This window comes from Phascolarctos cinereus, unplaced genomic scaffold (genome assembly GCF_003287225.1).
Source record: "Phascolarctos cinereus isolate Bilbo 61053 unplaced genomic scaffold, phaCin_HiC Scaffold_8;HRSCAF=390, whole genome shotgun sequence".
NCBI classification, from domain to species: domain Eukaryota; kingdom Metazoa; phylum Chordata; class Mammalia; order Diprotodontia; family Phascolarctidae; genus Phascolarctos; species Phascolarctos cinereus.
The window spans coordinates 7,676,464-7,748,552 of NW_027556291.1; the positions used below are offsets into that span (position 1 = coordinate 7,676,464).

Below are 72,089 nucleotides of genomic sequence, written 5' to 3' on the forward strand. Positions count from 1 at the left end.
CAAGTCAGATGGAAAGGCCCCATGACGAAGCAGGCCCTTAGGCAATGCAAATGTTAATGTCTCTTCTTCCTTGCCATTTCCCCCAATAAAATGAGTCACTTTCCTGTGTTGAACCCTTTGACTGGGCCCAAGGCCAAGAACTCTCTTTTCTGGGTCTTCGGGGATCCTGGCGGAAGCACACACAGGCCAGGGGCTGCTGCCCAGGAGGATGGCTGAGGGCGCTGGGCTGGAGGCACTGCTGTTCTCAAGGCTCTGGGAATCAGGGTGCTGGGTTGTCCCTCACCAGAGGCTGAAGGGAGACAGTGGTCAAAGTAGTAGTTTGACATACTCAGCACATGCTGCCCACATGTTAGATGCCATTTTGGTATCCAAAAGATCTTCACAGACTAGAAACATAAGGCCAAATCTAATCAAATAAAATGTAATATGTATAGATATGAACTCTTATTCTCTGGCTTAAAAAATCAACCGCACAAGTACAATTTGGGTGAGGTGTGGGCTAATTGTATTTCATCTGAAAAAGATTCTGGGGTCTTAGTAGATCACCAATGCAATATAAGCCAACAGTGTGCTATGGTAATAAAAACCAAATGCAATTTTAAGTGTGAGTAGTTGAAGCTACCCCCTTTGGGATCTGGTGCCTTGACTAGGTGAGCACATTTTTGACTGACTCAAACAATCAAAACCATATAGGGCTTATGCATTTCCTGGAAGCCATCAGCACCACTATGTTAAAGACTAGGCCCTCTGTGCCCTCAACAATTTGTACAGAATTGAAGAAGTTCTTTCTAGACAACTGGGAAAGAGATTCTGGGTATTTCAAGTGTAGAGGTTGGGGCAAGCAGGGCATTCCGAGCCTACCTTTGAGGACCGAAGGGAGCACTGAAGTGTGGCAGAGAGGAGAGATATTGAGCTCTGGTTCTCTAAGGATTTCAGAGCAAGGTCCTAGGCTGGGCAAATCAAGAAACATTCAGCATTTTGCCCAACATCACATCCCAACATCTGTCTATCCACAGATATCCAGGAAATGACATGGATTTTGCCTCAACTACAAAAGGGCCAGGGGCTAACTAGAAACATGTAAATGTAAGGTGAGAGGGAACCTAAACTCTGCCGGGGGTGGGGGGGATTGGGGGGGGAGAGGGGGGATGTCAAGATTTTTCCTAACTGGGTACTCAGAGTGATTATGACTGAACTCTCAACTTCTTAAGTAAAATAAACTCTGAAGCCAAAGGGGAAATGAACCAAGTGGACCTGAGGTGCCACTATATCACCCTAGGGACTTAAAACTAGTTATTTATTGTAACAAGATATTAACTAATCACAGGCTAACACAGGCTACAGAATGAGGGATGCACTTTAGCCCAGTAAAATCAATACCATGGATTCTTTTGTTTATTTTTAGGTGTCACATTTTTAAGGGGGCCATTGCTAAGTCAGAGGTCTCAAGGAGCACAAACAGGACAGGGAAGGGCCTCTGAGTCCTGACCCAGGGGTCCCTGTGGGGTGACCTGGGCATATCTGTCCTAAAACAAAGATTGAGGATGGTTCAAGTATGGGCAGGGCTGCCCCACAGAAGAAGGGTTCCCCAAATATCCAACCAGGCACAACAGGTAAAAGTTTCAGAGAGGGAGACTGAAGTTTGCTGTTAAGAAAATCTTAACAATCAGCTAATAATAACAAATAATTAATAATCAATCACAAGAATATAGCTAGCATTTACAGAGTGCTTTAGGATTTGCAAAGTGCGTTATGTTGACTCATTTGATCCTTATGACAATTTTGGGAGTTATTACTCACTTTTTACAGATGAGGAAAATGAGGAAGACAGGGGTTAAACGACTTGCCCAGGCTCGAGTGTCAAGTGGCTAAGGAAGTATCTGAGGCTAGATTTGAACTCAGAGCAATCTGATTCCAAGTCCAGGGCTCTAGCCTCTGTCACCAGGTGCCACTAGCTGCCTTACTAGTAATATGATGCTATATAATAATATACATAAAATATATAATCATATGGTGGTAGCTATAATCATTTATATAGCACTTTAAGTGAAGTAAGTGCCCTGAGTAAGGCTCCCTTCCTTTGAGACCCTGGGATGTCAGAGCAGACTTGCAGGGGGTAACAGCTCTTATGGTTGTTCTTCTCCAGTTGTGTCTGACTCTCTGTGACCCCATTTGGCATATTCTTGGCAGAGATACTGGAGCGGTTTGTCATTTCCTTCTCCAGCTCATTTTACAGATGAGGAAACTGAGGCAACCAGGATTAAGTGACTTGCCTAGGTCACATAGCTAGTAAGTGCCTGAGGCCGGATTTGAATTCAGGTCCTCCTCACTCCAGAACCAGCGCTCTAACCACTGAGCCACCTAGCTGCTATTTATCACAAAGGGTATGTTCCACACAAGCACCAACATGAATATTTATGTCTGTAGCTATCTAGACACACTGTTTTAAAGATCCTGGCAGGACATTGTCACAAACTAGATATTTCGCAGGCATCTCCAATTCAACATGTCTAGAACAGAACTCGTTATCTTTTCCCCCAACTCCTCCGCTCTTCTTAACTTGTGCATTACTGTTAAGGGTACCACTATCCTCCCAGTCACCCCGGCTCACAACTTAGGGAGCGTCCTCATTCCTCATCCACTCCTATCTCCAATCTGCTGCCCAGTCCCATCAATCCTCTCCCCATGACATCTCTCATGTACATACCTGCCCCTTCTCTCCCACAGCTGCCATCCTAGTTGGCTATGGTTGACAGTCCCTGGAGAAATCATACTGACGGACTTGGGGTCATTATAGAATAGATCTTCCTACATTAGAATGTTTCAAATATTTAGAGAGCCAATCACCATGCATATTATCCCTAGCAGAATTATGAATGGGCAACATCTTTCTTATGTTGAATGTAAAGTAGATGGGAAGTAGGAAAAGTGTGTCTAAGATACCTTCTATACCAGTAGTGATACCTTCTATACCAGTAGTGTTAAACTCAGAAGAAATGAGGGCCACGCATGCAAACATCTGGATAAAATGCAATGTTATCTACATTTTACTGTATTTTCACTTACTTTATTAAATATTTTCCAGTTACATTTTAGTATGGTTTGGGTTGCATACATTTGCTACCTCTGCTCTATACAACAGCAGGTCACCGGGGAAAGCAACTTTGCCCATGGGAAAAGGGGGCTTCAGAACCCCTTGGGAGTCAAGACGTTCATGCCTCTCAGCTTGAGGTGATAGGAGTATGGAGGCTGTTTATTTCCTTCCATCACTCGAGGTCTGTCTTAGGTGGCCTGAGGACTGCCGAGTCCTCCATAGTTCTGGTCGAATGGATCTACACAAGCTCCATCAGTGATGGCTTCGGAGCACGGCTGTAGGACTGGACAATGAAACCCAAGTCAGATTTCTGGAGGGCTCTTGGTCCAAAAAGGCTCCATTTTTCAGATGAGCCTCTTCTATCCTTATCCCCACTTCCAGAATGCATGGTGCTGATGTCTGGGCCAGGGAATGAAGCAGAAGATCTGTGAGTAAACCAGTGTCTGGTCTTCAGCTTAGGAGAACAATCCTCTTTCAGCCTTGGAGGAAATTGGGCTGAAGCTATCTGTCTATCTTTTTTGTCAAATCTCCATTATGCAACTATAATTTATGGACGGCCTCCGCCACACAATGTGATTTGTTTTCTTCTGTGAGAAGGCCTTTGTGGGGAGTGCATCCGGCATCACTCAGCCCTGTCTGCTGCTCAAAATGCTTGATGCTCTCTTGTGTCTGTTTTGTAATAAGAAAATTCATGATGACGTGCGTAGCCTTGGCTTTCAGCACTGGGACATATAGTTGCTGCAAGCTGAGGGGGTTATGGTAGGAGAGTACAAATTAGTTTCTCCTTCCCTGACCTTGGGAAACCTCTGGCACTTTTGATCTGGGAGGGCTGGCTTTTTCCATAGAACCTCCATGTTAGATAGAAGAAGAGTCATTGGCTGCATGGAATCTTCCAAGAAATCATTGTAACTGAATGCCCAGTGATGGGCCACTCCAACTGACAGGGATATCTGGCCTAGAAGCCCACTTGCTTAAGGGCAGCTACCTCTGGCTTCAGGGATGCCATGAGTGATTTCTCTAAATACAAACCCAGAACTCAGATTCTCACAATGGAAGTCTATTGGAGTTCTGCAGATTCTGCAGCTGGTGATGAACAAGCCAAGAGTCCCAAGTAGATTCCATGCAGAGGCTCTGTCGATTGCTAGACTTTGACGGGGAGGGAGGAGGGAGGAAACGGGGAAGGGACAGGCCACAGTCCTGAGGCTCTGGTACTGACATGACAGGAAGTTAAGAACAGCAAGACCCAAGCCGACCTCAGCAGAAAGAAGCAGAGCAGAAAGGAGGAGGCCACATTTTAATGGAGGAGGCAGTGTGTAAGTTGGTTTATACATAATCAAAGGGACCAGACCTCTGACACATACTTGCTAGGCAAGTCATTTAACCAATCTCAGTGTTCTAGGCAACTTGCTAAGATTCAAAGGTGCAGAGAAAGTGCTGACTTGCATTGGTAGAGAGAGTATCACCATCTGGGAATTTCCTATACCAATCAAACTACGAGTCCAACATCCATAGTGGATGGAAGGTACGATAAAGGAGAAGGCTTTAGCAGCTGGGAAGACTGGAAAAGACCATCTGCAGAAGATGAGATTGGAGCTGGGAAGTCAGTAGGTAGAGGTAAGAAAGTAAAACATTCCAGGAATGGAGAAAAGTCAATGTAAAAGCCTGGAGTCAGAAAACTGGACGTTAGGTACGGGGAATGGTCAAGTGCTGAAGAGCTTTAATGGCCAGATAGAGGAGTTCACATTTTTCCCCAGAGATAACAAGGAGCTGCCACAGTCACACTTTGGTGGCTGGGGGGAGGATGGACTGGAGAAGGGAGAAACCCAAGGCAGTGAAGTCAACCAGCAGTTATCTGGGGGACAGAGGATGAGCGACTGGCCCAGGTCACTGGCGGGGAGACTGGCCTAGGCTGGTGGCAGCATTACTGTAGAGAAGGGGACACACACGAGAGATGTGACCAAGGTGTGACAACTGATTGCATGGGGCAGTTGAGTGAGGGCGGAGCCAAGGATGAATCCATAGTGTGCTAGGCAGCCCAGAAGAGCCTCTTGTGCTGCATTAGGGGATTCAGGAGGGATTTCAACACCATCAGCCTCTGCCCTGGAGTTGGGCCTCACGTGGAGGACTGTTTGTGTTGACTTCTGGACACCACAGGTTAGGAAGGGCACCGAGAGCCAGCCAGTTGTCAAATCTCATCCTCCCTTCCTCGACCCCATCTCTTCTGTCTCCTTCTCTCCACTCACACAGCTACTGCCTTAATTTGGGCCCTTATCACCTGTTCCCTGGACTGTGGCAATAGCATGCTGCCCAGTTTGCCTGCCTCTCTCTCATTGGTTCTCCATCTGGTCGCTGAAGTGATCTTCCTAAGTCACAAATCTAACCGTGTCACTCCCACATTCAGTAAATGCCTGTGGTTCCTTATTTCTATTTTGCCTCTTTTTGTATAAGCAACACTTAGCACAGTGCCTGGCCCACAGTAGGTACTTAATAAATGTTTAGGGGCCTTACTTCTGTATCAAATACAAACTCCTCTATTTGACATTTCAAGCTCCATGCAGCTTGGCCCTTTCCTCCCTTTCTAGCCTTTGTATGTTATTCCTGCCCATGGATTCTACGGTACAGCCACAATGGCGTCCTTGTTCCTCCTCACGCTCGACATTCCATCTCACATCTTTCTGCATTGGACGATGGCTATTTCCCACAACCACCTCAAGTACATTCATCCTCCCTGCTTCTGCCTCATTACCTCTGATTTCCTTCAAGACTGGCTCAAGTATCATCTTCTGCGTGAGGACTTTCCTCGTGTCCCCAATTGAGACATCTCCTTTCCACTCCATTTCACCAGACCTGCTTTGTATATGCTTCGTAGATACCTGTTTGTGCTTGTTGTCTCCTCCATTAGAATATAAGCTCCTTCAGGGCAGGTAGTATTTCTTTATCGTCTCTGTATTCCTAATACCTAGCCCAGTGCCTGGCTCATTGGAGGTGTTCAGTAAATGTTTTTTGAAATGAACTGAGGGGTGCTAGGGGGTGGGGGAGGGAGGAGGCACATGATAGCTATCTTCAAATATTTGAAGTGTGATCTTATGGAAGAGGGTTCAATTGGGTTTCAACGAGTGCAACATGCAGAAGTGGCAAAGAGGAAGATTCTGACTTGACCTGAAGAAAGACGCCCATTTGGCTATTTGAACCATGCAAAGACTGTCTCAAGAAGCAGCGGCTTCCCCCTCAAAGTGTTCAGGTAAAGGCTGGATGAGCCCTTGTTGGGGATGCTGTAGAGGGAGGTTTCTTGGTCAAGTGTGGCTGGGACTCAAGGGCTCTGAGCTCACTTCCAATTTTACATTTCAGTTGATAACCAAGAGTAAGTTTCTTAACATTTCTGAGCGCCAGGCAGCTAGGTAACATGATAAGAGTTCCTGAGGGCCAGGTGATCAGTAGTGAAGGAGGAAGGAGTTTCCATAGTAATGAAATCCCAGGCCCTAGACAGGTTGGGAAATTCCCTATATCTTGATTCTCGCAAGAGCCAGAAACACTGTACCAGTGCATGGGCTATCAAAACATGAGAGAAGCTTAGACACTGTCTCAACCATCTCATTTTACAAATGGGGAAACTGAGGTTCAGCATGGGCAAGAGATTTGTCCAAGGTCACCCAGTTAGCTGGCCCCCATCTTTCTAACACAGCTTCTTTATGTATGATCCTGAAGTTGGTTTACTAAATCTTTAATACTGCTCAGTATAATCTGTCCCTTCTGCCTGAAATATACTCCCTTCTTACCTCTGTATCTTAGAATTCCTAATTTTCTTCAAAACTCAGCTCAGGTGCCACCTTCCACATGAAGCTTTCCCTCATTTCCCCCAGCTGTTCATGCCAATGCCTCCAAAATGACCAGGCATTTGCTTTATATATATTGGGGATCACCTTGATCTGTGTACATACTGTCTCTCTTGTTAGAACTGAAGTTCCTGATATATGAAAGAGCTGTGATTTCGTCAACGTGGAGGTTTGTTGGTATGGGAAACCCCTTCCACCAGGAACACATTACAACTCAACCATGACTTAGTATCTAAATCCTAGGGAGTTGCCTAAGCTGCAGAGAGGGTGCGTGTTTGTCTCGTGGTCACAGAGCTGACACATAGCTCAGGCCGAGGTCTTCCTCATGCAAGTCCATCTCTGTCTCCTATGCCACACTGACCCTGTTGAATAATTACAACAATAACACTCTTTACTCCTCTCTTCCTGAGGTCCAATCAGCTCAGAACCTCTAGAGGAATACTCTATCACCTTGACCTCACAGACTTGAAATTGCTCCCAGAAACAGGAAGTCACTAGCCAAGTGTCAGTATGTTTAAATGATTAAGAATGCATCACACCTCAAATGCTCTCTGCTAATTTCACGTCACCACCCAGACTGAAAGTGTGACTCACTCATTTCATAGCTGGAAAGTATCAGATCGAATCCAATCACTCATCTCCAGGCCTGCTCTCCCCCCGAGTTCTGAGCCTGGCCTGGCAAGTTACAAAGTCTCATTAATACAGTATTTGCAAAGAGCAATCATAAGGCAGCTCTTTGGTAAGAACAGGGCTCCAGATGGGGGCATGGGAGTGGTATTTGAAGTAAATGCTATTTTGTCTCTTGCCTCAAAGGGAGCTATGTAGACATAAGTAAGCTGTTCCACCGAAGGCCCAAGAAGTTCAGTGATGCCTGTTGTGTTTTTCATCCCAGTCATCTCTGGATATATCCCTGACCCTGGACCCCCTAGAATCCTCTGGAGCATAGGATAGCGCCTCCTATACTGAACCTGCTGCCTGGCTTCGTAAATATTTACTGACTGCTGTTTGACTCACAAAAGAAACACAGTTAAGCAGAACAGACAGACACAACAATTCAACCAGATGGTGTATGTAACATTTCATGGCCCTAGATTCCCACTTCTCCATAGAGAAGAGTTAGGCATTTGATTCATCATCTGCCCTGTGTAATCAAGAGAGATCACTGTCTTTCTACGTGACCCCTAGCCCACCAGGGGGAGAGGGTCAGTGGGCGGTGGCTTGGATGGCATCAATGGTCTCTTCCAGCTTGGAACTTCTGAGCCTGTGAGTCTCAAACTTGTCTTTTCTCATGGAACGATGCTGCTCTATTACTTTCCTCTACCACGTTATGCTCAGTCATTCTACAGTCAAAGGGCATCCACTTGGAGCCTAATGGTTGGAGAGTGGGGGTTGGTTACCACCCAGAAAGTGCCAACCCTTATTCTAGCAGCATCTCTTCTGTGGCACATTTCATAACTGGAACACAGACTCAATTTGAGCTGTCCTTGTTCTGTGTTCTGCAAGTTTAGTAACTATCATATCCTAGACCTACAGCATGATTTCCATATCTTCTGTGAACTTGTCCATATTAGTAAAGGGGAGAGGCAAGGTCTTCCCAAGGACCTAGCCCAGGACCTCTCAACTGGAGTAATTGTCACTCAACTGTGAATGAAGCAATGGGGTCAGAGATGGTTTCACCGACAGGGGCCAGCCTCCTTCTCAGCAGCTAGCTGGAGGCCTTCCCTTCCCCTCACAGAGGCCTAGAGGGCTTGGATCTCAGGTTAAGAGGCTAACAGACCCCACAGCGGCGGCTTTTTCTACAGCTGAATGGCATTCCAGTATTTACCCTGGCCAACTCTCTTTGCCGCCTCCTCCTCCTCATCCCTCACATCTCTCTGGGCTTCAGTTTCATCATCTGAAAAATAAAGGGGCTGGACTTGAGGCCTTTTAGAGTTCCTTCCAGCTCCAAATGTCTGTTCCTCTAATCAGTTTTATTTCTACTGACCCAGCCAGCACTGGAACACAAGCCTTCATCACCTCTTAACTGAAATACTGCAACAGCCTCCTAATCAGTCTCCCTGCCTCTCCAATCTATCCTTGGGAGCTGCCAAAAGAATACTCCCCAATCACAAGTCCCTCCATCACTGGCCCTTGTTCAGGAATCGGAGGCTTTCTGTTGCCTCTAGGGTAAAAACCAAATGCTTTATCTGGATGCAAAGACCCTCTAGAACCGGTCTCCTACCTACCTTCAGGTTTGACCACACTAATCACTTGAGGCAACTGAGGATCTAGACTTGGAGTCAGAAAGACATGAGCCCAAATCCTATCTTAAACATTGACCAAATGTGTGACCCTGGGCAAGTCACTTAACCTCACTTCAAGAAAAGTGAAGTCAAGAAGCATTTATTGGGTGCTTACTATGTGCCAGGCTGGGGCTACAAATACAAGCCAGCCCTGGCCCTCCAAGACTTTACATTTTACTGAGGGGGCCAAGGGAGGGGAGGGGCGTCTGCAGGGTAGAGAGTTCAGAGCAGGGCCTGCAGCTGGAGGAGGAATGAAGCCATACTTGACCCGAGTGGCTTCCTTAAAAGGGAGGGTCTGGGGGGCAGCTAGGTGGCGCAGTGGATAAAGAAAGAAAAGTATGCTTCAATCTGTACTCAGAGTCCATGCGCTCTGTGGGTAGTGTTTTTTTATCCTGGGTCCTTCTGCATTGTCTTGGATCATTATCTTTATCAGAATAGCTAAGTCTTTCACAGCTGATCATCCTTACAATGTTGCTACAACATGCCCCTGCTTCTGCTCGCCTCACTTTACATATAGAAGTCTTCCCAAGCTTTCCTGAAACCATCCCCCTTGCCATTTCTTATTGTACAATAATATTCCATCACAATCATAGTTGTCATTGTTTTTCAGTCATTTTTCCATTGTGTCTGACTCTTTGTGACCCCACTTGGAATTTTCTTGGCAAAGATACTGGAGTGGTTTGCCATTTCCTTGTCGAGCTTATTTTTACAGATGAGGAAACTGAGGCAAATCAGGTAAAGTGACTTGCCCAGGGTCATACAACTAGTAAGTGTCCAAGGTCAGATTTGAACTCAGGAAGATGAGAGTCTTCCTGTCTCCAGCTCCATCCACTATGCCACCTAGCTGCCTCTACAATCTCTACTTTATATATATGTGTATGTGTGTGTGTGTGTGTGTGTGTGTGTGTGTGTGTGTATGTATATATATGTATGTATATTTGCGCCAACTCTCTGATGGTGGTAGGCAGATTTCAGGGTAGGTAAAGTAATAGAGAGGCAGGTGTTGTGGAGTAGAGAGTGTGTTTGCCTTTGAGTCCAGAGTTCTGGGTTCAAATTATGCCTCTTCTACTTACTTGCTGTGTGACCACAAACAAATAATTTAACCTCTCTGAGCCTCACCTGTGAAACTGGGATGATAATAATGGTAGTAAAGAATGTATTGATTTGTGTTGCTTAAGTTAACTTATTTGTTTGGACCTTATGTTGTACTGGAGGGGAGTCATCAGGAAGTAATAGCTGTATGTACACATATACACACACATATACACACACACACACAGATTATGCATATAGCAAAAGAGCATTGATTAAACATTCAAAAAGTAATCATTGGACTAAAGAGTTAATGGCAAAACTATATCCAGAAAAGCCATTGTCTCTGTATATGGGAAAGACGAAGAGTGGTGCCAGGGTATAGGCAGGGTGCCTTCCGTCTTGGTATTAAAGGACTTCCCGAGGCCTCTCTGCGTTCTGATTGTGAAAGGCCAGCAGCCCTCAGATATTTGTGTGGCCCTCTTAGGTATCTGTCATCAAGACTTACAGATGAAGAGCCAAGGACAAGCACTCATGCTCAGCCCTGTGAAATATTGCCTAGCTATTGATAGAGGAACAGATAACAAACATGTTGGAGCCACTGGTGCTAGGCCAGGCCTCCTACCTTTCAAAGGCTGCTCTGATCCCATCTGTCTTTTCCTGGTGGATTGGCTTATTAAATGTTGTGCTCATATTTGAAAAGTGCCACCCCACCCCATCCATTAGGCATTCTTCTTAGTAAAATGGAAGGCAGTATAGGGCAGGAGAAAGAACACTCAATTGGGAGACAGAGGATGACAAGGTTTTAAGGCCTGGTTTTGCCACTGACTAGCAGTATGTCCCCGGGCAAGGCACTTTACTCCTCTGGCCCTCAGAATTATACAGATCACCTCTGAGACCCATTTTAGCTTCACATTTAGGATCCTATGATAACTGAGTGGTTTCCAGAGGTAAAAATATGGTCAGATGCCATTCTAGGACCTTCTCAATTTGCCAGTTACCAAATAATGGGCAAAGTGAAATGAGAACTTCTCAGCATTTCACATTTGTCTGCCCATCCCAGAATCACTTTAGAAGGACGTGGCATATCTGAACAACATTGGTCATATTTAGGAAAGTTGCCAACATATTGTTGTTGTTGACAAAGGTAGGGGGTGGTTTGCCATTTCCTTCTCCCGTTTGTCCCCATTTTACAGATGAGGAACTGAGGCAAACGGGCTAAGTGACTTGCCCAAGGTCACACAGCTAGTAAGTGTCTGAGGCTAGATTTGAACTCATCTGTTTCTGACTCTAAGCCTGGTGCTCTGTCCACCATACCACCTAGCTGCCCCATAAAAATATACATACCTTCAGTTATGGTTCAGTCTGTCTTCTCAAAAGACAAAATGGCAGCTGAGGAACGTTTTTGAAGGAGCACATCTTGTCATTTTTCACAAATCAATCAACAAAGCTCCTCTTAGCATTTATTTTATTTTTCAAGTAAATTGTGTTGACATCTTTTGTTTTTATATTGTCTAAATTTCTCACTTAGTTCTTTCTCCTCTCCTCCCACCTGTCCAGAAAGTCCTCCCTTATGACAAAGATTTTTTTTTAAGAAAAAGAGGAAGAGAAAACAATCAGCAAAATCGATGGATATATCAACAAAATCCCAGTCGGTGCAGTGCGGCACCCCTCCAGAGCCCCTCCTGCTCCCCCTCCCCACCTCTTCTTGAGAGGGCCTAGCTTGCTCATCCTCAATTCACAACTTGCCATTACTCTTCTGATTTACATTGTCCCGGTCATCGGGCACAATCTTTTCCTGGCTTAGCCTACTGCACTCCAATTGTTTCTTACTGCCCAGCCCTACTCCATGACAGGAGAGAGAGCCCCGTTTGGGTTAGCTGTGCCCCAGCTGATGAGTAGCTCCTGGATTTCCAGTGTTTTGGTGAGCAAACACTTCTTTTCGATCCCATGCCATAGGCCTTTATGAAAGGTCTCCTCTGTCCAAGGCCTGTGCTTGGTGCCAGAGATGCACGGTGAGAGGGGGCCCTGCCCCCTAGGAAATCTCCCAGGCAGGGGCTGTTTGGGGCGCTTGCTCACTGTAGGCTACTGCCTGACGCCTCTCTGTCCCTGACTTCTGGTCAATACAGAAGAGGCCTTTAAAAGGAAAGGTTTGTCGCTGTTGTTGTTTTTCGGTCATGTCCCACTCTCAGTGACCCCATGTGGGATTTTCTCGGCAAAGGTACTGGAGTGGTTGGCCATTTCCTCCTCCAGCTCATTTTACAGATGAGGCAAACAGGGTGAAGTGACTTTCTCAGTGTCACACAGCTAGGAAGTGTCTGAGGCCAAATTTGAACTCGGGTCTTTCTGACTCCAGAACCAGCACTCTATCCACTGAGTCAGCTAGGTTAACTGTCTACAAAGCCACTAGCTTAGGTAAATGTCCTTGTTAAAAAGTGGTGCTGGGTTTCCCTGGTCTCATGTGGTCTGGAGGAACTTCTGATAACCTGTCGAGTCCCATGCCAAGCCTTCCTCTCTGAGCTGGGCAAACTTGCCCAGCCAGGGGTTGGCATCCAGCTTGCCCATTGTGTGTCAGCTGAGGGAAGAGGAGGTACCTATCTGGTTGGGGCAGGATTAATCACAATGTAAACTGGGCTTCAGATATGCTAATGTTTCACACTGATTAAGGATTGTTTGACAGGCAGCCTGCATGATAGGTCTCACTGGGAATGGAAAAGATGAGGTGCAACTTACAAATGAAAACAAACCCACAAACTCTGGAGACAAGCTGGGCCAGGGGTGGGCTTTGATGAAGCTGAGAAGGGGAGATCTGATTTGGAGGAAACTGGCTGATCCTGGGGAATGAAAGGCTTGCAGGAAGGAGTCAGAGAAAAGAGTTTGCTAAAGAGATGCCAAGAGAGATAGGGGATACAGGAGGCCCAGCAAGGCAGGCTTTGGGAGGCCAAGTAAAGAGCAGCGCCAGGGTGGGGCCAGGTCCTGGAGGTCAGCAAGGAAGGCCCTTGGAATCCCAGGATCAGGGCCAAAGGTGGAAGCCAACCACCCCGGAAGGGAGAGCCAGACCAGCAGCCTCTTCTGAGTCAGCTGCAGCCAGCTCATTTAAATAATGGGATTGTTTACCTGCAATTGACCTAATGTGTCTTATAATTTGTAAGGGAAGGAAATGTCCACACATGCTTATTGTTTTTCCCTGTAATTGGCTGACTGTGCGTGCCTTCCGCTGGCGTCCATGGTCTAGAGGGCACACTCTTTGGAGGGGAGCACCCTCCCCACAATCTCAGGTGGGGAGCCAGAGGCTGGGAGAGCTTCGGAATGGCCTCACTCTAGGAGGTCTGCCGATGGGTCTGCCCCTCCCCTTGCCTTCCTAGGGGGTGCTCCGGCTTCTGGGGATAGAGCTTTGCCCACTGCAGAGTGACTTCTTGTACTTACCAACTGCATTGGGAGCTAAAACCCTGCCAGGAAACCCAAGTTTTATTCCTGGCTCCACGGCAGTCCTACTACGTGCCATTCCTAGTACTCTACAGCTTGGTGCCAGTTTTGATCTGTGCAATTTGCAAAGAGGGAGGCAAAAGATGGTGCAGTGGATAGCATGGCAGTCTTGGCATCAGCAAGACCTGGGTTGAGGCCAAGTCAGCACAGGTAAGTCATTTCATTGTGCTGAGCCTCCATATCCTCATGTGAGATGAGAGGGTAATAGAAGTCAAGCACAGGTAATTGTAATTACCCTTCTTCGTCTCCCCCTTTCTCTTTAGAGGTGGAGGACTACGGGTGCAGAATACTGCATATACTATCAGGTGAAGTCATCTGTTTCATCACAGGGAACCTGGCATAATAGTTTAAACATAGTAGGCATTTAATAAGTGCTCCTTGGACTGAATTGAATAGATTGTGGTTTGTTGTAGGGTGGGGTGGTGGGTATATCCAGAAGTAACAAGTGTCATAGCCAAAAGTCTCACAAATAAAAAAAAATGCCATAAAATGGGGACAATGATGCCTGCAGTGTCTATGTTACAGGACTGTCCTGAGGTTCCAACAGAGTCATGTAAAGAAAGGCCGTCATCACCAGCACCACCACCGCCGCCTTTGTCATCAGGGGATTTCTGATGTCATTCTTTGTCTGCAGTCTCTTTAAGAGTTATAAAGCTCCCTATGTCCGAGATCTCATTTAGTCCTGAGAATAGCTCTCTGAGGCGAGAGCTACAGGGACGCTGGTCCTAATTGAGAGGTGAGGAATCTGAGCCTCAGACAGTGATGTCACTTGCTGTTCAGTCATTTCCAGACTCTTCATGACCCTGGGTGGAGTTTTCTTAGCAAAAGTACTGGGGTGCTTTGCCATTGCATTCTCCAGCTATCATATAGATGAAGAAACTGAGGCAAGCTGGGTTAAGTGACTTGGCCAGTGTCACACAGCTAGTAATAATCTGAGGCCAGACTTGAGCCTAGTGAGATGAGTTCCTAACTCCAGCCCAGCCCTCTATCCACTGCAGCATCCCCTAGCTGCCCAACTTGCCCATCACCATAGAACCAGTAAATGGCCCAGGTAGAAGTTAACTTGCATACATGACCTAAGTCTTCCATACTGACCTTCCTAGAGGGAGTCACTGTGATCAGTAAAAACTCTTGGGGACAAAAGGTGTTATAAAGCATGTGGTCTTCTTTTAATGATTTCCTGATTTTCAATAACACTTTATGAGTAAGTCCTAAAGACACAGTTCCTTCTTTTGCTTCCAGACACCAAACCCACAAACCAGTGAGTCAGGTTATAATCCCACTGTAGCCTTCCCTGGCTGGCATTGCATAATTCCCAGCTACTCAGGGTGCCCGGCCTCACTTGACAACAACAACCTGTCCACTGAGAAGGTAACATTAGGCAGTTGGGGCGAGTGCAGTAGCAGAGCAGCTTTGTGGCTGGCCATTAGGACCTGCCCCAGCGCCTGTCCCAAGATGGCAGCCTCCTCATTTCCTAGGCATTCCTGCCTTGGCTACAAGGTCTCTTGTTTTCGGAGCTCAGTTTCCACTGAAGGCAAGTAGGTGGGCAGGCAAGTGAGTTGCAAGATGCCCTTCCAAGTGGATGAGCCCAGATCTCCTCCTTCTCCACTGTCCCTAGATTCCAGAACTTGTGGACTAAGACAGTGACCAGGTGGTAAGGGGTTATCTAGGAGGGTTCTGGAAGGGATAATATTAATGATTGTTTGCTTGGTGCTTGACAGAAGGGGGAGGAGAGAAGGAGAAAGTTAAAGAAGGAAAAGCAGAGGCTTTCCTAGGCTTTAGAGTTGGCCAGGAACCTAAGTCAACTCCTTCATTTTACAGATGAGGAAACTGAAACTCAGAGAGGGAAAGGGACTTGCCCAGGGTCACACAGCTGGCTAGCAACAGAGCTGGGAGTAGTTCTAGATTTTCCAACTTCTGTTTCTTTTTCTACTTCACTAGGATGATTCCCTCATTCCTCAAATATGAAAGCCGGAAGAAACCGGAAAGATCATCTGACAACCCCACTCCCATTTTCCAGATGAGGAAACTGAGGTAGAGAGGGGAAGAGTCTTGTTCTAGTAAGCCTCAGGACCAGAATTTGAACTTAGACCGTCTGGCTCCAAAACCAATAATACCACACTCCGATTACTCAGTGTAATTGTCATTGCGTGTGCAGGACACTTAGAAACCCTTTTTGTGGGAGATGCTATCCAATGGCATTGTCATGCATGACAAATGCTCTTTCAAAACCTTTTATCAGCTGCTTTTCCCCTCCAGCATGACTGTGGAGCCAGAAGAAGCCTGGAAACTTTCTGTACCATGCCAGATTTTATTTAAATTTTGTGCAGCAAGCACTGATTAAGCATCCAACTACAGTCTGTGTCCTTGGGGAGCTAACGTTTAAGGGAGAAACAACAGATACATGAAAGAAATGTGAAGTAATTAGGGGCCCAACACCTGGGCAGGTCTGCAAACGCCTCTAGTGAGAGATGTTATGAGAAGAGAACTAGGGATTCCCAGTGGCAGATGTGCAGACAGCAAGCATTCCAGGCATGGAGGGAAGAGAAGGTCCGGCAATTAATCCAGGGCTTTCCAAAGTCAGCGTGGAACAAAAGGACACGGGAAATGTAGAAAGAGTGAATTGAAAGAAGTCGTATTTCATGTGGCCATGATAACCGCTAGATTGGAGAGGTCCCCGAGCTGCCTATGCCCACATTTCCAGGCCTTGAAAGCACTTAGGGATCATAAGATCAGAGACATAGCTGAAAGGGACAGCCCAGACCACCCCCCATTTACAGATGAGGAAATCAGCACTCAGAGAGGGCAAGTAGTTAGCCAAGGTCACACAGCTAGCAAGCCACAGAGTCAGGACATAAATCCTGCTTCTTGGTTTCTAAAGCTGCCCTCACTGTTTGCCATATTCCACTCCCGTTCCCAGGATTTGAACTCTTGTCCTCTGATATACAACTCTTGGGATTGTTCCCCTGACACCACAGTGAGGTCCTCACATGTCATTGTCATGCATTTGAGGAAGACATTTAAAAATGTATGGGAGCCAGCTGTCTCGAATGTAAACACAACAGCTCCCAAACGAGTGGTTCCATGTTTCCAAAGGATTCTGGTAGGCGGGGTTCAGGATGGTGATAGCACAAAAAGTGGGCTTCGACTTTAGAGGCAAACCCCAAGGCAGTCACTCACTCTGTGGACCAAATGGACCATTCCCCAAAAGTCTCCCCCAGCACCACTGGGAGTAGTTCTATGGGATGGCAGCCCACATGTGCCTAGAACAGGGCATTTAAAAGGCTGCATTGTAAGTACTTCTCTCCTTTAATGTATCAGTCAAGTTAGCTCAGGTCTCCCATTCCCGCCCCACCCCCACCCTCCACTCATGATTTGGGCCTAGGTTATGCGTACACTTGATCTTGTTTTATGTCTTAGATAACAGCATGAGGCCAGTGTTCTCTTTGTATCTTTAGCACAGAGTGGCCAAAATCTAGGCTACAGAAGGAACTGCCTAATGGATATCAAATGTGCATCAACTTTGTAAGACCTCTTGCAGGTGACTTTGTAATTGATTGCTCTGCAAGCCATTGGGAAGCTGGCCCATAAGGATGTAGCTGAGTGATGTGGGGATATGCATGGACTTCTTCAGGCTCACTGAGGCCTTTCCCAGGTCTTGAAACAGGCCAGAGTTCCATAGGCGAAGGAGGGACAGGTGCAGCCAAAGCATGTGAGGCCATTACTCCTGTTAAGCTAATAACTAGCCTGGCATACGCAGCATCAGGGTCCTTAGACATATCAGAAATGCCATGTGTATAGGATGTCCCAGGCTGCTACCCATTTCTTTATTACTCTAGTCCAGGGGTGGAGAACTTGAGGCCCCTGCTAGCCCTTCCTTTCCTCCTAACAAGGGGCTCGTTTTTTTCTTCCCTTTCCCGTTGTATTTTTTTCCTTCCCTTCTTTGGCCCAATCCCTATGGCCTTTAAGGCTGTAGATTATGCTGTGGTCGCTATAAGATCACACATTCACATGGAATTAGAAAACCACATGTTGTTATGGATTGTGAATGTCATGCTTTAGTTTCTTGGCTCAAGGACCCCTAAAAGTATCACCTGTGTAGACTGTAAAGGCCAAGTGTTACCTGTGTAGATTGTAAAGGCCAGGATCCTGGAGGGATGGAGTATGAGGAAGGTGAATTTTAGTGTGTGTAAAGTGGGTTTTTTGTTATTCTTTCTTAGAGTTTTCTTCCCAGGATCCATAGCCATACCGATTTCTACTTCCCAGGTGCTAGATATGAACTCTCAGGATCATGGTTCAAAATCATTTCTACCACGCTTGTGCAGTAGATATAGGGATACAGTGATGTAAAATTGTGAGGCTGTTGCTGGCAATGTGCCTTCTTTGTCTGTTGCCTTATAAAGCAAGTGGGCACTGGTCAGTGACTGGGGACCCCCACAGGGGTCAATGTGCAGGCCAAATGCTGTGCATGCCTTGATTGGCCCCCATCAAAGCTTTGGAGGGAGAATCTGTGTGTTTGCCTCAACAGGCCTCCATTGAGGCTTGAGGGGATTTAGGGGAATGCATAAGTTGTGTTGGTCTCGACTGACCCCATCAAGACGAGGGGTAATTGCCCCCCCTTCACTCAGGCCCCTGCGAGAAGGGTTGTTAGGGAATGCAGTAGGAGTTGGTGCTCCCATTATCAGCAAACTCCCTTTGAGAAGACTAGACTAGAATAAAGCAAGCTTATTTAACCCTTTATTATGACTCTGTTCCTGTCTTCCCATCTGACCAGATCAAAAGTGAACCTGCAAGTGAGAGAGGTGCTAGAAGCCATCCTGCATCTCCTTCCTAAGATTTGGCATAGTTGGTGTGTTTACTTATTCAACAGAGCCTTAAAGGGAAACACTTTTCTTTAACAAGTCAAGGTTCTGTGATTTCATCAGGGTGGGTGCCCTCTTCACTGCCAGGTGATCTTCAGGAGTTGCTTTGATTGCCAAATTTATACCCCTGAAGGCCAACTGGACGCTGAGCCTCTCCAAGTTTGGTCAGCAGGTGACACAGGTGACCCCATGTGTTGCTCGCCCCATACTTGAAACCTTTCCACAGGCTGAGCTCAGTAGGTATAGCCCCTAAGAAGCCAGCCTGACCTCGGTACCATGGCGATGTGTCAGAAGAGGGCTTTAGTGGAGTCAGCCAGTCAACACCCACACACTCGGTGTGCTGGGCACTAGAAGAAGCTCCGAGGATACAAATCAAGGCGAAAACTTGGTCCCTGCTCTCAGTGAGCTTACATTCTAGAGGGAGAGACAGCCTGGCAATAACTAGGCACATGGAAGATACATACTGAGTAGATGGAAAGTAACCCTAGAGAGGAAGATGCCAGCAGCTGGGGTGGGGGTGGGGGTGGGAATGACCAGGAAGTGCCTGTCGTATAAGGCAGGATTTGAGCTGGGTCTTGAAGGATGCCAGGGAAACTTACAGGGTAGCAGGAGAACATTCCAGGCCTAGGTGATAGCTAGGGAAAAGGCACAGAGATGACTGATGGAATATTGTGCGTAAAGAGCAGCAAAAAGGCCAATGCCTCTGGGTCACAGAAGGCAAAGAGGGGAGTGAAGTATAAGCAGACTGGAAAGGTGGCAGCAGCCCCTGTTGTGAAGAGCTTTACATTTGATCCAGGAGACAATAGGGGACCAGTGGGGCTGGGGGGGTGGGGGAGTAACATGGCTAGACCTGGGGTTCAGACAAATCAATTAGAGAGGGGAGAAGTGTGAGGCTGGGAGCCAATTAAGAAGCTGTTGTAATAGTCCAGGCAAGAGATGATGAGGGCCCGAACTAGGGAGGTGGCTACACGAGTGGACAGAAGGGGATGGATCTGAGCAAGGTTGTGGAGGTGGAAACAACAAGGTTTGGCGATGGCTTCATTATGTGGAGTGAGTGTCGTGAAGAGCTGAGGGTGACACTGAGGCACAAAGACATTGACCATTTCCTTTAAGGGCTCTCTACCTACTAAGAGAATGCAGGGGCTTTGGGATTGTTTTCTCTAGTCACCCGATGATGGTGTTGGAGAACCCATCTGCAATCATTATTTTGAGGGTGGGCAGCAGGACTATCTTTGTGATGGTCAGCACCCACCCAGCTCACACTTCCAAGGGGTCAAAGAACTCAGCTTGACAGCAATGTTTTGTCACTGAGCCAATACATATACATGTTTCAAAGGATTTTCAGTCAGAAGAATGAAAGGGAAAGCCCCCAGGATGTTGGGTAGGACCCCCTGTGGCTAACCTAGCTGAAGGCAGGGAAAAGACTTGCTGTAACAGTGGACTGGGATCTGCATCGGTGGAGGTAAAGTCTATATGATGAGATCAGGATGGGCCAGCGGGGATGGGTGAAATCTGCTCACTGGAGAGAATGTTCACATCGATGAGCTTGGAGAACCCTGGACTATTAGAGTCCAGTTTCCACAGTAGAAATAGCTTTTGATCAAACAATTTTTCATCTACAAAATTGACTCAAATCTAGTCCCTGACAGTTGGGATTTGTGTCTCTGTCTTCCCCGCACCCCACTCCATTCATTTCATCTGTTGAAAGTAACAGGGGTTGTGCTGGGAGAGATTTGTGGTAAGACAATAAAAGCCAACATATTGTTGGCTATCATGGGAGTGGTCGGTGTGCTAATGTCCCCTCTCAGGGGTCTGCCCAGCCCAGCCAAAGGGCTCCAATCAGGCTTAAGGTGGCAGGTCCCCTTTCTGTTTAGTAGCTAAGCCTGGAAGAGCTACCACAAAACATGACTTCACACCATTACCACATAGACTTAATCTAAATAAGAAGGGAGGAGATTGTCGGTAAGTAGTAGCTATTTGGAATGTTTGTCTCCTTTGCTTCCTGAACAAAATCACAAGTACAAGCTGCCTGACAATTTTTCCACCTTCAAACTCAGTTGCGGCACCTTTGGTTTCAGTCAAACTCATGAGAAAACATGGACTCTCATCCCCTGACATCACACATCCTTGCCTTCCTGGGGGTCCCAAAGAGGTGACCCCATATTCAAAGCTCAGCTTCCCAGTAGCTGAGTGACATGAGGTCACATGTGGTGTTTTGGAGCCTTCTTTCTCACAGCTCACAAACTACCTGGAGCAGGTTTACTCCCCGGCTCAGCAAAGCCCCCTGTCATAGAAGACTGCTCACCACTAACATTAGAGAAAGGGGACAGAAGATAGGGGGGCAGTTACCTGCCCTTCATGGGTCCTGTTTCCTCTGCAGGGAAAGGAGGGCTTGGAGAGATGACATGTAGAGCCTCTTCTAGTTCTAAATGCAGCTTCTGGCTGAGTTGGACCTAATCCTTTCTCCCCAAGTCTCAGTCACCGCACCCTTCTTCTGATCTCTCCTTTTCCTGAAGTGCCTCAGCACCCCAAGGAAAGTGTTAACTGTGAACAGAAAACACCTTGCTGGGTAGCAGCTGTGGGGCCACTAATCTGGTGGCACCTAGCAGTGGCCAGTCCTGACATCTCTCTCTCTCTCTCTCTCTCTCTCTCTCTCTCTCTCTCTCTCTCTCTCTCTCTCTCTCTCTCTCATCTACTGCTGAGGATGGGGCTTTGTGGGAAAGCATTGGCAGTTTTTCCTTGGAAGGATGCTGGGGAAGGCAATGGCCTTGTTTCCTCACTGACCACCAAGCCTGGCCAATTCTTCCAAGTTTACTTTCTAGCCCTCAGTTTGCTCATGAGTAAGGAGTACAGGTCTTTGTTTGGTTTCACGTTTCCCTTAACCCTTCTCCATAATCTGTTTCCCTTTGGGCTCTTGGAAGTCACACAAAGGATGCCTGTGGAAAGTACCGAGCCACAGAGCTCTCACCTGGGAGGGGAGTCCGTCCCAGGTTTCAGAGCTGAGCTGGCTCTTGTCACACTTTGCCAGGCAGCTCACTTTCTCTCCCAGCTGGCTCCATTTGGAAAGCAGATAATGCACTCAGGGTCCCCCAGGAGAGCAGAAGTCCCCTGAGGACTAAGGGCTCTCTGGGGGGGGGGGATGGTGAAGGCAGGGAGAAAGCATTGGGGAACAGAGAGTGGGGGTGGGGAAGGGTACAGAGGTAAAAAGCCCTGGAGGACTGGAAGGCACAGAGAGGGCCTTGGTGGGGATTGGAGGGGGCAAATGGTGGGGCAGAGGTGCCTCTGGTCAGGAGAGTACCAGGTGTTCTGGACAGCCTGAGCAGAACTAATGGGGGGCGGGGGAAGGAAAGAGAGGGGGGAAGGGAGGAGGGGCGAAGATCAGCACTAGTCCAGGGGACAGGATGGCAGCCCAGGTAAGGAGGGGTAGGGCAGTGGCTGAGGAAGGGTTACAAAGGGGCTCTGAGGCGACCCCTACTCTTCACTATACCAGAAGCTCAGTCCTGGTGTGAACACGGAGGGTTGACTGCTGCGTGCCGGCTCACCTGGGCCAAGACAGAGTCGGGCTCTGATCTGGCCCTTCCCGTGATTGACACAAGGTGCCCGGGCCAGGCCTGGGGGAGTGGGGGCGGAGGGAGGGAGGACTGGAGGGCGGGAGGGCAGCGCAGCCTTCATAAATGGTCCCACCCCTGGGGAAGGTGCATCAGTCTGCCAGGTAGGGACCGAGGAACAGGCACCTGCCAAGGCGCTGCCCAACCCAGCCCAACCCAGCCCAGTTCAGACTGCCAGCCTGCCTGTGAGGCGAGAAGAGCCCAGAGAGGGACACACGACCGGAAATCGAGCACAGCATGGACAAGTTCAAGCTACCCGCCTTCCTACGGCGCGGGGGGAAAGAGGTAGGGGCCAGGACGGAGGAGGGCCAGCGGGGGGTGAGGGGGGGAGGGGCAGGGGGGCGGACTGGGGGTGTCCCTGGGGCACCACGGCGCAGGCAGGTGTCAGCTCTCATCTCACTCCTCGTTCTCCACCTCTCTCCCTCCCTCCCTCTGTCTGTCCGGTGTCTGCCCTCCCTGCTAACTCCATTGCGAGTTCAAGTGCGGCTGGCAGAAAGCTAGGACTACGTTGGAAATCAGAGGGGTGGGCTCTTCCTGGGCTGAGGTGGACTCGGGATCAAAGATGGTGAACTGTGAGGGGTCCGAGAAGCCCCCGAGTCCTACCCTCCTATTTCAGAGGAGAACAAGGCCAGGTGGCTGCCTGCCTGACCCGCAGAAATAGCAGTTAGGACTACGACCCAGGGCCTCGCTGGCTCACTCGATGCCACATTGCGGTTCACAAATCATCTCTGTCCCTTCTTCCTGCCCTCCTCCCCCTTCTTCCTGCCCTCCTCCCCCGTGCTGTCCTTATGGTTGCAGTGGGAGAGGAGAATGGAGCACCTTCCAAGAGAGGTGGCAGGTTCTTCCCTCTTTGGTGGCCCCCCTCCTCTGGGCAGGGAAGAAAGGGTCTCGTCTTCTCCAGGTTCACATCCCAAGAGAGCACCAGTGACACCCCTCTCTGGATTCTTGGCACAGGGTAGCGATCCAATCTTTCCAAGATTTCTGGGAGCCTTCAGGGTGTTGACTTTGCACTTTCCTCCTTTGGGGAATTCGTTATTGAAGTCTCAATTTCTCCCCATTTCCTTCTTTCTGGGATGGGATGGGATGGAGGTTTTTTGCCTTTTCATCAAATGTAAATGGAACAAAGTGAAGGAGGAGTCTAACCTCCCCTCCTCCCAGCCCTTCCAAACTTGAGTCCTGACAGGGGATAGGCCCAGTTGCCAAGTGAGCTAAGTTATCTCTAGCAACCTCCAGAACTCCATGGAGCTTTTAGTTATCACACCGTCCACTCTTCTCTGGGCTTCCCCCTTGCCTGCCACTCAAGGATGCCTTGTATGATGCTTCCTAGGCTATAGACCTCTGGCGACCAAAGATGTCTTTTCTCTCATCCCTCAGAAAGTGACTGCTTCATCGGAGAATTTCCACGTGGGTGCAAATGATGAGAACCAGGAGCGTGGGAACTGGTCCCAAAAATCTGATTATCTTCTCTCCATGATTGGATATGCAGTGGGACTGGGAAATGTCTGGAGATTCCCTTATTTGACTTACCAGAATGGAGGAGGTATTTTAAAAATACGATTTTAAAAGAACTATCCACTGAGCGACCGATAAAGTCTATAGGGTACAAGTTGGAGGGGGCAGGGAAGTCATGGTCCCTGGAAGGCAGACATCCTAGATGGCCTATTAAATCAGACTGTCTACACATTGCAGGTGGGAAAAGTTTTTTTGTGGAAAGCTTCTCTACCTCTTGTATAAGCAGTATGTCATGTAAAAGGTTCCTCTCTCTACTCCATCTGAAAATGAATCTAAGAACAGATCAGAAGACTCTAGCTCTTAGGAAGGTGGTTGAACTAGAGCATTGTGTTAACTCTTCCTAGAGGGAAAGGTAGAAGGAAGAGCTTCTGTCTTTGAAAATGCTCAATTTACTTCCATTGTAGCCTATAGGCGCAAGACTACATGACCATCACTTTGGAGTGAGAAGAGACTGAATTGTAAAATTTGTGTTTCTTTAGAGAAAGTGAGGGACTAATGGATCCTATATCTAGAACTGAAAGGGACCTCACAGCTCAGCTAGTTCAATCCCTTGATTTGACATAGTAGGAAACTGAGGCCCAGAGAGGTTAAGCAGGATGTGCCCAAGCCTATACAAGTGGGAAGCATCTGAATCAGGCTCTTCTCAGAGCTTTTCTAGTTGAATTCAAGCCCAGGGTGGGTAATTCATTTTTGTAAGATGGCATTATTTATAGCTTGTAGGCCATTTAAGCAAAATAGATTAGAAGAAGGGGGGGGGGATCCTGATCTGATAATACAAAGGGAGGCAAGAAGGCATTGCACAATCCCTTGGTACTGTTGAAACAACTTTCCACTTACACCCTATTTTATTTGCTTGCTAATTACAGGTTCCAATAAAAGTGTAGAAGTGACGTGCCCTTGTATTTCATAACTCCCGCCCAGTACCAATGAAACTGTGCTATTGTCATGACTTTTGCTTACTACAATAGGATTTTGTGCTCAAGATCTTCTGGTGTCATGCCCCCTTTTTAATTGGGGGAAGGACAACTTTTACACTGGACTTCAGATAAGGAAGAAAGAGCCCTGGTTAGCACATTCTTAGGTGCTGGTCATAGAAACCCCCCCCCCCACTGGCTTAAGCTCATTCAGTTACGTGTGTGTGATTTAGCTAGATGAGTTGGGAGCCATGACCTCATTTGGCTACAATGGCTCAGAGATCAACTGTTGGGGATGTAGGGCAATCTGTTGACCCCTTCCCCTTGGGCCCATTACAATGAGAAATTAGAAATGCTCCCCAATCTCAGTCCCAATTTTAAGTCCTTGTAGTGGTTTTTTAAATTATTTTTTGGCTAGGCAATGGGGTTAAGTGACTTGCCCAGGGTCACACAGCTAGTAAGTGTTATGTGTCTGAGGCCGGATTTGAACTCAGGTCCTCCTGAGTTCAAGACCGGTGCTCTATCCACTGCGCCACCTAGCTGCCCCCTCTTGTGGTGGTTTTAAACAACATCTAGGGAAGACTTGACAAGAGCTTAGCATCCTGCAACAGGCCCGTCCCCCCCCCCCGTCCCCCCGTCCCCCCTCCCGGCTTCTGACCAGGATAAAAAAAACCTATTTGGGCTTTATGGATTCCAAGTCAACAGTTGGGGATGCCAGAGAGGGTATTCTTGGGCAGGTGTTTGCTAGCCTAGATGGCCTCCAAGGTATATACAGCTCTGAGATTGTGGGGATGGGATTATTATGATGAATAACACGAGGCAGTCACCCTACTCTCTCAAATATCTCTTCCCTCCCATGGATCTTTTTTTGGGCCAATTCACCATTCAAGGTTCCCTCCAACAGAGGAGTAGGTGGATAGGTTAAGAAAAGGAGTTGAGACTCTAATATGGCCAACATTCATAAGTCGGGTAGCAGGACATTTGGTTGGGGTTGAAAACCTATGGCAAGCAGTTCAGGTTCTTCAAATATTGCTAGAGTCGATCGATCTCTAGAGCCAAGAGCAGTCACTTTATCCCATACTTCAGCACACTCATGTTCTAACAAGGTGGACTTATGACATCAGGACCCAGAAAGGAGGAAAAGAACAATCTCTTGTCTTTTAAAACAATCAATTTTATTCTACTTTGTATTAAGTAGAAGTATTCAAACATAAGCAGCAGAAACAAAGGACAAATAAAGAAAACCCAAGCAAATCAAATTAGAGATTGTAAACAAGAGTGCAGGTGTTTGGGAACTGCCACAGTTTACCAGGTGTTAAGCACATGGGCTGGAAAACAAAAGATGGGCCTATATCTTCCTGTTCGTTCCATGATCCCTCTTGAGCTTCTTTTCTGTGCATTATTCGTTGTTGGGAGTGATCTCTTCCATTGCACAGCTCTTCTTTTTGCTCTGGTTTCTCACGTCTGGGCCACTACTTAGGTCTCCTCGTATTTCTTTGATTTTTTTTCCTATTTGTCTTTTATTATGGCACAACAATATGCCACTGCATTCACATGCCATGTATTGTTCCGCCATTCCCTAATTGTTAGACCCGGCGTTTGTTTTCAGGGTTATTCGGGAGGAGGAGGGAGGGCTTGCTGCTGTGACAAATAGCCGAGCTCCGAACATTTTAGTGCTGATAGGTCTTCATTGCCTGTTAATAATCTCCAGAAGGTATAATCACGGTGGTGGGACAACATCCTTAGGCTGCTGGGTCTAAGGGGACAGACTTCTGTAATTCTTATTGTTGAGGTCTTTAGTGAGTTCCAGCAGCAGAGGATTGGCGCCCTTGCTCTCCCAAAGCCACGTCAGCCTTGGCTCTCAGCATTTCACTCCCTTTGCCAATTTGATGGGTATAAGGTGGAATCTCCGAGTCGAACTGAGCTTTGTTTTTTCGCATGGTTGTTCATAATTTGTGTTTCCTCTTTCGAAAACTACCTAGAACAGGTAGATTTGCTTCCGTAGAAAATAGTTAAGCTAATTTTTCAAACTTGCCCTTACATGCTACCTTTTTCTTTGATGTTTAAACATAAACCAAATATGCTAGCATTCTCTTGAGGAATCAATGAAATAATAAACTATCTGGCAGAAAGTTTTATCTCACTTAGTACCAGTTGATAGAGTATTGGGTTGAGACCTGGAGTCAAGAAGTCCTGGGTTCACAGTATAACTCTGACACTTACTAATTGGGTAGCCTGGGCATTTCAGTCAGTCAATAAGCATTTAGTAAGCATGTCCTATGTGCCAGGCACTGTGCTAAGTGCTTGGGATACAAAAAGAGGCAAAAGACAGTTGCCTCATCTCAAAGATGGCGATAATAATTCTTTTCACACTTAAATTTCATAATAATTCAAAACAGATATTTTCTTTCTCCTCCCAATGATGTGGTTTTGGTTTTGGATTGACAGCATGATTTAAGGTTAGATCATTCATAGTGATGATTTCCACTGGATCATCCACCCTCCCTCATACAGGTCCCAATGAAGCAATGATAAATAAGGCTGAGGTGGTTCACATCATGAGGATGTGGCCACTTTGAAGTGAATATAAGGAACCTTCAGACTTTTCCAGCTAAATGATGGAAAAGTTGGAGTTTGGAGTTCCTTAGCATATGTGAAATTAAAGATTCTGCTGTCCATTTCAGCAGGGGAAAGGGCTGTGGTGTGAAGAAATGTCTTGCCTGCATTTTAAAAGCCTCATTTTAGCCTTTAGTTTCAATTCTTCCATCCACATTTTTACAAAACCAACAGGCTGGCCAATTATCTGCAGTCTCCCTTTTTTGCCTACCATCTGCTAAGGTAAGGCTAAGGCTTTTGTTTTTTCCCCTTTCATGTTTTGTTTTGTTTTTTTTCGCTAGGGCAAAAAAGATGAAACAGAATAGAGATAAACGTAAGTCTTAATCGTGGACTCCAAAACTCACTTCTGAAGTACAGATTGAGGGCAGGGTTAGGCAGGATTTTGTCTGAAAAAAGACATGGGGGTTTTGGTGGACTATAAGCTCCATATCCATTGGCAGAAGGAGGAAGCAAGAAACTGATTACTCACACACAAGTTAATGTAACCTCAAGAAATCTAGAGGTGACTATGAACATTTCTTTAATGATCAGGAAAAGAACTGAGGTTCTTGTACGATACCAGGAAAACTCTACCAGAGGGAAAGAGCTTTGTCACTCTTTATGCAATGAGCAGCTCTGTTAGATCAGCTTCTCCCACTAACTGAGCAAAGACACTAGCCAAGTTTCCAGGTACCGTTCCCTATAATCGGAAGCAATGCCGAATGCTTGACTTCTTACTCAAACTAGAATCCACATTCCAAATTAGTAATCCTTTCCAAAGTCTGAAAGGGGGCTTTTAACAAGCATGGACAGATTTAGAAGTCAACAATCTCCTTCCAAAGAAAACTTGGCTTAAGAAAAAATCTCCTGTCCCCAGTACCTTAGAGAAGGCAAACATGATTTTGTTTTCTTTTCCCCTTTGAAAGGTGCCTTCCTCATACCCTATGCAATAATGTTGGCACTCGCGGGCTTGCCTTTGTTCTTTCTGGAGTGCTCACTGGGACAGTTTGCCAGCCTGGGGCCGGTTTCCATTTGGAGGGTTCTGCCCCTTTTTCAAGGTAGGTATTAGAGCTACTTCCTTATTTTGCAGACCTCCTCCCTTCCTCTTCATGCCCTTCTTCCAATCTCCCTACTCTCCAGTCTTATAGCTTTCTGGCTAGTAACCTCTCCTCTGGCCCTTGTGCTTCTCCTTTGCGTGTCTCCTCCCCTCTGCCACCTTCTTTCTCCCTGCACTTGTTCATTTTCTCTCTTCTCTTAGCCTATTAGTGCCATGTGGGTAGAAACTCTGGCCTCCTTTTCTTCCTGTCTCCTCTAGCCTAGAGCTGGCCTAATTCATGTTGAAGGGCTGTGGCAAGGCTCACATTAGATAATACATGCAATAACATACTTTGAAAGCTGTCAAGTGATCTCTAAATCTAAAGTCACCTTACTGAATGTTAGAGTTTCTTGGAAAGGGATTGGGGTCAACTAACTATATAATATATATTAGCAACTCTATAATAGCAGTCATTAGTTGCCTCTCTCCTCTTTTCTAATTGCTCTGAGGCACAGCCTAGTGTCCAGAACCTGATTGGCTGGAGAATGAATGACTTGAAACTGCCTTTGGCATCTCTTACTTCATATCTCTTTTCCAGCGTCTGATTGAAAAGAGCTCAGCAGCATTCTGCTGCATGTATCGGATGGACCCTATAGAACAGGGCACCACTGTGCAATGGATGCATTCCTTGGCTCCACTCCAAGCTCAGAGTGCCTTCCTGTCAGGATATCAGATATGCTTTGGCTACAGAGTAGCTCTGGAAAAGCATCTAGAGTAATTGGAATGCTCCATGAAAAATACATTTTGAGAAAGGTGAAGGAATGAATAGCTCAGAGCACGTTAGAAAAGCTGCCACTACAAATGTTTTCACCTTGTTTGGGGGAAGCCTCAGATTTCTATTGCTCTCGCTTTGCTAATTTTTTTAAATGCAGCTTTGGAAATGACATATGGTAGATTTTAAGGAATTTTGATTCTGACAAATTTCAAGTCCTTCTATCAATTTTGTAAACCTTAAAACGCTATATAAAATGTGAGCTGCTATTATTTTCATTATCATATTGCCTGTGAAAGCAAATAATTACGTACTGTCCTTGGCATATCTGTAGGAATAAATTCATATTAATATCAGATCATCCTATTTTTTGCTGGCCCCATTGGCAACAAGAGCATAACATGCAAGATGGTTAGCTGGGGCTAAGGAGAGGCAGATATTTGAACTAGCCTGGGTTGAGTGCCAGATTTGAGCCAGGAAGACCTGGGTTCATATTCTGCCTTTGATACTCCATGTGTGACCACTGTCACTGATCTGGTTTCCCTATTTATAAAATGGGGCAAATACTATCTTTAGTACCTGCCTCCCTGGGCTTTTGAGAAGCTCCAAGCTTTTAATGTCTAGAAAACACTCTGCAAACTTGAAGGCATTGCAGAAATGTTGCTTGTTGTCATTGTTACTGTTATCGGTCCAGGCCAAGAGCCTTTAATTGGACTAGCCTCCCAAACATTTGTCTCAAACAGATCTTACTCTCAGGCTTGAGTCACTAGGGAGATCGGGTGGGAAAAGGCTTCTTTCACCAGATGGACCAATTCCCCACTTCCTTTGAGTTCTTTGTAACCAGTTTTCCTCTCTTCTAGGTGTGGGAATCACCATGATCTTGATCTCAATATTCGTAACTATCTATTACAATGTCATCATTGCCTATAGTCTCTACTATTTATTTGCTTCATTTCAAAAAGTCTTGCCCTGGTCTGAATGCTTCTACTGGGCAGATAAGAACTGCAGCCGAACCCCCATAGGTAAAGTACCCTCTTGGACACAGCTGGGCTGGGAAGACTTAGGTTGTTCTGTTGCCATTATTCAGGAGAAACCTGAAGGCCTAAGTCCTCTCCTCATCAATTAAGGAGAAAATGGTTTGTTTCGATTTGTTTTTTGGTGAGGGTAAGTGAAATCTGAGTAAGACAAATGACTCGAGAGAGAACGTGGGATGTCGGCAGCATATCTAACTCTGAACTTGCCGGTGTGGCTGAGTAAAGCCTGGGCTGACCATTGGCAGGTCTCCCTTACAAACCAGGGAGAAGGAAGAAAGGAAGATGGGGGAAATGGAGTAGGGGGGACTAGAAGAGGAAGTTAAAGAGGGCAAGAAAAGGGGGAGAAGCAGGAAAACACTGATACAGAGGAAGGAGAGCCAGAGTAAATCCTCCAGTGCCATGACTGCCAGAAACAAAACAATTCAATAGATATCTCAGGACTTCTGTGAACATTTCAGGCAATACAGCTGCAAGCAGGCCCCATTTATACCTTAGGAACACTTATCTGCTGTGCTACTCACAATAGATGTTAGCTAAAGCTTAACAGAAGGAAACGACTATGGCATTATTGCCATTTCAACTTCATAGAGTTCTAGCAAGACTGTTGCTCCTGTGAATGTTTGAGTGTGGGAGCAATTGCCCCTTAGCTGTTCTCTTGAGGGCAATAGGAGAAACTTATAGGGCTTCTTATTTTCATTCCACTGGAACACACTGGTTTTTTCTGCTCAAAAATGAGCAACTGGAAAAAACATATGCCCTTTCCCAGTGCTGACCATGGGTATCTTTTTCTCTTCAGTAACTCACTGTAATGTGAGCACGGATATGGGGGTCATTGTCCAAATGAACTATTCGTTGGTACTCAACAACAATCAGACCTGCATAAACGGCACTCAGGTGGAGCGGCCAGGGCAGCTTCCCAGTGAGCAGTATTGGGAGTAAGTATTCTCCCCCTCCACATATTCTGGGGCCTGAGCAAGTGGCCAGCAGAATGCCTAAGAGCCTTTTAAAGAGGCCAGGCTAAACAGAGCCTCTTCTCCTCATCCTGCTCTCATAAAAAGTCAAAGAAATGAAATCAGAGTGGTTTCCATTCCCAGTAGAATGTAAGCTCTTTACGGACAAAGACTGCTTTCATGTTTGGCTTTGTCCAGCACACAGACTCCCAATAAGTGCTGGTTGAGTTGAAATGTATGGAATTGATCTTACTACCCACACAGCCTGGGAGCCACAACTAAAGTGGGGGGATTGAGGTTGTTGAAATTTAGAGGAGCTGAGGACAATAGTAGAATAAACAAATAAGCCTAACACATGGTGAGAATAATTGGTTAAACTAGGAAGCTCTGGAATGGATCGCAGGATTCACCTCCCCTACCCTCCGGTAAGATTCTCCTTGGCTGGTCCCCACTCTCCTTCCTTCTCTAGAAGGTTGTCCTGGCACCTGGGGTCCCCTGATCCCGGGAGCTAGCAACCTGGGATTTTGGTCTCCCTAGCAAGGGTCCTTGTGTCCTGACGTTTGGGATTTCCCCCTGCTCTCCTCCTTTGCTTTTATGGCCTTTGCCTTAGCACCAGGATGGCTACTTATGGCTCTGACCAACCGCAACTATTGCTTCCCCTCGGTCAGGGGCTATGTGCAAAGCTGTTTGTCATCAATTCATTCTTTCCATAAGCACTGGTTTAAAAGTCAAATGTATGCTTAATGTATACACAGCGTGTTATTTACTGCTCCCTAGCCAGAGAGCGCTATAGAATGTGTTAGTGGTGAAAAGGCCAGGAGAAGTCATCAAAGCCTTTCTGCTACACAGTTTGTGAAGCAAGCCCCTCCACAATATACCTGCTGAATGTTGTCCGGCTTGTGTTTGAATGTTGTCATGGGCAGCAAGGAGAAGTAGAAAGTGGGCTAGCTTTGGAATCAGAGCTCGACTCTGCTACTGCCTTAGTGTCCTGGGCCAAATAAGTCATTTAACCTTTTGGGTCTTCATTTCCCTCCTCTGGGAATGATCACCAAGGTACCTTCCAGCTCTAAGACCTAGGACTCTCTGGCTTCCAGTGTCAGAGCACCTAGGTGTCCCAGTCACTCTTGGACAGCTCTGATTGCAAGGAGGATCTTCCTTATAGCAAACTGAAATCTGCATTCCTGCAACTTCCATCCATTGGTCTGAATTCTGCTCTTCTGGGTCACCCAGAATACTTAACTCTTGTCTATACTACAGCTCTTCCAAGACTTAAAACCATACTTGCCCAGACTTGGGCTTCTTTGGCACCTTCAAATTATTCCTCACCCACCTCACTAGCTTGGTCACCCTCCAGAGATAAGTAGACACAGACTCCAGAAGTGATCCCAGCAAGGGCAGCCAGGTTGGGTGGGGGGGTGGGGGGGTGGAGTTGGAGTAAAAACTTTAGAACTATTGGGATCAGGCGAGTCTCCAAACGGGATGAGGTTAGAAACATGACATAGAATTCAAATGCGCTCCCCTTCATTTGTAACTTGGGAAACGATGGCAGAAAAGGAATAACCACCCTTTCTCCAGAAAACACAGTTTTTAGTAACGTTTCCGGAATGCTAGCTGAAGGATTTCATTCGACGCTTCTATCTCCCGGGGTTCTGAGCGGTGGGCTGCTTGATGTCAATGCCCAAGTTTTGGTCACTCTGTAAAAAAGAGTTAATTACTGACTTCCATAAGCCTCCTAGTATGAGATTAGGATGCAAATGGATTAATAATAATAATAATAATAATAGCTAACATTTATATTGTGCTTACTAGGTGCCAGGCACTGTGCTAAGCGCAGTTGTAAATTTTAAATTAACATCTTATTTGATCCCCACAACAACCCTGGGAGGTAGGTGCTATTATTAGCTCCATTTTACAGATGAGGAAACTGAGGCAAACAGAGGTTAAAGTGACTTGCTCAGGGTCACATGGCAAGTGTCTGAGGCCAGATTTGAACTTGGGTCTTCCTGACTCTAGGCCTGGCACTCTATATGCCACTTACTCAAAGCTTTTCTGTGGTTAAAAAACCACGTAAGTGGCTCCATATTCATAAAGAGGCTTTTGTGTTTTCAGCAAAGTGGCACTCCAGCGTTCCAGTGGCATGGATGAAACTGGCGTGATTGTGTGGTACCTGGCACTCTGCCTTCTTCTGGCCTGGCTTGTAGTTGGAGCAGCACTGTTTAAAGGAATCAAATCTTCGGGCAAGGTAATTTGAATGAATGAATGAATGAATGAATGAATGAATGAATGAAACCTCATATATACCAAGCGCCGTAAGGAATTCTGGGGATAAAAAGACAAAAGCAGAGACATCCTCATCCTGAGGGTGGGGGAAAGACACACACACACACACACACGAGGAGTGGGAGGTAGGGAACTGGACACACACACACACACACACACACACACACATACACACACACGTGGAGTGGGAGGTAGGGAACTGGACACACACACACACACACACACACACACACACGAGGAGTGGGAGGTAGGGAACTGGACACACACACACACACACACACACAAGAGGAGCGGGAGGTAGGGAACTGGTGTTACTCCATTTAGAGATGCCCAAGCTCCAGCTTGAAATCCCTTTGCCCCTCACCACTCCTACGTTACCATGGAATGCCCTCCATGCCTATTTCTGGGACTTGATCAGTCCCATAGTTCCAAAATCTAGCCCTGGGAAGCCCTTGGGAAGGAGAATTGGGAAGCTTTCTAGGATGATAGCTCTAAATCCTCCCTTCCCCCACCAAAATAAAAGGCTTGTGCTCTAAGAGATCACACTACATTTTCCTTGAACTCCCCCACTGGGTCTTAAGGTTTCCTAAAGCAAGGTGATTACCACAAGCCTTCTTCCTCCTAGAGGCTCACTCTATTCCAGGCAGCAAATGGGACTGCATCTTGGGTCTACCTATACTATAGAATTATCCATGCTAGAATAGAACAAGTTAGGCTGAGGTCCAGCTTAGCAACATGCCTGCTTTATGCAGACTTGTTGTCAGCTCCTGTAAACACTTTGGCAGTGCCCATATGCCCCGGGGCAACTTCACAGGATTGACTTTGCCAACTGAACATTTTAGAAACACAGCACTTCACTTCCTTATGCTTTCAATATCGAGAGAATCTTGCTGAATTGAATACTATCTTGCTGAATTTGGACAGCCTTTCAAGGTGCTTGTTGAAGCCATCTCTGGGAGAATGTTCTAAAGACAGCCCATATTTATGACAGATCACAGTCATAGTGACTGCCTGATAGAACCATATGTAATCCAGGACACCCAAGCCTTGAATTGAGATGCTGATTGTTGGACTAATACATTAGCAGTAGGGGTCCAGTGGGCCTTTTCAATTGCTTCCAGAGAATGGGAGGGGATATATTTCCAAGTACTTTTATTTTCTTTGGGGGCTATGTGCTAAAAATAGAGATAGGGATAGGGCCAAGGCCTGTGATTTCATTTGGTAACAGGGAACTTCTGGGTGAAGAGGTTCCTTCTACCAATTGCAGGTTGGCATGCAACTTAAAGAGCTGCCTAGAGCAATAAAAGGTTAAGTGACTTGCTCAGAGTCACACAGCCAGTAATGGTTCAAAAGCAGAATTTGAACTTGGCTCCAAAACTGGCTCTCTATCTGCTATACCACACTGCCACTCATAGATGGTGCCCTACAGCACCAGCTCCCACATACACCAACCAAGAAGGGCAGGCCTAATTGAGTTGTCCCAGGAAAACATGTATAAAAGACTTTCACATTTATTCTTAAGATTATGGTGGCTGTCTAGACTTTCACTTACAAACAGAGCTCAGAAAATGTTCTTGCAAGGTGTTTTTGCTTGTTTGTTTTTTAATGGATCCTTAGAGAAAAGCCAGAACTCGCCTCTATTTGTCCTAGGTAGCCATTCTTCTTTATGTCAAAGTGTGATCCCAGACCTCTGTTGTTGTTCAGTCATTTTCAGTCATGTTCTACTCTTGGTTGAACCCATTTGGGATTATCTTGGCAAAGATACTGTAGTGGTTTGCCATATCTTTCTCTAGCTCATGTTATGGATGAGGAAACTGAGGCAAGAAGGGTGAAATCACTTGCCCAGGGTCACGCAGCTACTGAGTGTCTGAGGTCAGATCTGAACTCAGGTCTTCCCGACTCCAGGTTCGGTGCTCTAGCATGCAGTGCCATCTAGCTGCCATATTTGCAGACCTGATGTTTACAAAGAACGATGACCATCATTCTTGATCTCTTTTTTTTCTCGGCAGGTGGTCTATTTCACAGCCTTGTTCCCATATGTGGTCTTGTTCATCCTGTTGGTGCGAGGTGCAACACTTGAAGGTGCCTCCAAAGGGATTTCCTACTACATTGGACAGCAGTCGAATTTCACAAAATTGAAGGAAGCAGAGGTAAGATCCAGTCCAGCTTTCCAGGTGACTGGATGAGATGATGTGTGTGATGTGTGCCAAACCTTACGCAGTGCAAAGAATGCTGAATTTGAAGTCAGAGAGAGTGGATTCAGTTCTGGTCTCTGATGCTTATCACCTGTGTGACCTTAGACAAGTCACATAACATGTCTGAACCTTAGTTTCCCTCATATGTAAAGCAAGAGGGTTGGACAGGCTGACCTCTGAAGTCCCTTCTACCTCAAAATTTATGACATTGAAGAGCAACATACAGGTTAGCCATCCTCATCCTCAACGATTGTTTGAGTAAGAGCATATGTAAAGAAGAGAGCTATGTCTAAACAGTCTCATATGATGCCTCTATCTGCAGACTAAGGCCTAGTTGAGTTTTTAAATGTTTCCATGAAACTCAAATTCATCTTTTAACCATATACTTCTCTCCTGAGCTACATACCAATGATCTTTCTGGAAATGAAGAACCCTCCCCAATTTTTTAAAAAACAAACTTTAAGAATAACTTAACATAGCTCACATAGCCAGAGCTTTGTTTACAAAGCATTCTACAGCCATCATCTTAGCTGATACTCATAAGGGCCTTGTGAGGGTAGGAGCTATTTTTACTACTATGGGCTATACTAGCAATGGAGAGATGGCATCAAAGCCCAGATTGCACATGGACCCAGGGTATAGTGTGTGTGAAGAACTTAAGTTGACTATTCCCCTTTCTTCCTGATTTCTAGCTTCCCCTACATCCCTCCTTTCTCTTATCTATCTCCATCTTTCCAACATGGGTAGGCCAGGACAAGGAAGACGCATTCTTTCCTTCTTATAAGGCCTTAGCTAAAAATTATGACAGGATGAAAATAAAACAACAGACTCTATTCTGAGGGATGCTAATTATATTCAAATCCTGGAAATTGGAAATAAACAGAAATAGCCATTATCAGTTGGGGGTGGGGGAATTATGTACATAACACATTTTGTATCTTCAAAGCACAGGACAAATGTAAGCTAGACCCGAATTCTAGTCCCACCTCTGATGAATTAGCTCAATGACACTCCAGTAACTCACTTCACCTCTCTAAACCTCAGTTTCCTCTTCTGTAAAACGGGGATAATTATATTAACATTAACTCACAGGGGTGTTATAAGGATAAAATGGTGATCGTGGCAGCATAGCTTTAGAGCCGGGGTGGTGGGTGTGTGTGTAGCTTAGAAGTCACCTAGTCCAAACCCTCATTTTATGGAGACTATTGATGACGGGGGTGACCAGACATATTGGCAGCAGTACTGGAGGACCTGGAGTCAAGAAGACCCGAGTTCAGATCACACCTCAGACACTTACTGGCTGTGTGACCCTGGGCAAGTCTTTTAACCTCTTATAGCCCAAGTCTAACAAGGACTGTGAGTAATCTGGTTCGGTGGAAGGAATCCCTATAATGAGAAAATCAGAGTTCATTTGTATATTCACATAATAATAATGTTAACTCCCATTTCCACAATGCTGGAAGGTTTAGAAAGCTCTCTCTCTCCCCCACTCCAGTCTTATGAAGGAGGTGATATAAGCTTCCTGTTCCCCATTTTACAGAGAGGAAATGAGGACTGGATAATTTAGAAGACTTATTCAAGGTTATATGGGGAGGGAGTGGCAGACTTCGGATTCCAACCCAGCTCCCAACTCCAAAGCCAACTTTCCTAGGTGTGAAAGTGCTTTCTCACTTCAAAAGGACCATAGAAATGTAAGCTATTTATCAGTGTACACGTTAGTAGCAACCACTGCAATTTGTTATTCGAATAAGATGAATAAATATTTGTTGAATTGAATTGTGATGACATCCCTCACAGGGGCCAGCCCTCACAGAGTCCTCCCATTGTTGATATTTGGAATACTGAGTTTTGTTAGGGGCAGAATTTGATCCAAGAGACAAATGTTAAGGGTAAGGTTGGAGTAGGGTTGGCATGATGGTGGTCTCTGAAATTCCTACCTTTCCATTAAGAAGTAAGGTTGTTATTTTTGCCTGAAGGGCATTATTAAAATGCAAACATCTTATCTGGGAGGGGAACACCACATTAACTATTAACACACATTACCTTGGCCTAATTTCTGAATTTAGTTTTAGAACCCTGAGGGGCTGGAACACGTGAAAAGTCAAATGTGTTGAGGGAGACAGAAGGGGGCAGAGGTCTGGCTGAGAGATGCTGCCCTGGGAGGGGCCCGAGGACCCCGGGGCAGCTTTATGACCTACCTACTGCATGAAAAGGGCCATACTTCAGGGTCCCATTTCATCCAATTTTTTTTTTTCATTTTTAGGTCTGGAAAGATGCTGCTACCCAGATATTCTACTCGCTCTCAGTGGCCTGGGGTGGCTTGGTCGCTCTCTCCTCCTACAATAAGTTTAATAACAACTGCTACTCTGACGCCATTGTGGTTTGTCTGACAAACTGCTTGACCAGTGTGTTTGCTGGATTTGCCATTTTTTCCATATTAGGACACATGGCTCACATATCTGGAAAAGAGGTCTCCCAGGTTGTAAAATCAGGTACAAAATGATCTGTTTTAGAAACTACAGTTAACCTAGAGCTCATTTCATGAATTCTCTATAAAGCTTTTAGAAACATAGAAAGATTTGCTTCAAGCATTGAGGGCTAGAGGTGGCTCTGGGCTCTCAAGGCTTCTATCATTAGAGCACCAGCTTGGCAGTTCTTACCAGGCTGGAGTGGCTTTGGGTATAGGCCTGACAACAGGTCACATCTGCCATTAATTACCCCAGCCAAGAGGCATATGATCAGCAGCTTGGCCACAAGGGGGTGATTTCTTTGGCGGATGGTGCCCTCTGAACAGACAACTAAAAAATGGACCTTAATGCCCTTTTTGCCATCCCATTTTGCTTATGCAGTGATGGCAATGGAGAAGCTGAGGAGGAGCCAGAAGATGCTAAGTCTAAGTTCTGAGACTGTCTGCAAATATTCATTTAACATCTGTTATTCTAAATGAGATCTTTGTCCAGTAATCAATGAGTCGATAAACAATTCAAGGGACTGAACTACTTCCATGTTGACATTTTCATTCGAAATAATTATAATAGCTAGCATTCATAAGCTAATGCTTATAAATGAAATGAGCAGACAAAAGTAAGCTGCAGCTGAATGAACGGTTGGCTTTCCCTGAAGTTCTCCTGGAAGAGGACAAAAGATTCCATGCTGTTGTTTTCATCGGCCACCCAAGTCGATATAGAATGCTATTCCATGAGATGCTTCACCATGCAGTACTCAAGTTAAGCGTGAGCAAGTGGACAGCCATGGGAGAAAATGACTTCTCATGAACCAACATCCATTGCAGAGGATGAAAAAACAGAAATGAAGAACTCCACCAGGTCCTACAGACTAAGTCGATACAGTCCTTGATACCTAAGGACTCCAGTGCTAAGATGGCCAAAGGGGAAGATGGCTAGACAGTGGGAGAAAATAGTTTGGCATCAAGAAATGAAGCATCCCAAAGCTTAGAGACTTCTCAGAGACTCCAAGCCTGGAATCTCCAAGAGTCCAAAGGAGCTAGAGGAACGGCAAGTAGTATCATAGAAACCGACGAGCAATTCTATTTGAACAGAATGGCAATGGGTGCCAAGTGCCATAGGCATTTCAGAATCAGATGAAGACTCCTATTTTTGAAGGTCAAAATCAAGAAGACCAGATTAGAAAAGAAGATGAAAAGGATGATGAGTCCGTGCATAGTTACAGCACCTTGAACCTGGCCTGCTTAAACAAACTGTCAACTGTTGACTCTTCAAAAATGGGAACTGGTCCAAGGCAAAGACCCCGTTTCAATCACCATTTCTTAGATAAGTTTAGCAATGCAAAACAGTCACTACAGCAATAAAGTCTGAGGAACCTCCACATTGCCTTAGCAAGCACTCACTCTCCTTGCAAACAGGACATGGCAGTCAAGGGTGACTCTGGAAGCTCATTTGCAAAACCAAAGAGGAGGAGGCGGAAGATTCTGAATCTTGTTGCCTTACACAACAGTGAAGAGGAATTAAAAATTCCCCTACCCAGAGCTTGGCATAAGATTCAGCTAAAATCCAGTCTTCCAAAGAACACTTCTACATGAAGCTGGAAGGAGGACCACAAATAGATGTGAAGTGGAACAAATCTGACAGCATATCATAGACCATTGTTTAGAATAGTCACCACTGAAGATGGCAGTAGAATTGCAACACTCCTCATACTTGAGGTAGTATTTGAGGAAGCGCAAAAGTTGGAGAGATCCAACACACAGAATGACTATATGCTTTTTTCTACATTTATAGTCTCATTTAAGCTTCAGAAATACCTCCAGGCCATATGACTGGAAGTTAAAATAGCATTCCTTGAGTATGTTCTACCAGAGAATCTGATAGATGCAAATCCCAGGTTACACAATAGATTAATCAAGGATGGTTATTTGCCTTGTTGAAGGATTTAGGAATAGGTTCCTCTAAAATATCCACTCATTTGACCGAGCAGGAGGGAAGAACTAAGATCATCCCATTGCAGAGCTGGAGTAGACCTTAGAAACTGTCTAGCAGCTGTGGTAGCTAGGTAGTATAGTGGATAGAGTGCCCACCCTGGAGTCAGGAGGACCCTAGTTTGGCTCTGGCCTCAGACACTTAGCAGCTGGGTGACTCTGGGCAGGTCATTTTAACCTGGTTGGCCTCAATTTCCTCATCTGTAAAATGAGCTAGAGAAGGGAAATGGCAAACCACTCCAGTATCTTTGCCAAGAAAACCCCAAAGGGGGTCACAACTAATTGAGTAAACAAGAAAAGTTGCTGTGATTTATAGTGAAAAAAGGGCTGGATTTAGAATGAAGATCCCTGGCTCTGTCACTTAATCTTTCTGGGTCTCAGCTTCCTCACCTGCACAATGACTTGATTTCACAGGCCCCTTCCGGCTCTAAAATCTGTGATTATTTCTCAATCAATAATTTTGTTTCATAGAGTAGGAAACTGAGGCCAGAGAAGGAGATAATGAAAAAGATGACAATGGCAATAACAAAGACCTGTTATTCTAGTCCCTGTGTTGCAACTGAGGAAACTAAATTTCAAAGGGGTTATGTGACTTGCCAAAGATCATGCAGCTCCCAAGTCTGAATAACTTGCCCAAGGTCACCCAGTCTTGACAAGGCGGTGGCACCACTGGGACCAGTGCCGGGGAAAGCGAGAAGAACTTCCAAGTCTTAGAAGCCGGCCGTGTCTAACTTGTATGACCTTAGGCAAGTCAGTTCCATTGGTCCATCAGTCAACACTGATCAAGCGCCGCCTGTGTGCCAGGCAATGGGGAGAGGAGACAACATACCACCACGTATCTGTAAAGCAAGCAAACGATGAACAGAGAGAAGAGCTGGCGAAGACTTCCTGTAGAAGGATTTTAGTTAGGACTTCAAGGAAGCACACCTCAGTTTCTTTATCTGTAAAATGAAGGGGCTTAAACTGCATGGCCTCTGGGGTCCCTTCTAGCTCTAAATTTGTTCTGCTCTAATTCCGGGCAACTGAAGATAAATCAGAAGTGAAGATGAATCATCCTGAATCTGTAATGCGCCATTAAAGTGAAAACAGAATTCAATTTAGAGAATGTTCCTTTACCTCCAACTTTGCTGGAGTCCCCTGTTGGGTAGAGGGATATTGTGGACTTTGTGACTCACAGGGAAAATTTAGATGCAAGATTGACTACTCAGAAGTTGGTCCCTCAGATTGGTCTTTTTCTGACCCTGGAATTAATTTGGAGTATATCAACGTTTCTGACTAAGGTAAGGGGACAAGCTGCATTTAAGTATTGGGCATTGACGCATAGTATCATTCTTCCTTAACCCTGAAACATGAAGTATTTCCAAAGATAACTATTGAAACATCTTAGACTGGCTCAATGAAGATTGAATATTTTCATATTCACACCATGGAACAAATCAATTTTTTTAATGTTACTGTTGATAAGGTATAGATATAGATATATATATATATATATATATATATATATATATATATGGAATATATATACATATATACATAAACATATATACATATACACGTGTGTATGTGTGTGTGTGTGTGTGTGAGTGTGTGTGAGTGTGTGTGTATATATATATATATATATATATATATATGGAATATCATGGCCAAATTGAAACATGAAAAATATGGAAGTGTGCATAGGTTTGTTTTATTTTGGTTTTGTTTTGTTTTTAACCAAGATAACCCAAAATATCCCAACTTCTTTCTAGGTTTTGATTTAGCATTCATTGCTTATCCAGAAGCTCTAGCACAGCTACCAGTTGCCCCATTTTGGTCTATATTATTTTTCTTCATGCTTTTGACTTTGGGGCTTGACTCTCAGTTTGCTTCAATAGGTAAGTGGGTTTTTTTGGGTAATATTTCAAAAGAAAGTCTCTTATATTTTACTCAGGTCCTTTTAATTTCAAAACAGCCTCCTTTAGAATATCTCCTGCTGCTCCACACTAGTTTTCCTTAAACATTGTTCAAAAACCTTCAATGACTTTCTGTAACATACCCCTGGTCCCCCACTTCTGCAAAGAAAGGAAGGGGGTGCATTTTCTCAGCTTTTTTCCAAGTCTGAACTTCTTGGTGATTATACTTTTATAACATTCTTTTAAAAATTATTCTTTACATCAACACTGTGGTCAAACATTTATTTAACACTAGATGTGGGAATAGCATGGTGACTCACCTTTCGGGAGATATAAAGTTTACATAAGACAGGATCCTTGCCCTCTTGGAGCTCACATCCAAGTGGAGGCATATCTCTCTCTCACACACACAGAGACACACACACACAAGCTATTATACACAATAGTATTATGACTGACAATTGCATTAGAGAATTTTGAACTATAGTACTGAGTGAAAGTGTACATAATCTAAACCACACAGCTAAGTACTTAAGCATCCCTTGTCTTGCATTTGTTTGCTCATGGTTCATGTACTAGTATCATTGCCCCAACTAGATTGTAAGCTCATTGAGGAAAGGGATCCCATCTTATGCTTCTTCTTTATCCCTAAAAACACCAAATATGGTACTTGGGTTCACAGCATCAGTAAGGAAACACCTGGGACAGCCCTCCATTGTACAGAAGGAAGACACTTGAAGAGGCTAAGGTTTTCCTCCAAAATAGGGATAAACCTGATTTCAGTCCTTTTAATACTCACTTTCAACATCCATGAGTACCTGTTTGTCCCTATAGGGACGATTGCAGAAGGTATGGTGGACTAAGCCTATGGCTAAAAATTCCTCAATGGAAGGAGGGTTTGTGGGAGCTAATAGAAACAAGAAGATAACATAATTGGAGCAAAGAGAAAGCAGGGCCTCGTTCCATTTACATTTCAGTAAATAACAGGGGAAACTTTTATTCTAGATGTTTTATACTTTGGCAACCGTAACCCCCAGGTTTTTGTTTTTGCACCCCTTTTCCACTTTCTATTGTTACTAGCAGGAGAAAACCCTTGCATAACAAGGCAAGGGAGAAATCAGAGAGAGCATTGCTATCTCTACTTCAGTGGCCTGGAGAGGAGGGAATTCCTGGCCAGAAACTCTGGGTGGTGACAGCCAAAAGAACGGCCAGCTGGCCAATTCCTAGGGACTGCAAGAGGGAAGAAAGAGGGCAATAAGGAGCCTGACCCAAGACTGAAGCGTTTCCAGAGATTTCATTGGCCAATATGCTCGATAACCATCTGGGGGTGGATTCACTGTGTTTGAATTCTGAGAATCATAACTAGACCTCACTGATCACTAAGTTGACATGTAAATTATCATTTTTCCCCTACAGAAACAATTACAACGACCATTCAAGATTTATTTCCCCAAGTGATGAAGAGACTGAGAGCTCCCATAACTCTGGGATGCTGCTTGCTTTTGTTTTTACTAGGTCTGGTCTGTGTAACTCAGGTAGAACATTTACTTTTTTCATAGCAATTATGTTTTACATTTCTTCAGAGGCAAATGGATCAAATAAACAAGTTCCCAAATTATGATAAATTATTGGACTTGACCAAACATAGCATGTGTTTATTTCATCTCTATTGGATGGTGATGTGGTATAATCAAAAAGATACTAGAGTCAGAGAACCTGGGTTCAAATCCCAGTTCTGCCACTAAATCTGTGTGACCTTGGGCAAGTCATTCGATCTTTCTAGGCCCTAATTTCTTTGTCTGTAAAATGAGGATGTCAGCCTTGGTGACCTCTAAGTGCCCTTCCAATTCAAGATCTATTATCACAGAATTTTTGTCATTCAGTTGTGTTTGACTCTTCATGAACCCGTGGACCATACTGCCCATAGGGTTTTCTTGGCCATTTCTTTCTCCAGTATTATCACAGAATAGCTATATCCTAAAGAAATATCTTTGGAAATTTCTAAAGGAACCATTCTGGGTGCCTCTTCTTATTGAATGATGCAGGGAAGAGTGAGAGGGGATGATTCAATCCTGCTTTGATACTCTATAGGCACCCTGCACTCACATTTGAAAACCTGTCATTTTAACATTTCTTGGGTGGAATAGAATGCTACAGAACCTATTTAAATGCAATAAGTAAATGGAGTTCTGAGAACCTTAACTGTATTATGCAATTCCGTTTCCCACCATGTATCTAGAAGTGATTTATTGTTTTCTTTGCTAGGCTGGAATTTACTGGGTTCATCTCATTGACCATTTCTGTGCTGGATGGGGCATTCTGATTGCAGCCATACTGGAAATAATAGGGATCGTATGGATTTATGGTAAGCCATCTGTGAAATTGATGGTAAAAGCATTATTGTAAAGGCTATTACTATGATGTTTTATTTACATGGCTTCCCTTTCATCACTTTTCACTACTGTGATTTGGAACTCGAAGGAGTTGCCCACTCTGTTAAGCAGACATATTTAGAGGTGTGTGCATCCCTGCTGTTCTAAAAGACAAAAATAATTCAGGCATGCCAAGAGAACTGGAGACAAAAATTCCTATTGGAAGTATATGTGACTGCTGGCCACAATACATTCTTTGCTGGGTTTTTCCATTAGGTGGGAATAGATTCATTGAAGACATAGAGATGATGATTGGAGCAAAGAGGTGGATATTCTGGCTGTGGTGGAGAGCCTGCTGGTTTTTCATTACTCCTCTTCTTTTGATGGTAAGTTATAGAATAAAACAGATCTGGTAGCAAAGAACATACACGTGTATCTGGCATTTTGATGTTTCTTTTAAAATGATCAGACAACAAGGCAAAGACAAAAAGCAGTAAGAAATAGCACTCTTATTCTCATGTATAGCCACTTATTTGGGGGGAAGCAATTGAGGTTAAGTGACTTGCCCAGGATCAATGGTTAGTAAGTCTCTAGGGCTAGATTTGAACTCAGGTCTTCCCAACTCCAGGGCCAGTGCTCTATCCACTGAGTGACTTAGCTGCTCCATCACTTTTCTTTTGAGGAGTCCAACATGATACGTGCAGTAGTCCCCTGAAGAGGCTGGAGGTTCCTTCGCAACGGGTGGTATAGATGGCCACTTAACCAATTGAACAAACATTTATTAAGCGTCTCCACTTTGTACCTATTAGCATTGTAGGCTAGGTGCCATGGGAACACAGAAGAATTAACACATAGTCCTTGTATTGAAAGAACAATTCAAAGATCAACAATGAGTGGCAGCTGGGATGCAGGCAAGAATGTTAGATTTGGAGACAGAGAACCTGTTCTGTGCTATCTGTATGACCTTGGGCAAATCATTTAATGTCTCTAGACCTAGTTTCATCTGTAAAATGAAGTAGGATCCTATGATTCTGTGTTACTTTGGCCAAACCATTTCCCCTTTCCAGCCCTCAGTTTCTCCCTCTGTAAAATCAGTTAGATTTTAGCGAGCTTTACTTTCAATAGAAAAGGTAAATCATGGCAGTTATCCTTTGGTGCATGCTCATTGCTGACTGACTTGTCTTCTGATTTATTCATTTGTAAGAAGATCTCCATAGTAATACCTGTCCACTCAGCAAGGTGGGTTAGGAAGATTAGTTTGCTTGAACCTATCCGGAGATTTCCATTCCTTAGTTATAGAAAATGGAAGTAGGCTTGAATCTCATTTCCCAATAGTATGGCTCCTACATAGATTTCTTAAGCTTTAACCCTAACATTTGAGGCCTATGATGGCAATGGATGAATCTTCTTGCAAGCCAAGTTGGTATTTCAGCAGTCCGAGTCATCCCCAAGGACAATGGAAATTGAACCAAGGAAACACCATGACGTGACACCACTGAGAGTGCTGGTCTTGGAGTCGGGATAGTGTTGGAGTCAGATCCTATCTCTGACCCCCATTGCATGTGTCTGGCCAGGTTGCTTAACCTTTATGAGCCTCTGCTTTGTAAAGTAGGGGGGATAAAAATAACCTGCCTCATGGGGTGGTTGTGAAAATCAAATAGCATAATGACTAGAAAGCTTTGTGCACACCTTAAAGGACTTGAAAAATGGCAGCTATTATTCTAGTTAATTCGAGAATTTCCCTTGAAAAAGCCTTTTTGGTCACTTTGATCACTCTGGCAGCATTTTGCATTAAGCCAGCCCAGTTGCTGTCAACACATGCATTTTACAGCCATGTTGTAAACCTTTCACTTGAGCTGTTTTTGTAGCTACCCAGGCTTTACGAGAAGCCACAGTCGAGTTCCTGGAAAGCTTGACACTCAGTTTCAGCAACTCTTAAAAATGTCCCAAACCAGGAAAACGTCCATGAGGAAAGAGGGGATTTATTGTGGACTTGAATTGGGAACATCATGTAATTGCTCACATGACTAAATAGCTAAGATGGTTTTATTATGGGGGTGGGGAACCTGTGGCCTCGAGGTCACATGTGGCCCCCTAGGTCCTCAAGTGGGGCCACTTTGACTGAATCCAAACTTCACTCAAAGGGCCACACTTAAGGACCTAGAGGGCCACACGTGGCCTCGAGGCCGCACGTTCCCCACCCCTGGTCTATTATATATAATTGTTTGAGAGATAGCATGGGATAGTAGAGTGAGGGCCATCCTTGAAATAGGGAAGACCTGGTTGGTTCTTGTTATGCTTCCAACACAGGCATAATTATCTAAGGCTCTAAGTTGCATGCAAGTTGTCAATCTCCATTGGCAGAGAGAGTGTTCCACGCTCAAGAGTGCCACACATGGACAGAATCATAGGCCCAGCCCTTGAAAATAAAATGATTGTGTATGTTGCAGCAAATTTATGATCATTCCTGCCTTTGTTAGTTGTACCCAAATCTAAGCATTTCCATTTAAAATTAAATAACAAGTACATTTGCAAGGCTTATGAAAGTATTCTGGTTTCTTACGGAGAAGCACTGGCTCCAGCGTCATGGCCAGAAATCTGCAGATCAGTATAGAAAACGTGAATGGGAATCTCAATGATTTTATTTGCAAAGTTGCATTGAGTTCCAAAAGCAAACTTGTAGAATGACTTGACATAAAGGCAACATTTAGCTGGGGGCCCATGTGCTAGCTTCCGTCAAAGGAAAATGAACAAAGTTAATAAACATACAACCCACTGTTGTCTACACATTTTGAAACACCTAGTTTCAATTAACTTTTTGACTTTGAAGCACCTTCATTTTGGTGTTGTGTGGACATGGCCTTAAAGAGTTTTCCTTCTCAGCTGTTAGCTTTCTCTATGGAAACATACTTCGAGTCCTGTTTCTTCCCCTTAACCCTACTCCAAGAGGTTTAAAAATGAGTAGGCACGGAGGAGAGGGCCCTGGCCTCCCAGCAGCGGGTAATGGAGCTTGTCCCATGCTTGTTCCATATTTTACTCTCTCATTGTGGAACTGTTTGGATTGATACATGTCCCAGAATTCCCCACAACAACAACAAAAAATGCCATGCAATCCTTTCCTCCCACTCCATTGCCCTAATATCCATTTAGCATCTGACTTAACTTTTAAACAAGTATACTGGCCAGTGTAGCATTTATTGAAAAACACACAGAATGCTCATCTACTTGGAGATATGAAGAATTTGTCCAAATGGTTGTTTTTGGAAATTCATAATATAAACACATTCCTTTAGTTTGACCATATACTATTTTTATCTTCTATCTTTTGAAATCATTTTTAAAAAGAAGTATTGCCAACAACTTCCTGAAATGCCCAACTAATTTCCTAGACTTTTTAAAAATTGGAACAGCTCACGACTAATGACTGGTATTTTTAAAGGCCTCAGTGGATGTTTTAATGGTGATATAATTTGGGCAGAACGCTGATTTTTAAGTTAACTTTTGATCTCCTCAATTTCACCCTAACAGGCCATATTCATCTGGTCCTTGGTGACATTTCAGACACCAGAGTACGCTAAAATCCCATATCCTACTTGGGCACTTGCTCTAGGCTGGTGCATGATTATTTTCTGCATCATATGGATCCCTATTATGGCAATAGTGAAACTAACGAAAGCCAAAGGCAACTTTGTCCAGGTGAGTCCCAGGATGGGGGAGTGGGCTGTATAAGCATTTTATTTATGGTCACGATGTAAATGCATTAATTTATAAGGTGGTAATAAAAAAGTAAGCTCAATTATCCACTAGTCAGTCAACAAACACTTATTAAGTGCCTACTATAAGCACTGTGGATACAAAGAAAGGCAAAAGAGAGTCCTTGCCCTAAGGAAGCTCACAGCCTAATGGGGGACACAACATCCAAAAAGCTATGCCCACTTGTCCAGGGACACTTTCCATGCTGGCACAGGTTTACTGCTTGTGTCCTATGGAGGGGATGAAATCAAACTTCCACCTTTCCACTCACTACGGCATGACTTTGTAACTGTCTTGCTGTCTTTGTCCCTTTGCAAAAATGTAAAGGGATCATGCTTGGTTAGGCTGGACTTCCTGGGGTCACTCTAGATTTGAGCAGATCCCCCAGAAATATCCTCATCCAGGCCCTCACCTCTAGGGTTAAGCCTGGACCAGAGAGATCACTGGGAATTTGAGGGGTCTGTGTGAGATGAAGAGCAGTTAGCCCCGGAACATTCTTTTCCTCATCATCCCTTGGCACCAGGCACTGGAACATTATTCTGGCTTATGAAATAATCTACATAATCAGATTTTCTACTTCGGTTAACATAATTTCATTAACAGTAATTAAATTAAAATATAATTTCATTCTCAGTGGAATATGCATTATCAATAATAAGGATAATCATTTTTCATGCAGAAAATAAGATTTTTGCCTAACCACCTGTGAATTTGTACATTCTGTTCTCGTCTTTGTTTAGCAATGATCAACTTATATCTTCTTTAAAAACCAAATCTCGTCTACCATTTGATCATATGTAGACTGCAACACTTTGGTTCTCATACCAAACTTTTTTTTCCCACCTTTCAGCGTTTTATAAGTTGCTGCAGACCAGCTTCCAACTGGGGCCCATACCTAGAGCGGCATCGTGGTGAGAGATACAGTGGAATGGTTGACCCCAAAAAAGAGCATGACCACGAAATACCAACTGTCAGTGGCAATACAAAACCAGAATAAGATCCATTTGGAATGCAGATTTAATATGATTTTTTTTAGAATGGAGAGAATACAGAAAATGAAAAGCCATAGTATTTATTTGTATGCTCATCGAGTAAAAAGATGTATATACTATATGTATAATTTAGCTACGACATTTTCTTGCCATGTAAGCAGGAGTTTAACATAACGGGGTGAATCTGCACAGATTTAGCATCTTTATACGCATTTCCATCAGGTCATTGTTCTGTATCTGTCTCTCCTCATGCACACACCTGTCTATGTTGCACAATGATTTTTTGTAATAAATTATTCTTGTAATGTTTTTCTAATAATTGATGTTTATTTTTGATTCACTTCTTTAGCTAGCAAAAAGCTGTCTTTTCTATTGAAATGTTTTTGAACCATATGTTTATATTTTCTTAGTGCAGTGTATGATTCTCAATAAAGTGAGAAAATAATGAACTAGGATGTTAAAAGCATAATAAGAATAAGTTTCTCCCAGAAATTATATGCATCTAGGGAGAACATTAACCGAGATGATGGAAATTGGTGATATAGAATACATAAGTTTAAAATAATGCCTTCAAGCATTGGCTATTTCTCAGATGATTATTATGAAATTGGTAACGACTGCTATTTTATAAGGGGTGAAAAAAGGCAGAGAGGGATTCTTTATCTAGTAGATGACGGAACACAATCCAGAATCCCTGATTTCTGTTTCCCATTTAATTCTTATCTCACTTTCCCACACATGGTGTGGCATCCACACATATATAGACACATACATACACACATATATACATATTTATTTTTGCTTGTGATATGTGGTATATCCGGAAAAAATTGAAACTTAACTGGTTTCCTTACTTTACTTTATGCATAGTGAGGGATTATACTCTTGGAAACCTATGTTCCATTTCCTACAGTCAAACCTAGTGGTCAATGGTCTTAAAACAATCACATACATCTGATACGTTAATTTCCACTCATTTTGTCCTGATCCAAACAGGTTACCACTCAGCATACCTCACACATCTATGACCTGTTCAGCACAGGCCCTCTAAACTGACCATCAGGAATTCAGGGTCTTATGACTCATAGTTGGAATTGTTATGAAATACTGATCTTTTGACCTAATCATCATACCCTGTCAAAAGTAATGAAAATGTAAACTACAGGACAAACAGGCTTATGTGACGTTTCTGACTCCTTAGATGAACTGTGATTTAAACAGTGTGATCTACTGACATGAGCCCTGTTTGAGCTGCATTCTTGGTCACTTCTAAGGCAGTGTTATCTCAATCTAGTCCCAGAACATTTTGTAGCTTGAAATAACACACAGCTCATTTATATATCACCCTACAAAGCACAACAAAACTGATAAATGCTGATCCAGGGAAGGCTCTAGTGCTTTGTCATACCCCAGGGATATAAAAGAGGGAGCTAAGGGAAAGTTTGAGGCAATTAAATATTTTCTACTAGAAAACTGTTTCACATATTTTTATATGTACAAAAAATCATATTTAATTACTTCAGAGGGACACACGTCGCTAACCTCAATTTTTTCTTGGGTCACATTTCACATCCTACAATACCAATGTTCCACAAAAGTTTGAGAAAGAAAATTCTAAATCATAGGCAATACCCACACTATCCTACTCTTAAATCGCTGGCTCTTGCTTGACGATTGTTCTAAGTGTTGTCATGTTAAAAAAAAAATTGTGAAGAAAAATCCTAGGGATAGAATAGATTCCGAATTCCTCTTATTATCATCAACTCACTTCACAATCCTTCTACATTTCACAAGTTGCTGTGGCCAAAAAACTCACGACCTTGCGATCTTCTAGCGATGAGCCTCTCTGTACTTGGCTAGGGCATTAGGGAAAAGGCTCTGCACAAACAAAGCCAATGCAACCAAGATCAGGAGGAAAGAAGAAAGATGGAAAACAATTTTTATAGCAAGTGTTTCTGATAAAGGCCTCATTTCTCAAATACACAGAAAACCAAGTCAAATGTATAAGAATACAAGTCATTCCCCAGTCAAAGGATATGAACAGGCAGTATTCAGATGGAGAAATTTAAAGCTATCTATAGTCAAAGGAAAAAATGCGCTAAATCACTATTGATTAGAGAAATGCACATTAAAAGAATTCTGAGGTACCACCTCACACCTATCAAATTGGCTAATATGATAGAAAAGAAAAAAATGACGTTAAGAGGAGATGTTGGAAAATTGGGACGCTAATGCATTGGTGTGGAGCTGTGAATTGATCCAACCATTTTGGAGAGCAATTTGGAACTATGCCCAAAGGGCTATAGAACTGTGCATATGCTTTGACCCAGCAATACCACTACTAGGTCTTTATCCCAAAAAAGATCACAAAAAAGGGAAAAGGACCCACATGTACAAAAGTATCTACAGCAGCTCCAAGAATTGGAAACTGAGGGGGTACCCATCAGTTGAGGAATGGCTGAGCAAGGTGTGGTATATGAATGTAATGGAATCCTATTGTTCCATAAGAAATGATAAGCAGGTGGATTTCAGAAAAACCTGGACTTACATGAACTGATGCCGAGTGACGTGAGAACCAAAACATTGTAACAGTAACACTGTGCAATGATCAATGATTGCCTTAGCTCTTCTCAGCAATACAATAATCCAAGACAACCCTAAAGACTCATGATGGAAAATGCTAGCCATAACCAGAGAAAGAACTATGGAGTCTGAATGCAGATGAAAGCATACTATTTTCAATTTTTTTTGTGGCTTTTCCCTTTTGTTCCATTTCTTCTTTCACAATATGACTAACGTGGAAGTGTTTCCATGATTACACATGTATAACCTATATCAGATTGCTTGCCATCTTGGGGATGGGGGGAGGGGGGAGGGAAGGAAGGGAGGGAGGGAGAAAAGTCTAGAACTCAAAATCTTCTAAAAATGAGTACTGAAAACTATCTTTACAAGTAATTGGAAAAAATAAAATACTATTTACAAAAAAAAATTAACCACTGCTTAGCATTTCATAGTTGTTGGGTTTTTTTTTTTTTTTAGTGCATATGGTTCTGTTATCACAGACCCAGCATGATGTAGTGAAGTCAGAAGACTTAAGTTCAAACCTGAGTCTGACATTTATTAATCGAGTGACCAGGAACAGGTCACAACCTGAGCTTGTTTTCTTATCTATAATATGGAATAATATTTGTACTGCCTACCTCTGGGTGGTTATGATCAAGGTACCTCATAATAAATCTTCAAATGCTAAGTGTATTATCAACAAATATTGTTTAAAAAATCCACAGCATTCAATCCTTGTTTGTATATTGCAATTCTTCTGTATCAAATATTGCTGTAAATAGTAAGGCATCAGCAAGAGCTTGAATAGGTTTCTGTTGTAACAGGATTTGACCCGAGTTATATTTCAACAAGTGACCATTATTTCTTATTATCTAACAGACACTCCCTTCCCACAGCCATTTCTCCCCCTTTAGAATGTTAACTCCTCAAAGGGATTGGCTCACTTGTCTTTGTATTCCCTGTGCTTAGCACAGGGCCTGACGGATAGTAAGTACTTAATAAATGCTTTTTTTCTTATTCATTTATCACAGTGTGCTTTAATGATATTGGGATGTGGGAATCCTATTCAGGATAAAAAGCACTTCTGTTTCTCAGGCACACCTTCCTATTCATGCTATTAGTTTCTTATTAGGACTTCCCTGTAGTATGGTAAAGGGAAGTAAAGGAAAGGGAACATTTGTACCATTTAAGTTTTATCACAATTCTGCTAACTTTTTCAACATATAGATCATCTCCTTAACCTTCTTTCTTTCTGACTACAGTGAGTCCATTATCAATGAGTAATCAATTAATTTGTTAAAACGTATCAGCAGTCACTGAGGTTTGAGTCACTACATCCTAAGGCTCAAAAGATTCTTTCATCAAGAATAAATAATAACAGCTAGCATTTTCATATCACATTACAAATCTTCATTTGATCCTTTCAACAATTCTGAAAGGTAGGTGCTATTATCTCCATTTTACAGATGAGTAAACTGAGGCAGGCAGAGGTTAAATGACTTGCCCAGGGCCACACAGCTAGTAAGCATCAAAGGTTGGGTTTGAACTTGGGTCTTCCTGACTCCAGGTCCAGTCCTCTACCCACTGAACCCACCCTAGCTCCCTCATATTTATACCCATGATATCAAACACATCAACAGTTTAAGTTTACTCATTTTTATTGTTGTTTTTTATGAATAGTGCAACCTGGATTTTTGACTGCTGGTAGTCTGATTCTTCACTTAAGCCCTGTACAACTAGAAATTGTTCCAGCTCTGCCAGCTTATATTCTACCACCCTGAGGTGTGACAGAATTCTTTTCTGAATGTCAACTGAGTGTGGGAAATCACTCAGGATCTCTCTGGAGAGCTTGCGCACAGATAATTTGTTCTCTATACTGTCTTCTGAAGTAGCATCATCATCATAATAATCACCATCATCATCTGGTGTTGTTCCAAGTTTGTTTTTCTGGAAAGGAAAAGAAATTATGCATCTGTGGTATATGGAGTTTCGAAATTTCTGACCAGTGTCTGGCCTTGCTCCCTCCACCCCACTTCTTAACCACTTCCAAAGTTAAGAGCTGGGAAATATTTTCAATTGGCCATTCTGGGTCTGAAGCACTTAGTAAACATTTATTAAGCACCTACCACGTGCAAGGCATCATGCTAGGTGCTACAGATTCTTTATCTACATTAGGCTGAGAAAGCAAGGCTCAGCAACTCACAGGATGTTTCCTCAGCCTCAGCACTAGAAGAATTCAAAAGCCAAGATCAGGTTTATCCACTAGATCGCTGGATCAAGATAAATGTTCCAGGTTCTGATCCTTAGGGATATAATATACATATTGAGTTCCTGCACTAGCCTTGATTTAAGAATTGATAAAGCTTACTTTCTTTACAACTCCTATGAGCTATGCAAATATTATTCCCGTTTCAATGAAGAAGAAACCAAAGGCTCCTTCAGTGATTAACAATTACTTGCCCATGCTGAAACTGATCAGCACCAGAATTAGGATCTAAACACATTTTCTGACTAATTTACGCTGTCTTTACACTATACATGCCATAGCGGCATCAGCAGCAGGGAGGAGAAAATTAACATCTACTAGGCCAAGGAAGTCCCGCCATTCTCCTTGACATCTCAAACCAGCCCAGCCTGCTAGTAAGGTTTCCCTCCTCATGCTGTCTTACTGTTTAAATCTACCTTTGGGTATGGTTGCAGAATGGAACCAAATGAAAAGTAAGTTTCAAGAAAACTTAGTTTACTTAAAACTAAACACATTTGAAAAGACTTTACCCAAGGTAAGGCCATCCTGCTTATTAACTAAGGAAAGTGGCTTGATTTTCAAAAAGAAATATATTCTTCACAGAAAAGTGTCTTTTCAAGGTCAAGTTTTAGAAGCCCTTGTCTTTCATATATTTCTAGGCTTTGATTACTGGAGCCTGCTGGGAGTCAGAACCGGCCATTTTACATATCAGAGCCTCGTCCTACCCACCAAGCATCCAGGTTTCAAGAACACAACTCAGTGTTCTTGAGGTTTGGCCATAGCAACCTGGAGAATGACTCCGCAGTGCTCACAGAGAACAGATGCTACTGACAAGCTTAAGGCGTACTCAAAGATGAAGGCAGGAGAGCAGCAAGACAGCCAGGAGAGTCAAAAGGTCGAGGGCCATCAAGCACGGCCTCAGCTGCTCCCTCCCGGTACTTGCTAAGGTGTGAAGGAGGTGGGGGGAGGAAAGGAAGGAGAGAAAAGGCAAGGAAAGTCTTCCGAAGTTGGATCGCTAGCTACAAGGAGCTTGTCTACCTTTTCTTGGGGTGAGAGGTGGATAGAGGATGGAGGGGGTAAGGAGGGGGGAGGGGCAACCACCCCCTCTCTTTCTAGTAGGTTCTCCCTCCCCCCCCCCCCCCCCCGCCTGTCTCTGCCTGTTTCTCTTTGTGTCGCTGGCCCTGGGGCTCGCTCTTCTACCTCAAACCACTCCATGCCCTTCATCCACGCCAGGGCAGAGAGGTCCTCGAAGAAGCGCAACACCAGGTAAACTGTCTCCAGGAGCATAGCCACAGGCCAGACGCAGGCGACGCGGCCTCCTGCACACAGGGAAGGGAGGAGGCAGGCACCGCGCGAGGGTGGCTGGACGGTGAGGGAAGCGGGATGAGGATCCTAGGGAGAGACTGATGGGAGGGGGATGGGAAGATAGTGCGCCTGCGGGCCTCGACACTGGGCCTGGACCGGCGCCCTGCCTCTCTTCGCACCCGGAGCCCTCGCCTTCTCCCAGCCTCTGTCTGCGCTTGCGCTCGCGCCTGCGTTCTGCTTTACCATCTATGGGCTCACAAAGCCGAGTTATTTGTCGTCTGGGAGTGACGTCGGCATCTGAGCGTGGCCACGCCCCCTGGCCTGGACACCTAGCCGGCCCTACGGGCCTGAAGCCTTGGCTCGGGCAGTTCCAAGCTAGGAGGGGTGGGGGTCGAGTGGAGTGCTCTTGGCCTAACCATCCTGAAACTACGACTTCTAGGCCCAGCTCAAATTGCTTTGAGGTTCCTTCACCACTCACTGTTACCAAATGCACAGAAAACAGGAGCATTGCTTACTGTAGGGCAGCTAGGCATCACAGTGGAGAGCGTCATGCCTGCAGTCAGGAAGACCCAAGTTCAAACGCTGCCTCAGCCTCTTACTAGCTGTGTGACCCTAGGCAAGTCACTTCACCCAGTTTGCCTCAGTCTCCTTTTCTGTAAAATGAGCTGGAGAAGGAAATGGCAAATTACTCCAGCAGCTTTGCCCCAAACGAGAGTTGGACATGACTGGGAAAAAAATAAAAACGCCTGAACAAGTAGCCCAGTGTACAGTGAAGTAGGCTGGATGAGCATTCAGAAAGACTTAGACGCTTATAGTTATGTCACAATGTCTCTGGGCCTCAGTTTCCTCAACTGGAAAATGGGGGAATTGGACTTGATGACTTCTCAGATTCTTTCCAACTCTGACCCTATAAGGAATTAATTATTTAAAGCAAGTGAGAATTCCCTCATCAAAAATCAGTGAGAAAGGTGGTGATAAATTGATTTATACTAAAGCCTAAATGATTCATAATGTTACCTGTTCCTAGAGTATCACTTTTGGTTTTTTTTTGGTTCTGGTACCCCTTGGTACAGGTATCCCTTTTAGTAAACCTTACCATACCCCCTATTCACAATGAACGGAAGTTCAAGAGTTTATCATACACATATGCACATAAGATATAAAATAATAGATTCATCTGTTTCAGTAGGATATATTTACGAGAATATTCCCCATGTCCATTTAACAAGCTTCTCATGTCTCTAGGGGTAAGTGCACCCCAGATTGGGAATTCTTGCTTTAAGCCCTCTCTTCTCTAGACTAAACATCTGCACTTCCTTTAACAGCTTCTTGTCCTGTGGCATCATTTCACTGCTCTACCTGGGTTGCTTCAAGACTTTTGGTGAGGTATAATGTAACCCATAATGGTCATTTGTGGATAGCTTTAACTGTTAGGAAGTGTCTTCTTCCATCAAGCCTAACTTTGCTTCTTTGCAACTTCTTCCTAGGGCCAAACATAGATCTGAAGCCTCTTCCACAAATACTTAAAGGGAGCTGCCATTCCTCACACCCCCTCCAAGTTTTCTTTTCTCTAGGCTAAACACCCCCAAGTTTTTTCAACCAGTGGTAATATAGCATGGACTCAAGGCCCATCACCATAGGTCCTTCCTGATTCGTGGTTGGTCCCCACAGCTGAATCTGACCAAGACAAAAGACAGCAGGACAATGACCTACTTATTCCCGGAGGAGAAGCCTTTCTGCACATCCTAGGATCAGATTCTGTCTCTTAGCTGCTGTGTCACACAGTTGACTCATCTTGAGCTTGCAGCCCATCACAACTCAGTCAGGGATGGGGAACCTTTGGCCTCCAGGCCACAGGTGGCCCTCTAGGTGCTGGGGTGCAGCCTTTTGAATGTTACAGAACAAATCCTTTTGTTAAGGAGATTTATTCTGTCAAGTTTGGATTTGATCAAAGGGCCACACTTGAGGACCTGGAGGGCCACATGTGGCCTTGAGGTCATAGGTTCCCCACCCCTGCCCTAGATCTTTTGAAGCTAAACCCTTCCCATGGATCCAATTCCCCTATCTCTACCGTGGTGTTAGCCTAGTGTTCTAGTCTCTCTAGTTCTTTTTGTATCTTGACTCTGGCATCCAGTGTGTTCCTTATCTCTTCCAGCTTTCTGTCATTTGCTTTTTTGACAAGTCGACTATGTACAACCTTCCTAAATCCTGGTCATGTTTCTCTTAATGTAGCGTAAGATTGCACTAGCCCTATCTCCCCTCACTCCTCACGGCCAAGAATAAGATACGCTGAAAAATCACTGAGCTATTGAAAGTCTTGCTAGCCAGAAAGCAGAGTAGGTATGGTCTCTTGCAGGAGAAAGGGATGTTTCAATTGCTTCATTTCTACTAGCCTGGGTATCTACTTGATTTGGCCCAGTATGAAATGTACAACTCTATGTATGTGGATGTCTATATCTACGTATCTGTATGTAGCTCTATCTCTCAGCATTTCCCTTTAAGTCCCTTCCAATGGTCACGTATAAACATCGAAATCAGTTCTATTAGGTAGGAACAAATAGAGGTAGGCAGCACTCATAGAGAACCCCAGATGGAGTCACGAAGAGTTGTACGTGACTGAAACATGAGTGAACAACAAAAGCACCCATATGATCTATGTCTATTTCTTCTGTTATGATAGAGTGATTTCTTATTGAAGGGGATATCCTCATAATGGGTTGTTAAGCACCTACTACGTGCCAGAGAAACCAATACAAATGAACAAGACAGTCTTGCTCTCAAAGAGCTAACATTCTAGGGGGGAGTGGGAGGGGGAGATAGCACATAAAGGAGAACTGGCAATGGTGGTAGGGAGAACGGGTACCTGGGTGGGGAAATGGTAGCAGGAGAGGAGGAAGAAAGTAAGTCTGAGAGTAGAACCAGGAGGGAGGTGGAACATGGCTGAGGCCCCTCCTGAAATTGGGGAAAGCAGTCACCGATCAGGAGAGAAGGGTCTCAGGGTGCAAGTTTCTCCAGATGGGGCTGATTTTATTCATGTAAAAGCTTTAAAGTTTATGTAATTAACATAGTGTCATCTTTTGAGGCTACTCTCTCCCTGTTTTATTGTGAATTCTTACTTTAGCCACGGTTGTGAAAGGTACTTCTCATTTTTTTTTTGTGATATTAATCCCTTCCACCTAGGAGGAGGTTATGTGGGAGAAGAAGTAGGATTTGAGCAGAAGAAGGAATTCTGAATGTGAGTTGGAGGAATTTGGAATTGTGAAGAAGGCCAGATATTAACTTGGGAGAGGGAGAATTTGGGAGATGACTTGAGAAATTGAAAGAGTATGTCTCAAGCAGAAGGGCTTGAGGAAGAAGAACAGGAAAGGCCTGGTCAGGAGAAGAAAGAGAAGCAGAAGGAGAAGGAGAAAGATGAGCTGAAGGAAAAGGACGTAAAGAGAAGTAGGAAGAAAAGGACTCAAGGAGAAGGGAAAGTGGTTGGTCAAACAAGTTAAGTAAGGTAAGTGGCTCTGACAGGGTCTGAGCTCAGCTAGAGAAAGGAAAGGGAGTTGGGCCTGGTGCTTGGTGCACTTGGTAATGAGGCTAGAAGAAGGACAGTTCAGAAGCTGAAGATGCACACTAGCAGTGTGCCCTGACAGTTCTCTCCAACCAAGAGCCACCAGGACTAGGGATTGCACTTTCACCGAGGATGGAGAGCAGGCGAAATTTTTCAATGGAACAAAATGTACAGTGTTTATATAGTATTTCCCTCACCCACCAAAGGGCTTCTATCTAGACTTACATTCTTTGGAGCAAAGGTGTCAAACTCTTGGGCCTCAGCAAAACTCCCAAGTGGCCCAAATCAGATTAAAATGCAATTGGAAATTTTTTTAAACAAAATAAATAAAAATACAAAACATAGGTAATGTTAATTTGCTATTTTCTAAGTCAATATGTCACCAGTTTCTATTCCAATTTGCCACCACTGGGGAGCCTGGAGCATTTAACCATACTGAATTTCCACACTAGGCTATGGCTCTGATTGGCAGCCGTCTCATTTGGCCTAATATTTTGAGCACACATCAAGCCACGCTGCATTTTATCCCACACTCCCTGACCATCTTCTCAACAGCCTTGCCCTTCCTCCAGTTCTGGAACCAGGATGAAGTCAATTCTGCTATTGTTTTTGGAAGGAGCACAGTCTGTCAGTCTACTCCCTTATGATTCCATTCACCATCCCAGCGTTTGGGACCGAAGTACCCCTTTCCTGGCCACCATTCAGCTACAAGCATTGTCTTTTCATATGAGAATTTCAACTCATCTAGGACAAGGATTGTCTTTGTTTTCCATATACATCCCCCCCCCAGCACTTAGTGTTTAGCAGATACCGAGTGCTAATGAAATAATTTTCCCTTCATTCATTTCTTTCATTCACATTGCATATCCCTTCTAGAAGAAGAGGGGCTCAAGAAACTCTCCTGGGTGTCAGGGAGAACGAAATATCCCTTCAAACCTAAACCAACCCAAACCACAGAAGGGGCTTCCAGATGACAGCAAAGAAGGAAAAATCACCTGGCAAGGCAGAGGAAACTCCTGCCCTATGTCAGGAGGTGGAGAACAGAAAAATGGCAACAGGAGTAGAAAGGCCAGAAGAAGGCTTACGGAACACCTGGAGCTAAGAAACCAGGCTAAGTTTCTTCCTAGAAATGAGGGCACCAGGTTCCCTGAAGAGGAAGTAGTCCTTGTCAGGTAGGCAACCTGCCACTGGGAGCCCTTCAAATGACAGATGATCCCACTTCCTACCCAAGGCCTTTCCCAGTCCCCTCAGCTGCTAGTGCCTCCCCCTCTCACATTACCTTCTATTGACTCTGCATTTTACATGTACCTAGCTGTTTCCATGGTATCTCCACCTTAGAGAATGAGCTTCCTGAGGGTAGAGATGATTTTTGCCTTTCTTTTTATTGCAAATTCTTAGTATAATGTCGGATACATGGTAAGAATTTCACATATACTAGTTACTTAGGAATACAGGGACTTTTGATTCCTTGGCTTTCAGTAAACTTTCCCATAACTCCTATTTAGTATGAAAGGAAAGAAACCCTAGAGTTCATCATGTATATGTACATAATACATAAAACAGACTAATTTTTAACAAAGGCAATTTTATTGAAAACATAACTTTTTTAGTATCATAAGTGTTAAGTATTTATCAGAATACAATCAGATAGATTAGCCAGACCTTTAATTCTATTTCTGGTCAACTAATAGTTTGATTCTCAGTATAGCTTTAGAAAGAGGCACCCACATATCACATTCAGGCTCTGGTGTCTTTCTGTTTATATTTCATTGAAAATAGGACCAAGAGTCTTGATTCAGAGATGCTATAAATTGAATTAAGGTCTTGTTTAGTAGGAATGGAATATAAGCTTCTCCAAGGGTTCACTGATGGGCATTCAGGCAATTGTGGGAAGATGATAGCATATTAGGACCTACAGGTGCACAACCCCTCCCCCCCCCAACACTCCAGTAATACCTTAAAAATGCACCAGAAAGAACAGTGATAAAGAAAACCAAAGGGAATCAGCTATAAACTCCTCCAACTTGCCCAGAGATGTACAAAAACCTGTCAGAATCCTGCATAAACATGGAACAAAGATACACTAGGGTAGTTGGAAGGCAAAGTGTAAAACATTCCAGCAAAAGACAAGGCCAGAGCAGGAATGACACAGCAGAGTCCACTGATGGCAGAGACAGGGCCAGAGCGGCACCTAACATGGGCACCCAAGGGCAGCAAGAGAAAGGGCTAGAACAATGTTCAGGTAGCCCATGCCCAACGCAGCATGCAAGCAGCACCAGCCCAATGTGATAACTAGGCAGCCTGGGTCTGAATCACAGCAAGAGATACGGCCCAACAATTCCTGAAGAAGGCAGGCCTAGCCTTAGCCACTGAACTCAAGATCTTGAGGGCTTACTGACACAATCCAAGAGTATGAAAGTACGGAAGTGGAGTTTGACCTTAGCATAAACCTCCAATCCAGAAACTGAGGCTGCAGATAAGAGTATTTAGCAATCAACACAGTAAAGTAATACCTTGAATTGAATAAAATCGGGAGAATTCAGTAATATGTATGAGTATAGCCTCAAGAATACCTGGAAGAAATCAAACAAGATCTAGAAAATGCAATATCTAGGGAGTAAAAATTGCCAAGTAGAATTAGAACAGAAAGTAGTTAAGTGCCCAGAAATATCATAGCCACTATCCAGAGCTCTTCTCAAAGAAAAAGTGCTACAAGCAGTCAGAAAGAAAAAGTTAGAGTTCTAAGAATCCACAGTTGGCATCACACAAAATTTGGCACTGATCACTAAAAAGAAGTGGAGAGCTTGGAATACACTATTTGGAAAGGCAAAAGGTATAGGCTTATAACTAAGAATAACCTATCTGGTAGAACAGAGCATCATCCTATAGGAGAGGAAATGGACCTTTAATGAAAAGTCCAGAACTGAATAGACACTTTGAAGTAGAAAAGCAGGAGACAGGAGAAAACATAGGGTAAATATAGGGAACAATGCTGGGGATGAAAAGAAGAGGAGGGGATTTATTTTCACATAGTAAAGGAATGTGACATCAAGAATATAAAAGCATGGAAGACAGCGCAGAGGGAACAGGCAACCCATAAAAGTCACTTTCATATGAATAAGATATTTTTAAATAATTTTAAAATAATTTTTAAAGGCAATTGGGGTTAAGTGACTTGCCCAGGGTCACACAGCTAGTTAAGTATTAAGTGTCAAGTGTCTGCCGGCTGGATTTGAACTTGGGTCTTCCTGACTTCAGGGCCAGTGCTCTATCCACTGCACCACTTAGCTGCCCCAAGAAAAAGGTATTTGTTGAACACACTTATATACAAAGAAATATGGTATGAAAATACATTAAACCCAACAGGGAAATAGGTAGAGATGGGGAGGGAGATAAGGAGTTTTAAGAGGAGGAAAATAATAGGTGAAGGAGTAGTCACATAAGCAAAAAACCATCTCCAGTATCAGAGGTGGGGAGCTTGAAAGGTGGTTAAAAGTAAACAAAAAAAATAGTAAAAACTTGTGATTGGGTACAGGGCAGGAAGAAGAGAACAGGAGCAACTGAACAGAGCCACACATTGTATCATTTATAGATCATAAGTGTTGGGAAAATTTACCAACTTCTTTATAACGACAGGGAAAAGTACAAGAAGAAAAAATAGCGGGAAAGTACAATAGTAGTAGACATAGCCAAAAATGTGAATGGGATGAAATCACCCAAGAGGTGGAGGATGGTAGGTGAATGGATGAGAAAACAGAATTTGACAATCTGTTGTTTACAGAAAAATATTTGAAACATAGCGATTGGTATAGAATTCAAATGAGGGGTTAGAGTGGAATCTATTCAAGTGAACTCAAAAAAGCAGGGATAACAATCATGATTTCATACAACAATAAAGTGAAAATACACATGTACCGAATAGCATAGCATTCAAGTATAAGAAAAGTTAATTAAATGTCAAGGAGAAATAAAACTGTAATAGTAGGGGAACTCAAGTTTCCCTTTTTAGACCTAAACAAATATAACAAGATAAACAAAAAAGAAGGTAAGGCCTTGAATAGAAATTATAAAAAAATAAAAATGATATTATCTATGGCAATTCCTTAATGGGAATAGAAGGGTGTTTACATATTTCTCAACCATGCATAGTACCTTTATAAAAATAAACCATATATTAGGGCATAAAAGCCTCACAAAAATGCAGAAAAATAGAAATATTAAATCCATTCTTCACTAATCACAAAGCAATAAAAATTATGCTCAATAAAGGGTCTTTTAAGAAAAATTCAAAATTAATTGGAGGAAGGGAGAGAGAAACTGGGGAAAATTTAAGTGATATGAAAAAAAGATACTGATGAAAATGTGTATAAAGGCTACTGTAGATGTGATCAACAAGATGGAGGACAAGATATTTTCTCTAGCATCCAGTAACACTCAACCTCCACCCCACAAAACAGAGCAGCTATGCATCAGACATATAGCTATTACAGCTATCTCCACAGGACATGGAAAAGCTGAACAAGATAACTACCTTATGAATTAACCAGGGAAAATCCTAACCCCTAGAGCTCACTCAATTCCAACCCCTATCCCTTCTCTCTTAGCCACCATGTTCTTACAAGATACAAAAAAAAATGACCAATTGGCTTGTACCTGGGATCCTCTCAGTTATTTTCCTGCTGCTTCAGTCTGCCAAAAAACACCACCCTTGCCCTTACCACAGCATTTTCTATAACAAGCTGAGGCCAGTAACTCTTAGCAGCCAAGAGTGGAGGAGAAAAGTGATAGGGAGGTTACTCTGCCTGAACTGAACAAATTGATGGATAAAAAAGGGCTAAAAGGCTTGGAGCATCTTTTGAATGGAACCACTAAAGAATATACATATTTTTGAGCACCATCTGGAACTTTAAAAAAAATTTACCACATATTAAGGAATGGAGATATTTCAAATAAATGCTAAAAGGCAAAAATACTAAATATATGCTTTAAAGACAATAAAAACACAATTTAAACACAATAAAAACAGTGATCACCTCAGGGTAAACAAAGGACATAGCCCTAAATGGAGACTTTATAATGAAATCCTAAATAATAAGTGAGTCAAAGAATAAATCAGAGAAGCAGTAATTATGTAAAAGACAGTGCTGAAACAACATATGTCATTTTCTGGGATGTAACTGAAGTAGTCCTTAAGGTAAAAATTATATCTCTAGAAATATACATTAGCAAAAGAGAAAAGAAGATTAATGAACTAACTGTGCATTTAAAAAATCTGAAACCCATAGAGGATTACTTACAAAAATATGAAATATTCAAATTAACAGAACACCAAATAGAGAATTTAAACAATTCAATCTCAAAAACAGGACATTAAACTAGCTGTTAAGCAACTACTAAAGAAAACAAACAAACAAACAAACAAACCAAACTTCTGGTTCAGATCAATTTGTAGGAGAACTCCATCAAACTTTTAAAATAAAAATGAATACCTATGCTGCACAAAATATTCTCAAAAAATTAAGAAAGAATTATACTAAACCCATTTTATGAGACAAATATAGTCCTAATGCCAAAAGCAAGGAAGGATAAAGCACAGTAGGACTATAAACAAATATAATTAGTCCATATGAATTCAGAAATTTTAAATGAAATCATAACAATCTACAGTAATTTATCCAAGAAATCATTATTATGACAAAGTTAGATTTATACTAAGGATGTAAAGATAGTTCAATATTAGGAATACAATAAACATCACATGAAAAATGAAAACATCTCAAATCACATGATTATATCAACAGATGCAGAAAAAACTTTTTGACAAAGTACACCACTCATTTATACCAAAAAACCTTACAATGTATAGGCAGGAAGAGGCCTTTATTTTCATAAAAATATTTGTCTAATGCAAAAAGCAATCATAATATATAATGGAGATACTCTAGAACCTTTTCCCATCAACACAGAAGCAAAAAAGGATGCCCTTCTCCCTTTCCTCACTCTTATTTGACATAGTTCCAAGAATTCTAGCAATAGCAATAAGAGAAGAGAAAGAAATTAAAGGTTTAAAGGTAGGCAAAGATGAAACAAAATTATTGCTATTGCTAATGACATGAAGGTTTACTTAGAAAATCCTAGGTAATCAGCAAAGAAACTAATTGAGACAATAACTTCAGCAAAGTGGCAGGCTACAAAATAAACTCACAAAAATCAACAATTTTTTATATAGTAACAAAATATAAGAGGCAATAATAGAAAGGGTAATCCCAAAGTAACTACAAAAAGCATAAAATATTTGTGTGTCAATCTAGCAAAGCATATTCAACACTAGTATAGATCAATTATAAAATGCTCTTTAAAGCCATAAATAACAAGTTAAATAGCTGGAGGACTATCCAGTGCTCATGGCTGGGTAGTACCAATATAATAAAAATATTAATGCTGCCAAAGTTAATCTATAATTTTAATCCCATACCAGTCAATCTAACAAATAATTATAGTACTCAATATAATCATAACAATTCATTTGGCAGAACAAGGGTTAAACAGTGTAAAAAGGCAAGAATACAGAGGGACTAATATTTCTAGGCTTCAAACTATATTGTTAAGCAGTAGTCATCAAAATCATTTGGCAGTATTTAAAAAGTGGAGAAGTAGGTCAATGGAACAGACTAGATCGGGAGAATTAGAATACAATAAATACAATACAATACAATAAACATTTATTAAGCACCTACTATGTGCCAGGCACAAATAAGAAAAAGAAAGACAGTCCTTGCTCTCAAGGAGCTTATTACAATCTAATGGGGGAAGACGACATGCAAAAAGAAGCTTAAAAGGGGGAGGAGGGAGTTGGGAGAAGGTACCTGGTGGGAGCATGATGATGACAGAGTCAAATCCAAGCAGTGTGGCTAGTGGGAAATAAAGAGTTGGCTGGGCTTCTGAATTCTCTTTAAATGGGGGCTTTGGGAGGTGATTTTGACTCAGCCCTCCAATCAGAGGGGCAGAGGCAGCTGAGAGTACTGATGAGATGTGAATACCAAAGCTGATGCAATTCCCATGATGATGAATTTCCTGGTGATGAGCTTTTCCTGGGGAGGCATGATGATGGTGAAGTCCAATCCAAGCTGTGCAGCTGGTAGGAAATGAATAAAGTAATTTAATTACTCAATGTTTGATAAACTCCCAAACATAAATTGCATAAGAAAGAACTCCCTATGTGATAAAAACTGCTGGGAAAGTTGGGAAGCAGTCTGGCAGAAATTAGGCTTAGACCAAGACTTTATTTCTTAACTTAAAATGGATATTCAACCTGAATATTAAAGCCCAGACCATAAAAAATTAGAAGATAAGCAAATCATATATATTTTTACATCTGTGATTAAGAGAAGTATTCTAAGCAAAAAAAAAAAGGAATAGAGGCAATTACAAAAACTAAAATAAATAATTTTGATTACATGAAATTGAAAAGATTTTACACAGATCTATGCAACTAGCATAAGAAAGGAAGCTGTCAATTAGGGAAAAATCTTTGCCTCAAATTTCTGGGACAAGGGTTTGTATCCAAGATAAATAGGCAACTAACATAAATATATAAGCTATTCTCTAATAGAGAAATAGGGAATATGAACAAACAGTCCTCAAAAGAAATGGAAATTATTAACAACCATATGAAAGAATATTCCGAATCACTAATGACAAGAGAAATGCAAAGCAAAATAATCCTGAAAATTCACTTCATACCCAGCAAATTGGCAAAGATGACAAAAGATGAGAATAGTCAATGTTGGAAGAGTTGTGGAAAGCCAGGCACACTAATGCATTGTTGGTGGAGCTGTGAATTAGCATAACCATTTTAGAAAGTAATCTGGAACTATGCAGACCAAGAGATTCCACTCCTATATATGTACCCCAAGGAAGTCATTAATGAGAAGAAAAGCTAAATATACATGAAAATGTTTATAGCAGCACTTTTTGGGGCAGCAAATTTTCAATTGATTAGGAAACAGCTCAACAAATTGTGGTACATGAATGTAATGCAGTATTACTATGCTGTAAAAAAAAATGAAGAATATGAATAGTATCAAGAAGAAAGAAAAGATATGAACTGGTGCAAAGTGAAATAAGGGGGAGAAACCTAATATATACAATGATTAAAACAATGTATATGGAACAACACCCACAAAACAATTGAAAGTGAATGTTGCAAAATTAGGAAGAGCAAGCTTGACTGCAAAGAAGATGTATGAGAAAGCAACTCCCCTCTCTCCCACTGTCCCCCAGACTTTTGCAGATGTGGAGGGGTCCAAGAATGGAGAACATTGCTTATGCAGGGTGTTCCAAAGCTTTATTAGTTTGAAACTTTACTACAACTTTGCTTAAAACCGCACCAAGACTTTTGGAACACCCTTTGTTGGTTAGATTATTTTGAAGTATTGATTGCCGATTTGCTGATCATTTTCTCCTCTTCCTCTTTTTCTTTTGAGAAATCTTCATTATATGGGATGGCTCTTTGGGAGGGCTGAGGAGGACTACAAAGGTAAATGCAAGCAACATCAAAACAAAAAAAATATCAATAAAACTGTATTTTAAAATATTTTACAAGCATTTGTTATCTTTTCCTCCTACTGCCTCCTCTAATTGAACAATTAGAAACAAGAAGCATAACTAAAACCCTCACAGCAAATACGAATTTTTAACCAAACAGATTTCCATATTGCTTATGTCCCAAAATATGACACATTCTGCATTTTATGTTCATCACTTCTCTGGAAGAAGGGAGATAGGTGGAACTTTTCCTCTTCAGTCCTCTGGACTCGTGGTTTATTATCAGCGTTCTTAAGTCTTTTAAAGTTGCCTCTCTCTATAATGTTGTTGCTGTATACATTATCCTCCTTCATTCTTCCTTAGTTCACAGTGGAACACTAATATTCCATTACATTAACATATCCTACTTTGTTTAGCCAGATGTGTAGCTCCTCAGCTCCCAGTTTTTTGGTTTCTACGAAAAGAGCTGCTATAAATGAAAGGCCTATCTTTTGGCTCTTTTTGTATACCCAGCACTTAGCATGGTGCCTGGCACATAGTAGGCATTTAATAAATGTTTATTGACTAACTGTAAATATTCTTGTATATGTGAGTTCTTTTCCTCTTTTAGTAACTTTTTGGGCGTAGTCGCAAATTGCTTTCCAGGATGGCTGGACCAATTCCCAGCTCCACCAACAACGCAGAAATGTATCTACTTTCCTGCAGCCCTTCCAACATTTGTCATTTTTCTCTTTTGTCATCTTTATGATGAGTGTGAGGTGAAATGCTTTAATTTGCATTTCTTTAATTGTAAGTGATTTGGAGAGTTTTCTCATATGGCTGTCAATAGCTTGGATTTCTTTCTGTGAAAACTTCATATCCTTTGACCATTTATAAAAAAAATTAAAAAGAAAAGAAAAAAATCACTGGAGACTAAATAACTTAATACTAAGGAATTGGCGGGTCAAAGAACAAATCAAAAATACAATAAAAAATTCATCAAGGAAATTGAGAACAATGAGATAATATGCCAAAACTTTTGGGATAAAGCTAAAGTGTTTTTAGGGGAAAATGTATATCTCTAAACACTTATCAACAAAATAGAGAAGAAACATAGCAATGAATTGGGTATACAATTCAAAAATAAAAAAATAACAAATCAACTCCCCCCTGCCCCCCAAGTAAACACCAAAACAGAAATTCTGAAAATCATATGACATTAATAAAAATGGAAAAAAAAGTTATTGAATTGATAAGTAAATGTAGAAGTGTTTTGAAAAAAACTAATAAAATTGATAAACAATTAGCCAATCGAATTTTCAGAAAGAGACAGGAAAACCAAAGAGCTCCTTTCAAAATGAAAAAGGAGAATTCGCCATAACTGAAGACAAAATAAAGGAAACTATCAGAAACGATTTTGCCCAATAATGTGCCAATGAAACAGGTAACTTCGAGGAAATGGATGAATGCTTAGAAAGATGTAAAATATTCAAGCTGATGTAAGAAGAAATAGAACATTTAAATCATCAGCGAATATCAGAAAAGGAAATAGAATGAGCCATGAATGAACTCTTAAAGGAAACTCCTCCAACATTGATTATTCTCATCTTTTATCATCTTCACCAATTTGCAGGATGTGAAGTAAAACTTCAGGATTGTTTTGATTTGCATTTCTATGCGTTACATTTCTATAATATGACATAATATACAATACAACTGCTAGAACAGGGGTGGGGAACCTGCAGCCTCGAGGCCAGATGTGGCCTTCTAGGTCCTCGGGTGCTGTCTTTTGACTGAGTCCAAGTTTTACAGAACAAATCCCTTCATGAAGGGGATTTGTTCCATGAAGTTTGGATTCAGTCAAAGGGACGCACCCGAGGACCTAGGGGGCCACATGTGGCCTTGAGGCCGCAGGTTCCCCACACCTTATAAAATCACAAGCCCAGTCCCATCCTTATTACAGCATTCACCAAACCTCCTCACCAGGTTTCTTCCCTCCCCTGCTCCCCTCCACATTTCTCTTCAATTCCCTTCTTTTTCCACTAACACCATTACTATTTTAGGAATATTTCAATAGCACAATAGGGTTATTTGAAAAGCAGCCTGGTAGTGGACAGAAAGTTGTCCTCAAAGCTAGAAAGACCTGAGTTCAAGTGCCACCTCTGACACACTGTGTAACCTTGGTCAAGTCTCTTGGATTCTCACAGGTCTGATACTTTAGGACGTTGTTAAACTGAAACAGTGGTGGATGGAGGGCCAAGCATGCCAGCCCCTGGTAGGTACTCCTGGATAATAGGAATTTCCTCACCCAGGTCTTCTTTACCAGGGGTTGGCACACTGCAGCCTTCCGTACAGTCTGCTGCCTATTTTTGTACAGCCTGAAAGCTAAGAATATTTTCTAGGTTCTTTTTTTTTTTTAACATTTAAAAATACTGTTGCCAGAACAATAATATGCCCAGTCCATATCTTTAATATAGCTACTCACCAAATATTCTGGGCAAGTTTCTTGAATGAGAAACTCATAACCCAGGCTGTGAACTCCTGATTTAAGAGGTGGAAAGAAACATTCTCCAATTTGTGTTGTATTTATCTGATCACTGTTTTGCTTAGCTGGTCTTTTCTACTGATCTCTTGTCCTTTTCTTTTTTACTTAAACAAATGTGGGTCTATCTCCAGTCATCCTGATCTATATCTTGCCACTGGACCCAGATGGCTCTGAAGGAAAAAGTGAGGCTGGTGACCTTGCACAGCCCTGTCTCACTTAAGTCCAATTCACTTGCAAGTCATGGCATCACCTTCCTGATGTCATGGTCCTCTTCAAGAACGAAGGCCAAACAACAGCCTGTGAGTAGTCTGACACTCACTGCCCCACTGGGGGCCCAACTGACCAGTTCTAGTTGGGTAACTCAGCTCCTTCCTGCCCCTTCCCCTCCCCTTCCCTCCTCTCCCCTACAGCACTTTTCATGACAAGTCCTTCAGAATTACCTTGGTTAATCCATTTATGCTTAAGGTTATAGAGTTGAGTTTATGTCTTCCTCTGTTTGTCTCTCGTATATTGCTTTTTTAAAAATAGTTTGTATTTTGTTAAATGTTTTCCAATTATATGTCAAATAATTTTTAATGATCAACTTAAAAATTTTGAGTACAAAATTCTCTCTTTTCCTCCCTCCCTCCTCCCTAAGACAGCAAACGATTTGATATAGGTTATGCATGTGCAGTCATGCAAAACGCATTTCCATATTAGTGGTGATGATGGATATCCTTGCTTCACTCTTGATTTTATTGGGAAGACTTCAAGTTTATCCCCACTACAGATGATGCTTGCTTTTGGTTTTAAATAAATAGTACTTATCATCTTAAGAAAGGTTCCATTTATTCCTTTGCTTTCTAGTGTTTTTCATAGGAATGAGTGTTAACATTTTGTCAAAGGCTTTTTCTGCATCTATTGAGATGATCTTTTGATTATGGTTGTTATTGTCACTGATATGGTCAATGATAATTTCCCTAATATTGAACCAGCCCTGCATTCCTGGTATAAATCCCACCTGGTCGTAGCATATGACCTTTGTGATATATTGTGGTAATCACCTTGCTAGCATTTTATTAAAATTTTTTGCATCAATATTCATTAAGGGAATTGGTCTATAGTTTTCTTTCTCTGATTTTGCTCTCCTTGGTTTTGGTATAAGCACCATATTTGTGTCATAAAAGGAATTTGGTAGCACTCCTTCTTTGCCTATTTTTTTTTTTACAAATAGTTTACCTAGTATTAGGATTAATTGTTCCTTAAATGTTTGGTAGAATTCACTTGTGAATCCATCTGGTCCTGGGGATTTTTTCTCATTTTCTCATTTATGGCTTGTTCAGTTTCTTTTTCTAAGACAGGGTTATTTAAATTTTCTATTTCCTCTTCTGTTAATCTGGGCACTTTACATTTTTGTAAATATTCATCTATTTCACTTAGATTGTCTGTTTTGCTGGCAACAACTGGACACAATAACTCCTAATAATTGCTTTAATTTCATCTTCACTGGTGGTTCATTTGCTGTTTTCATTGTGGGGTTTAGGTTCATGATCATTCATTTTTGTTTCTCTGCCTTCACTTCTATTTCTTTCTGTCTTTATCACCTGGTGTACTTTTTAACTGCTTGCTGATACAACTTTATTGTTATGTTTTTTACCCTGTAGGTAAGTCTTTTTTTTTTTTTTAAATAGCCTCTCTATGTGGGATGACTTATGTCATTATTGAATGGGGCTGGGGTGGGCATGTACTTAAGTTAACTAACAGGACCTGGGCGGGGGGGAGGTGTGGTGGGAAGCTGGAGGAAGGATGAAAACATTTGCAATAGCCTTTGGGGTGAGCAAGAGGGAGAATCATTTGGGATAGTATAAAAGGATTGCCTTGTTACAGTGAGAACCTAATTGAGATGGCAGGTGCTGGCAGCAGAGACAGCCACAAGAGGAGAATCCCAGGACAAGGCCCTGTTTGGTTGGTTTGTCTCTGTCAGGCACTTAAAATTGATGGAAAAGGGCGGTCAGCTTAAAGGACTGGCATTCACTGGTGTTCATTCACAAGGCCATCTGCTCCAAGGCTCTTCATTTTCTTATCCTGTAGATTCAGCTGTAATTGCTCCATATTTAGCACATAATTTCTCCTGGTGGTGAGGGGTGGTGGATTAAAAGATATCGGGGACTGGATAAAATGTTTAGTCTGTCCTCTTATTGGTCATATGATCCTGAAATTGAAATGCTTATCCTTAAAGTTCCATATTTTTCACTGTTGATTAAGTTGAATAAGAAATGATTCTATGATTCCATGCTATTTTGACACATAAACTGATATCTTTCCTCTGATATTAGCCGGGAGTTATTCTGCAAGCAGAAAGACACTGAATGTCTGTCTTCCTGGCCCAGCCAGTACTTATCCAAGTAGTGTATATAG

General features: G+C 43.0%; 1 protein-coding gene and 1 pseudogene across 1 annotated transcript; one reads left to right on the forward strand and one right to left on the reverse strand.

Moving 5' to 3' along the window:
- Positions 1-3,186: 3,186 nt before the first annotated feature.
- On the reverse strand, positions 3,187-5,931 carry LOC110192353 (putative monooxygenase p33MONOX pseudogene; annotated as a pseudogene).
- Positions 5,932-22,282: 16,351 nt separating this feature from the next.
- SLC6A14 (solute carrier family 6 member 14) lies at positions 22,283-49,272 on the forward strand. Its single transcript, XM_020963474.2, has 14 exons — positions 22,283-22,482; positions 23,572-23,737; positions 28,145-28,276; positions 29,887-30,048; positions 30,857-30,995; positions 33,120-33,252; positions 35,300-35,440; positions 37,749-37,977; positions 41,693-41,818; positions 43,253-43,371; positions 44,102-44,201; positions 44,485-44,594; positions 47,737-47,904; positions 48,812-49,272. The coding sequence occupies exons 1-14, from the start codon at positions 22,435-22,437 to the stop codon at positions 48,956-48,958; spliced, it is 1,920 nt and encodes a 639-aa protein (XP_020819133.1). The 5' UTR covers positions 22,283-22,434; the 3' UTR covers positions 48,959-49,272.
- Positions 49,273-72,089: the final 22,817 nt, after the last annotated feature.

Excerpts from the sequence above, each read along its gene's own strand:
- SLC6A14 (XM_020963474.2), top strand. The coding sequence starts at position 22,435 with ATGGACAAGTTCAAGCTACCCGCCTTCCTACGGCGCGGGGGGAAAGAG. Across the intron at positions 30,049-30,856 it reads CTGCAGCCGAACCCCCATAG|TAACTCACTGTAATGTGAGC; the intron begins GTAAAGTACCCT and ends TTTTCTCTTCAG. Across the intron at positions 33,253-35,299 it reads GAATCAAATCTTCGGGCAAG|GTGGTCTATTTCACAGCCTT; the intron begins GTAATTTGAATG and ends TTTTCTCGGCAG.